A 72,089-nucleotide genomic window follows, 5' to 3' on the forward strand; every position below is an offset into this window, starting at 1 on the left:
CTCTCTCTCTCCTTCATCTTCCTCCAACATATATCTCTCCTTCCTATCTTCTGTCTCTCTTTCTCTTTCTCACTCTCGCCTCCCCATTAATCTTCTTATCCTCTCCTGTTTTCTGGTCACGTCCTTTCTTCTCTACCTCTCCTCTACCTTTTCTCCTCTCTTTCTCCTCTCTCTCTCAGTCAACTCTCCTCCCCACGCGGGCAGCAGAAACACTGCAAATCACCAAGATCTCAACCTAATCCCTCTCCTTTTGTCCTCTCTCCTCCATCACCACTCCCCTTTCTCCCCCTCTCTCCATCCTCCCCCTCCCTCCCTCTTTCGCTCTCTCCCCATCCATCTCTCTCCCTTCCCATCACTTTCTCTCCCCAATCCCTCTCTCGTGCTCCATTTCTCCATGCCTTCTCTGTGTCTGATCATGTTTGAGGGTGTGTACTGAACCTGCGCTCCACAGTGGCCATAAGATGCAGTATGTGAGGATCTTCCACAGAACAGTGGAATGGCCGTACTATCAGAGTAGGTTTGCCATGGCAACAGCAGAATTCCAGGACAGCCTGCATGACAGAAGGCACAAACAGAAGCTAAGCCCTGCAAAGTGACAGTGTGTGTGTGTGTGTGTGTGTGTGTGTGTGTGTGTGTGTGTGTGTGTGTGTGTGTGTGTGTGTTTGTGTGTGTGTCTGTGTGTGTGTGTGTGTGTGTGTGTGTGTGTGTGTGTGTGTGTGTGTGTGTGTGTGTGTGTGTGTGTGTGTGTGTGTGTGTGTGTGTGTGTGTGTGTAAAACAGAAGAGCAGCCCTGCGAAGTGACAACATCACAGAGGATGATGACGCCTATATGAATCCAGCCAAACTGCTCCCATCTCACCACCAGGGGCTCAGTCTGATTGAAAAGAACAAGTGAAGTGGCGTAATGGTTGAACATTTTATCATGTATGAAAACAGTTGTGATAAAGGCCTGAAATGCAAGCGACAGGCACACACACTCCCTCCATGTAGGCTCACACATAGACCCTTGTTTTAACCAGCACACACACACTCCCTCCATGTAGGCTCACACATAGACCCTTGTTTTAACCAGCCCACACACACTCCCTCCATGTAGGCTCACACATAGACCCTTGTTTTAACCAGCCCACACACACTCCCTCCATGTAGGCTCACACATAGACCCTTGTTTTAACCAGCACACACACTCCCTCCATGTAGGATCACACATAGACCCTTGTTTTAACCAGCACACACACACTCCCTCCATGTAGGCTCACACATAGACCCTTGTTTTAACCAGCACACACACTCCCTCCATGTAGGGTCACACATAGACCCTTGTTTTAACCAACACACACACTCCCTCCATGTAGGCTCACACATAGACCCTTGTTTTAACCAACACACACACTCCCTCCATGTAGGCTCACACATAGACCCTTGTTTTAACCAACACACACACTCCCTCCATGTAGGGTCACACATAGACCCTTGTTTTAACCAGCCCACACACACTCCCTCCATGTAGGCTCACACATAGACCCTTGTTTTAACCAGCCCACACACACTCCCTCCATGTAGGCTCACACATAGACCCTTGTTTTAACCAGCCCACACACACTCCCTCCATGTAGGGTCACACATAGACCCTTGTTTTAACCAGCACACACACTCCCTCCATGTAGGATCACACATAGACCCTTGTTTTAACCAGCCCACACACACTCCCTCCATGTAGGGTCACACATAGACCCTTGTTTTAACCAACACACACACTCCCTCCATGTAGGGTCACACATAGACCCTTGTTTTAACCAACACACACACTCCCTCCATGTAGGGTCACACATAGACCCTTGTTTTAACTAGCACACACACTCCCTCCATGTAGGGTCACACATAGACCCTTGTTTTAACTAGCACACACACTCCCTCCATGTAGGGTCACACATCAGCACACTAATCGGAACTAAACGACACAGTTTGGTCCCATACATCTTTATTATGGTCTTATTATTAACCACCCACTTTATACATGTGTGTGTGCGTGTGCGTGTGTGTTTGAGCCACGTGTAGGCCAGACTACCTCCCATGCATCTTTCTTTGCCTTTATTATAATGAACAATTGGTACAGCACCCCTGTCTCCGTGACAAATGAACACCTTGTTCTCTGTGACCCAAACTGTGATCCGCTGTTTGTTGTAACGCACCAGAGCAGTGCTTGAAAAATAGCCCCCTTTGAAATAGTAATCTACCTGACCTGGGTGAGTTACTGTATTCACCCAGGACTACTCTTATTGTAATCTATTCCTATGGGGTTGAGTAGGAATAAGTTGTTTTATTACATTTTTTATTTTTTATTTTACCTTTTTTAAACTAGGCAAGTCTATGAACAAATTCTTACTTACAATGACGGCCTACACCGGCCAAACCCGGACGACCTTGGGTCAGTTGTGCGCCACCCTATGGGACTCCCAATCACGGCCGGTTGTGATACAGCCTGGATTTGAACCAGGGTGTCTGAAGTGATGCCCCTAGCACTGAGATGCAGTGCCTCAGACCGCTGTGCCACTTATATAACCTTTAAATGATGCGTTGTCCAAATCAACAATTGAATTGAATCCCAGCCATAGCTTCAGTCACCAGAAAAATAGATCATTGTGTAACGTTGGTTTCCTGATGTAAAACCTTCATGTTCTACATAATAAGACATTCTGGTTCCTGTCCTTGTAAATGAAAGGTTGTCTTTAGAAATAATAACTCAATAATTTCTACTTTATAGTGTGGACCTACTGTGGTCATTTGTGGAGAGGGAGGAAGAAAGAAGAGAGAGAGACAAAGAGAGAGAGACAGAAAGAGAGACAAAGAGAGACAGAGAGATAGAGATATACAGTTGAAGTCGGAAGTTTACATACACCTTAGCCAAATACATTTAAACTCAGTTTTTCACAATTCCTGACATTTAATACTAGTACAAATTCCGTGTCTTAGGTCAATCAGGATCACCACTTTATTTTAAGAATGTGAAATGTCAGAATAATAGTAGAGAGAATGATTTATTTCAGCTTTTATTTCTTTCATCACATTCCCAGTGGGTCAGAAGTTTACATACACTCAATTAGTATTTGGTAGCATTGCCTTTAAATTGTTTAACTTGGGTCAAACGTTTCGGGTAGCCTTCCACAAGCTTCCCACAATAAGTTGGGTGAATTTTGGCCCATTCCTCCTGACAGAACTGCTGTAACTGAGTCAGGTTTGTAGGCCTCCTTGATCGCACACGCTTTTTAGTTCTGCCCACAAATTTTCTATGGGATTGAGGTCAGGGCTTTGTGATGGCCACTCCAATACCTTGACTTTGTTGTCCTTAAGCCATTTTGCCACAACTTTGGAAGTATGCTTTGTCCATTTGGAACCAAGCTTTAACTTCCTGACTGATGTCTTGAGATGTTGCTTCAATATATCCACATAATTTTCCTACCTCATGATGCCATCTATTTTGTGAAGTGCACCAGTCCCTCCTGCAGCAAAGCACCCCCACAACATGATGCTGCCACCCAGTGCTTCACGGTTGGGATGGTGTTCTTCGGCTTGCAAGCATCCCCCTTTTTCCTCCAAACATAACGATGGTCATTATGGCCAAACAGTTCTATTTTTTTTTCCTCAGACCATAGGACATTTCTCCAAAAAGTAGGATCTTTGTCCCCATGTGCAGTTGCAAACCGTAGTCAGGCTTTTTTATGGCGGTTTTGGAGCAGTGGCTTCTTCCTTGCTGAGCGGCCATTCAGGTTATGTCAATATAGGACTCGTTTGACTGTGGGTATAGATACTTTTGTACCTGTTTCCTCCAGCATCTTCACAAGGTCCTTTGCTGTTGTTCTGGGATTGATTTGCACTTTTCACACCAAAGTACATTCATCTCTAGGAGACAGAACGTGTCTCCTTCCTGAGCGGTATGACGGCTGCGTGGTCCAATGGTGTTTATACTTGCGTACTATTGTTTGTACAGATGAACGTGGTACCTTCAGGCGTTCAGAAATTGCTCCCATGGATGAACCAGACTTGTGGAGGTCTACAATTCTTTTCCAGAGGTCTTGGCTGATTTCTTTTGATTTTCTCATGATGTCAACCAAAGAAGCACTGACTTTGAAGGTAGGCCTTGAAATATATCCACAGGTACACCTCCAATTGACTCAAATTATGTCAATTAGCCTATCAGAAGCTTCTAAAGCCATGACATAATTTTCTGGAATTTTCCAAGCTGTTTAAAGGCACAGTCAACTTAGTGTATGTAAACTTCTGACCCACTGGAATTGTGATACAGTGAATTATAAGTGAAATGATCTGTCTGTAAACAATTGTTCGAAAAATGACTTGTGTCATGCACTAAGTAGATGGCCTAACCCGACTTGCCAAAACTATAGTTTGTTAACAAGAAATTTGTGGAGTGGTTGAAAAACGAGTTTTAATGACTCCAACCTAAGTGTATGTTAACTTCCGACTTCAACTGTATATAGAGAGAGACAGACACAGAGAGAGAGAGAGACATTACAAGAGTATTTCCATTCACCATTTAAATACAATATGCTGTACAATTATGGTCTAGATCAGTGGTTCCCAAACTTTTAGTCTCGTACCCCTTCAAACATTCAACCTCCAGCTGCGTACCCCCTCTAGCACCAGGGTCAGCGCACTCTCAAATGTTATTTTTTGCCATCATTGTAACCCTGCCACACACACACTATATGATACATTTATTAAACATAAGAATGAGTGTGAGTTTTTGTCACAACCCCGCTCGTGGGAAGTGACAAAGAGCTCTTATAGGCCCAGGGCACAAATAATAATACACTGCTCAAAAAAATAAAGGGAACACTTAAACAACACAATGTAACTCCAAGTCAATCACACTTCTGTGAAATCAAACTGTCCACTTAGGAAGCAACACTGATTGACAATAAATTTCACATGCTGTTGTGCAAATGGAATAGACAAAAGGTGGAAATTATAGGCAATTAGCAAGACACCCCCAATAAAGGAGTGATTCTGCAGGTGGTGACCACAGACCACTTCTCAGTTCCTATGCTTTCTGGCTGATGTTTTGGTCACTTTTGAATGCTGGCGGTGCTCTCACTCTAGTGGTAGCATGAGACGGAGTCTACAACCCACACAAGTGGCTCAGGTAGTGCAGCTCATCCAGGATGGCACATCAATGCGAGCTGTGGCAAGAAGGTTTGCTGTGTCTGTCAGCGTAGTGTCCAGAGCATGGAGGCGCTACCAGGAGACAGGCCAGTACATCAGGAGACGTGGAGGAGGCCGTAGGAGGGCAACAACCCAGCAGCAGGACCGCTACCTCCGCCTTTGTGCAAGGAGGAGCACTGCCAGAGCCCTGCAAATGACCTCCAGCAGGCCACAAATGTGCACCTGTAATCCTAGATTCAGATCATTCAGGCGAGAAAAAACATCACCCAGATAGGCCAATCGTGTGAGAAACTCGTCATCATGCAAGCGGTCAGACAAGTGAAAATTATGGTCAGTAAAGAAAACTTTAAGCTCGTCTCTCAATTCAAAAAAACGTGTCAATACTTTGCCCCTTGATAACCAACACACTTATTTTTCCACACAGTCTTTTTCCACACAATCTGTGTTGTAAAAGTGTTACATGGTCGCTGCCCATATCATTGCATAATGCAGAAAATGCACGAGAATTCAGGGGCCTTGAGTTAACATAGTTAACCATTTTCACTGTCGTGTCCAAAACATCTTTCAAGCTGTCAGGCATTCCCTTGGCAGCAAGAGCCTCTCGGTGGATGCTGCAGAGTACCCAAGTGGCATCGGGAGCAACTGTTTGCACGCGTGTTACCACTCCACTATGTCTCCCTGTCATGGCTTTTGCGCCATCAGTAAAGATACCAACACATCTTGACCACCAAAGTCAATTTGATGTCACAAAGCTGTCCAGTACTTTAACAATATCCTCTCATGTTGTCCTGGTTTCCAGTGGTTTGCAGAAGAGGATGTCTTCCTTAATTTACGTAACGGACATATACCAGGAGCTGTGCCAGGCCCGCCACGTCTGTTGACTCATCCAGCTGTAACGCATATAATTCACTGGCTTGTATGCGAAGCAGAAATTGTTTCAAAAACATCTCCTGCCATGTCACTGATGCGTCGTGAAACAGTGTTTTTTGATGAAGTCATTGTCTGTATATGTCACGCCCTGACCTTAGTTCCTTGTTTATGTCTCTATTTTGGTTTGGTCAGGGAGTGAGTTGAGTTGGGGTGGGCATTCTATGTTTTGTTCTATGTTTTGTATTTCTAGGTGTTTGGCCTGGTATGGTTCCCAATCAGAGGCAGCTGTCAATCGTTGTCTCTGATTGAGAACCATACTTAGGTAGCCTGTTCCCACCTGTGTTTGTGGGTAGTTGTTTCCTGTTGTGTGTCTGCACCAGGCAGAACTGTTTCGGTTGTTATTCTTTGTTATTTTTGTTATTTCAGTGTTCATTTAATAAATATGGACACGTACCACGCTGCACCTTGGTCCTCTCCTTCCAACAGCCGTTACAGTATAGTTTTTTGGGCCTTTCCCCCCAGAATTGTCCCAGCCATATCCACGGCAGCAGGAAGAATTAAGTCCTCCACATAGTATGGGGCTTGCCTGGCCTAGCCACGCAGTAGCTCACCTTATAAGACGCTTCTAGCCCCTTCTTATTAATGGTATCTGTTGCTTTTATACATTTCTTACTACTCGAAAGTCATCTTTATTCTCGCTCAGAAAACTCCTGTGGCTTATTTTTTCAAATGGTCATGTTTAGTTTCTAAATTTCTGCGCAAGAGTGAAGGTTTCCCGTGAGAGAGTAGCGGTTAATGTGATTGGATGTTAATTATTTGTTTAGGTTACCTCTATTTGACATTGTGTTGTTATTTCGCTGAACACTAGATGGTTTAACTTTATTTTTGGCAGTGAAACGAGGCTACTCAGGCGAGAAAAAATATAAATGTACTGTTTGAAAATGTGAATCACATTTTTATTTGGCGTACCTGCGAAGGCATTGCACGTACCCCTGAGGATACCTGGTCTAGATGGTTTCTGCTAAGGATAATTGTATTGTCATTCATTTCAGAAACATTTATTCTAAGAATTGAATATAGAATTGATATGTAATTTCTCCTGTGTGCAGTTCCACTACTAGCGAATCAGATGGTAGCATTATAATGTATATATTCTATATAGAACCAGCGGCGATTTTAGCATGTAAATCTTGGTGGGGCAAAACAAATAATTGTGGGATGCATGCCAGCAAAGCCACTACACAACACAACACTTAACAATACATTAATTGCATTATAACGGTGACAAATAGTGCCCACAAATTGTTAGGGCCTACATAAAGCTGTCCCAACAGCAGAGTCCCACCAGCAGAGTCCCAACAGTAGAGTCCCAACACCTTACCACTGCTAAACCTGGCTATCAGCGGAGCCTTGTCTGGCAGCCAAACAGTTCATTCAGTCTCATTTACTGCCTTTAAAAAAAACATAGCTGATACTTGTTTAAACAAATGTTCTTTCTACTGACAATTCAGATGTACAAATTAGGGCATAAGGTGACGACAAGCGGATAAGAGGCAATCCGTAATTTCGATTAAGACATTAATGAGCGAGCTAGGACAGACGTAGTCAATATAACTATTTGTTCAGCACTTTTGAAATGTACAGCAACGGAATTCAGGACATGGACCGTTCTTACAGTGTTCTCCCTGTACACCAAGTCAGAACCGTAGGATAAATAAATGGGGCTATATAAACAGACAATGAAAGCTCTTAGAATATTCAATGATTACATTTCTCTTAAACAGGTTATAGGCTATTTGTGCACCACCAAGTTAGAACAGTAGGTGAAATTAGGAGGTGAAAATAGACCAAATTATTAGGGTGAGACACATTGAACGCCGTTTGGGTCTTTGCGTGTCAAAAAGAAACACGTCATATAACACTATTTGACGCGTTAAATAAGCTTTTAATGTGACACGTCAAATAACACAATTCTATTATAGAATGTTGAGTCTGCTGAATTTACACGTGCAAGCCAAGCACCACAACTACTAACGTTATGTGCTTACAATACCGCGTTGGTAAAAATAGACCAAATTATTAGGGTGAGGCACATGGGCTACTAACAGCTTACTACATAACATACACTTACTGTAGTATTACTTTCTTAGCTACATTATACATTACTCCCTTGCATATTACAGCATTCAATAAATGTTTGGACTCACCTTGTGAAGGTGGCACAGCGGTCCTTTGTGGGCAAATTTTGTCATCAAACTTTGTCATCAAAGTCTGGCATTCTCTGGATTTATGGTGGGAACTCAGACAAAAAATACAGCCACTCCATTGAATAGCAGGCTAACGTTAGTGGTTTCTTTGCAAACGACTCTTTGTTGAATTTGCGATTTCCAACTTGTTGTGTAATCCTTATGCCGATGAGCACCGATATGTTTTATCTATAATTTCTCTTCATTATTTCTCTTCATATGACAAGGATTAAAAAGGATTTGCCAGTAGATTGTCGACTTGATGACAAGTGATGATGACTGCTAGCTAAGACTTTGAAAGTAAGTTGTTGACAGTCCAATCAAAGCTACTGTAGATATAACGTGATTTGATGTCATTCTATCTGTGGCCAATGACCTTGAGCCTTCTTGGATAGGCACTTCAAATATAACTCTATGGCAGAACCCAAGGGGCTAAAATTTTCGAGCTCTAACCTGAGAATTGGGGATGACGTACTGTCCCATGAGTGACAGAAAACTGAGCCAATCAGGCGCAATGCTCTGTATTTTCTGTTGGCTAGCCCCACCACCACAGAAAGCACTGAGCTAGGCTGAAATGCCTGCATTTTGGAGCTGACTTACTCAAGAAAGCAAAAAAAGAGACCATGTTTGTATGTGGCTTTATTAACTCAGCGACTTTTTTTTTTACATTGTTTGCAAACTGATATGTGACAGGTATTAATGGCTAAATAAAAAGCAAAACAGGCAAGCCCCCCCCCCCCAAATAAAGTGTGGTGCTCAGTGTGGTGCTCTCTATTTTCCCCAACTGCCCTGAATGACGTCACCACTGTATAGAACATAGATAAATAGATGAGGAAATAGTGAGACCAAAGGACAATAAATTGCTAGGTGGGATACATGCTTTAGGAGTGAAAAGGAGCGAGGAAGGGAGGGAGAGATGGAGGAAGAGGGCGGGAAGGGGACAGGGCACAATACTGAGGGGTGCTGAGGCAGTGAAACAAGGGGTGCTGAGGCAGTGAAACAAGGGGTGCTGAGGCAGTGAAACAAGGGGTGCTGAGGCAGTGAAACAAGGGGTGCTGAGGCAGTGAAACAAGGGGTGCTGAGGCAGTGAAACAAGGGGTGCTGAGGCAGTGAAACAAGGGGTGCTGAGGCAGTGAAACAAGGGGTGCTGAGGCAGTGAAACAAGGGGTGCATATCACTGATGTCAGATACAATTTCTTTGACCTGATTTGCTAGTTTGTTTTAGTTTAACTTTGTGAAAATATGTATATTCTGTTTTATATTACGTTATTATAGTTACATTTTTAGACAGTGGGAGGCTAGGAGACATTTGTGTTGTATCGTATTTTCTTTCATGCCACTTCATGCCACTGGGGGCAGTAATAGATAAGGTGATGAATCAGGTTATTGGTTAGGTCAGGTTTCAATTATAAAGTCAATCTTTGTGTGACTTGGATTTAAAAGGAATAATGCTGTGACAGGTGCAAAAAATATGGTGGAGGAAAACTCTATCCAATGTTTTTTAACTTTAGCAGTACAAGGAAGAAGAATCAAGTTAGCAACCTAGCCAATGTTTCCCCTGTCTACTTATCTCTCTTGGACAGATTCGTAGGATAACCAGCAGCAGTAGTTCCGGTGTTTAGGTTTTTCGCCACTGATTATTTAGACAGATAATGAATTGGCAGGTGTTGGCATCTTTAGAATTTCAGAAGGGGAGGGGACATTCTGCCTATAGACATGCCTTTAACATGCAAAGATAGAGGGTGGAGGTCCTCGTTCCAGTTCCACTCCTCGTTCTAGCATCTCTTCATCGCTTCTCTTGATATGTATGGACCCAGTACTTAATTGAGTAGCTGACTGTCACGTTCTGACCTTAGTTCCTTTTTTATGTCTTTATTTTGGTTTGGTCAGGGCGTGAGTTGGGGTGGGCATTCTATGTTCTATTTTCGATGTTTTGTTCTATGTGTTGTATTTCTGTGTTTGGCCTAGTATGGTTCCCAATCAGAGGCAGCTGTCAATCGTTGTCTCTGATTGAGAATCATACTTAGGTAGCCTGTTCCCACCTGTGTTTGTGGGTAGTTGTTTCCTGTGTTTGTTTCACCATTCAGGACTGTTTCGATTTTTGTTGTCATTCACGTTGTTCTTTTTGTCTTTTTGTCGCGTTCTGTTATATTAAAGTAACATGGACACTTACCACGCTGCATATTGGTCCGATCCTTCATATTCCTCATCAGAAGAGGAGACAATCGTTACACTGACCAATCACGCAAGGCTTTAGTTCTGAGTTAACTGAGACTAGCGAAGCATTTAGCTGGCTGATTCAGTAAACCCCCTAAAACCCCCATTAAAACCCCCAAGTCTCGAGAGAAAAAAATGTAACGGAACATAATTCATGATGGTTTTTATTTGATTTTAGTTCGTTTTGGAGTCAAAGATAATATTTTCAGTATAGTTTTAGTTTTTCAAACGGGTTTGTTAATGATTTTATTTAATTTTACGAAATATTTTTTTATTATTAAGTTTTTGTTTCAGTTTTAGTTTACTATAATAACCTTGACACACACACACACACACACACACTGACACAACGCCTTTGTTCAGAGGAATTAATTCAGGGTTCAAGGGTTCAAATGATAACAGATAACACACTGTCCTGCTCTTTCTTCCTTTCTATCTATATTCTATCTTTTCCACCCCTCTCTCCCCCATCTGTGTTTTATCAGTAACCTTGGCCGTAGAGCCACCAGGTATATTAAAACATTTATAGCCAGCAGCCTGGGAGAGTCCTGAGGGGCTAGTAGAGGTTTATAGGCCTAAAGCAGTCCACACACACACACACAGACACACACACACACAGACACACAAACAGACATGCACACACACACACACACACACACACACGCACGCACGCACGCACGCACGCACGCACGCACGCACGCACGCACGCACGCACGCACGCACGCATACTGTACCAGCATACGGGCATGAGCACTTGGACACAACAAGGGCCCTCCTCTCACCTCCTCCCCTCTTTCACCTTAACCCTCCCTCCTCTCTCTCTGCACCTCTCTCCCTCTTTCTGAAAAGGTTATAGTAGCTCCATGAATAAGCTGTAGATTTATTAACCTGCCAACTCCCAGCAATCACTGTGGCCGGGCACACACACACACAGACACACTCACAAACACTATGGTAATGAAACCAAAACGACACTGTGATAGTATGGGGGCCCTATACAACAGCTGAAGGTTATTGATGAGGTACCGGCTGGTAAAACACACACAGACACATAGTTGGTGAACACTATGATAATGATAATAGTTTGTCCTGTGAATATTGACAAAACTAGACATACTCACACACTCAGCTCTCCTCACTCCATCTCTCTCCTTTTTCTCACACCTAAAAACTCAGTGGCAGGGAGCCTCCTCACCCCTTCTCCACCTCCCCCTCCCGTGTGTGTACTCCCCCTTCACCCCTCCTCCTCTTCACCCCTCTCCCCTCCTCTTCTCCCCCCCCCCTCCTCTGCTCCTCACCCCTCTCCTCTTCTCCTCACCCCTGTCTACCCACCCCTCCTCCTCTTCACCCCTCTCCTCTCCTCTTCACCCCTCTACTCTTCTCCTCCCCCAGCCTACCCACCCTCCTCCACTTCACCCTCCTTCTCTTCGCCCCTCCCCTCTCCTCTTTTCCTCACCCCTCTCCTCTTCTCCTCACCCCTCCTCCTCTTCACCCCTCTCCTCTTCTCCTCACCCCTCCTCCTCTTCACCCCTCTCCTCTTCTCCTCCCCCAGCCTACCCACCCTCCTCCACTTAACCACCCTCCTCTTCGCCCCTCCATTCTCCTCACCCCTCTCCTCTTCTCCTCACCCCTCCTCCTCTTCACCCCTCTCCTCTTCTCCTCCCCCAGCCTACCCACCCTCCTCCACTTAACCACCCTCCTCTTCACCCCTCCATTCTCCTCACCCCTCTCCTCTTCTCCTCACCCCTTTCATCTTCACCCTCTCCTCTTCACCCCTCTCTTCTTCTCCTCCCCCAGCCTACCCACCCTCCTCCTCTTCGCCCCTCTCCTCTCCTCCTCCGCCTCCCTGTATGTGTATTCAGTTCTCCTCTCCTGATTCAGAGGTGTTGGGTAAAATGCGGAAGACACATTTCAGTTGAATGTATTCAGTTGTACAAATGACTAGGTATCCCCCTTTCCCTTCCCTTTCCTCCCCCTCCCTCCTCTCCCCCTCCCAGTGGGTGTACCCTGTCCCAGAGGTGTTGGTTCATAGTGAGGTCAATTGCCAGTCAAACCATCTGGATTAATATTTCACCAGAATATTTAATCACATCCATATCTTCCCTGTGTCACACTCTCTTCTAATTACCCCTCTCTCTCTCTCTCTCTCTCTTTCACTTCCTCCTTATCCCTCTATCTTTTCCCCCTCTTTTCCATTGTCATCTCTCCTTTGTCACCTTCTGGATCGTACACTCTCTCATGGTTGTTCTCTATCAAAGCTCCCAAGTAGTGCGGCGGTCTAAGGCACTGCATCTCAGCGCTAGAGGCGTCAATACAGACCCTGGTTTGATTCCAGGCTGTATCACAACTGGCCGTGATTGGGAGTCCAATAGGGCGACGCACAATTGGCCCAGCGTCGTCCGGGTTAGGGTTTGGCAAGGGTAGGCCGTCATTGTAAATAAGAATTGGTTCTTAATTGACTTGCCTAGTTAAATAAAGGTTAAATAAATAAAATAAAACATGCAACATGTCGACAGATTGTCCCCAAACTAATTTGGAACAAAGAAAATCATTTGAATTAAAATCTAACTTAAATAGTATACAGAGTTTAAATTTAAAAAACTAGTTTAATAGATTTGATAAGTAGACATAACTATCATAGTATTTATAAGGAAACTTCCTGTTGATTATCTGGTTTGATACAGTATATAGCGTGAATTAATGAACCCCAGTGGTCTGCTTCTGTTTGTCAAAACCAAAGCACCTCTCTACCAATACCTTCTGATGTCTTCCATCTGATCTCCTTCAGTAGGTTACACACGCACGCACGCACGCGCGCGCACACACACCTCGGCAGAGTGCATATGATGCTTTTCAGTAGTAGTCTCAGTCAGTGAACTCTGGCTGACCTGACTGATAACTGGTTTCACCCAGCTTCGACCTTACACACTCTAGTCTCACCATCACACCCCTGTAGAGTAAGACACACAGAGGCAGGCACACACACACACACACACACACACACACACACACACACACACACACACACACACACACACACATACACACTTTGCACGCTGTCGTGATCTCCAGTCCAGTTAACTGGTGTCGGGAGTTGCATCACACTAGACAGTATTCATCTCTTTTTAATCACAGACGGAGACTGTGAAAGAGAAGAGATGAGAGGCTAGATGGTACAGATCTAAGCAGCCATAAAGCCAGTCAGCTTAGATGTCCTGTCAGTATGAAGGAATGTGTCTTTAGAAATGAGGATGAAACACCTCAAATGTCTCTCTCTCTCTCTGCCATGTTTTAGAGAAGATATATTGAAGGAGGGTTTAACAAAGAGACTAAAAGAGAAGGACGAGGGCTGACATAGGGGAGGGGAAGGGAGGGGGAAGTACTGTAGGGTGTGTGTGTGTGTGTGTGTGTGTGTGTGTGTGTGTGTGTGTGTGTGTGTGTGTGTGTGTGTGTGTGTGTGTGTGTGTGTGTGTGTGTGTGTGTGTGTGTGTGTGTGTGTAATGGCTGTGTGTGTTGTCAGGGCGATAAGACACTCTCCGTTAACAGCTCTGATTTTCTATACATTTCCAGTGAATATGTTTAATTAATAATGAAAAGCTCGATCTCCAAACCGCACACATGAACACACACACGCATGTGCACCACACACAAACACACACACACATACACAGGGAAAGAGAGAGACAAAGGGAAAGACAGAAAAGTTAAGAGGGAGAGGAAAAGAAGGGAGGAAGGAAGTGGTTGAGAAACGGAAGAATAGAGGGATAAATAGAAAGAAAGGCCATTAGAAATAGGTAGAAAACAAGTGAAGGGGGGTGACAGGAATGGAGAGATTAAAAGAAGGCAGGAAAAGAGAAATGGAGGGATGGAGGGAAAGACAGATAAAGGTTAAGAAGGATTTCTGTAATAAATGTTCCTTATTCTCTCCATCCATGTCTTAATAGTGGCCTTACCACTTCGTGACGTAACCTAGGTTACCAAACAGTGTAGTTTGACAGCAGGATACAACTATCTCTTGGCACACACACACACAGACACAGTCCCCGGGTTCCAGTTAATGCAGCGCCAGTGTGATTGCTGGGTGAGAAATGCAACGACACTATCATTCCCAGGTTCTGTGTGTGTATTCTGTTATCATTCCCAAACTCATCATACCCAGGTAATTTCCGGCTCTAGCTCCTGCATCGGTGCTTAACTTAACACGCACGCACACACACACACACACACACACACACACACACACACACACACACACACACACACACACACACACACACACACACACACACACACACACACACACACACACACACACACACACACACACACACACACACACACACACACACACACACACACGTGTTTAGTAATAGCCCTAGGGTGCCATCTAGTGTCTAAACTGTGTGTGTGTGACGGGGGAAATACATCTCATGTCTAATCTGACTCATATTCTCACTGTGAGCTGTGGAGGAGAGGGGGAAGGAGATATACAGAGAGAGAAAGAGAATGTGACTTAGGGGTAAATGAACAGGGAAGGGGGAGAGAGGTGGGGGTATGATAAAGGGAAGGGTGGGGAGAAAGAGAGAGAGAGGGAGGTTATGAAAAAGGGAACAGTGGGAAGAAGGAGGGAGAGAGATTTTAGGGTCTACTGCACTAAAAGCATATGGAAACACGGTGCCAACCTCATTACCCACACACACTGTACACACTTCCCTTGACTAAGCAGAACTGACCCTTCAATACAGCCAACCACTTACCGCAGTGTGTGCGCGCGAGCATGTGTGTGTGTTTGTGTGCGTGTGTGTGTGCGCGGGTTATCAGTAGTGTAAAGGATGGGTGGTAATTGAATAATGACAGTACAGATCCTGATGGATCACCTGTCACTACTCCGTCCTCCATCCCTCCATCCTTGTCAACCTCTCCTTTCAATCCCTCCATCCACAGCTTCAAGTCAAATCAGCTCTAATTTGAGCCGTCAGCAGTGTAAGTAGGCTAAAGGCCCAGGTGTGTGTGTTACCCCCCTATAACAGCGCCTAGAATCCACTTCTTCCAAAGCAACGACGCCTTTGCCAACATTTTGTCATCATTTCTTTAATATATTTAAAGAGGTTGCAGAACTACAAATACAAGCAGGTGAAAAGTATTTACACACAGGTCTCTTTAGAACAATTTAAATCCTGAAGACAGACAGAAAATACTGTAGTGTCACAGCACCAATATACCTCCGTAGAATGAGTTACTCTACAGGTACAACATTAACAAAATATAGAGGTCAAAAGGAACTGTTTTGATAGAGAGAACATTCTCCAGAAGAAATGATAGAACAAGAATTGTAATTCCTGTTTATTCAATGGTGGCAATGATTTACAGTACAAACATAATTTCAGTGGCTTCAAACATCTTACCACATGTATTATCACCAATATTTCAGCACCTTCAAGGTCAATCAAAACGCTCTGGGGACATGGTTTAATGCAGTCAGCATTTGTTTGAATTGCTGTGTATAGAGTATCATGGATTACTGCTCTGGGTAGAAGTTCCTATTTTAGCACAGATCTAGGATCAGCTTACCTTCCCAAAATGGAACATTAACCACCAAAACATTAACCTGACCTTAGATCAGTGTCTGGTGGCGATTTATAGCTGTAATCCCCTCTCTGTCAGGTGTAGAGTGACTGTGTGACTAGCATGGTGGTCTGCTATACCAACCGTGGGAACGCAGTGAACCAAGGGTACACACACACACACACACACACACACACACACACACACACACACACACACACACACACACACACACACACACACACACAGTGATTCAGTGAGTTAATGACATTTTTTTATAGGAGGTAAAGTGACTACTGGAACTGTGTGGGAGCAAAGAAACACTCCGGATATCTACCATATCATCACACAGAGGGAGGGAGGGAGGGAGGGAGGGAGGGAGGGAGGGAGGGAGGGAGGGAGGGAGGGAGGGAGGGAGGGAGGGTAAGATATGGAGGGAGGGAAAGAAAGAGGTGGAGAGATGGAGAGGATGCTGGTTCATTTCTTTCTAGAAGGATCAGCACAAACCTGTGGGAAGAAACAAGACATGAGAGAATGAAACCACACTGTCTCTCTTTCACTCTCTCCTCACTCTCTCTTCACTCTCTCTCCACTCGCTTACTTTCACACTCGAAGGCCTGCAGGACAGTGGTGTATGAAGGACCCAACCAGGAAGTGTAACTACCCACAACCCTGAGTAGGTGGTGGGTGGAGTCAGAAAACAGGAGATCTGATTGGGTGTAGCCCACTGAGCTGAACATGGTGGTGTTCCCAAACACATTCTATAGAGAGAGAAGAGAGGGGGTGACATGTCAAACATTTTAAATGGTCACATACATACGCAGGCACAAACACACACACACACACACACACACACACACACACACACACACACACACACACACACACACACACACACACACACACACACACACACACACACACACACACACCTGTAGGCGTTCCAGGTATTTCCAGACTCTACACTTGTCCTCTAGTCGTACCACCACAGCGTTAGCTGGCACCACAGCCAGGTGACACGTCTCATGGTCAAACAGCCCGGCCTCGCTGCCATCCGGGCACAGCAGCTTTAGGTCCTCCAGTTCCAGGTCCATGGCCCATGATTCCATATTGTTGCCTAGGGTAGAGTAGAAGAATTGGTGAAGTGATGTGGAGGAGGCTGATCAGAAAAACTATGAAATACTGACACCTAGTGTCTCGAGCGAGAAATGCTGAAGTTTGCTAAGAGAGGAGACATTCTGAATGTTGGTCTTTGGTTAGATTTAGATCAGACTCTCACCATCCAAGTTGTCAAAAATGGTGGTGTGTTTGACAAATGCCACATCGCCCAAATTCTCAGCCACACACCTGGAAGAAAGACTCAAGTCAAACACAGCTAGTTAAATAAGACATTGTTTCTCAAACCAGTCCTCTGGGATCCATAGCAATTCTACCCGATTCAACTAATCAAGGGCTTGGTGATTCGTTGACTAGTTAAATTTGTAGACTGGTGTTGGAATATATCAAATATGTGGGATGGTTAGGGGTCCCCATGGATTGGTTAGAGAAACGTTCAAGTAGGAGAAACAGCTCCTCTCCTCCTCTCCTCCCTACCTCAGTGCCCCAGCCTCTCCTCCTCTCCTCCCTACCTCAGTGCCCCAGCCTCTCCTCCTCTCCTCCCTACCTCAGTGCCCCAGCCTCTCCTCCTCTCCTCCCTACCTCAGTGCCCCAGCCTCTCCTCCTCTCCTCCCTACCTCAGTGCCCCAGCCTCTCCTCCTCACCTCCCTACCCCAGTGCCCCAGCCTCTCCTCCTCTCCTCCCTACCTCAGTGCCCCAGCCTCTCCTCCTCTCCTCCCTACCTCAGTGCCCCAGCCTCTCCTCCTCTCCTCCCTACCTCAGTGCCCCAGCCTCTCCTCTTCTCCTCCCTACCTCAGTGCCCCAGCCTCTCCTCCTCTCCTCCCTACCTCAGTGCCCCAGCCTCTCCATAGTGTCTCTCTCGGTGGTTGTTAACACATATATGTCTCTCGTTGTCGTCTCCTATGCAGGCTTCACACAGGTTCTTAGGGTTGTTTCCTCTGGGGTCGTGTTCTCTGTCCTTTACTCCTGGTACACAGCTGTAGCCAAAGAAGTCCCCCACCGCTGGAGGGACACACAATAACACCAACAATACACACAGAGTCAGGGCCACACACAACACACACACACAGAGTCAGGGTCAGACACACACACACAGGTCTCACCTTTAGGAAAGTTGCATTGTTCATCGACACTGATCTGTGAGGTGTTGACCAGGAAGCCAATAGGAACAGTCCAGCCCACCGTGGTACGGATCCCTGGGTGACAGGAGCTACAATATCCAATCAATCAATGAGTCAATCATTCTAATCGCAAAGTTGGTGTGGAAGAGGAAAGGTTTTCTCCGCTGTCTATAAGGACAAGCCACCTGGTACCGACAACCTGGATGATAAATTGCTGAAGCTGGATTCTTCTTTGCCTCATCTTCAATTTAAGCCTAGAAGACAGTGTGCCCTCAGGCCTGGAGGAAGGAAATGGTCATTCCGCTGCCCAAGAATAGCAACCCTTTAATGGTTCAAACAGCCGACCAATCAGCCTGTTACCGGGGCTTAGCAAACTTTTCGAAACAATCGTGTTTGATCAAATACAATGTTATTTTACAGAAAACTACCGTTCAAAAGTTTGGGGTCACTTAGAAATGTCCTTGTTTTTGCAAGAAAAACACATTTTTGTCCATTAAAATAACATCAAATTGATCAGAAATACAGTGTAGACATTGTTAATGCTATAAATGACTATTGTAGCTGGAAACGGCTGATTTTAAATGGAATATTCTTTTTATTTTTACATTTTTTAATTAACCTTTATTTAACTAGGCAAGTCAGTTAAGAACAAATTCTTATTTACACCAACGTCAACAGAAGAGGCGACTCCGGGATGCTGGCCTTAGGCAGAGTGGCAAAGAAAAAGTTGTTTCTCAGACTGGCCAATAAAAATAAAATACACTAGACAGAGGAACTCTGCTTAGAAGGCCAGATCTCTCTTCACAGTCCCCAGCTCCAGAACAGAGGCTGGGAAACACACAGTATTAAATAGAGCCATGATTACATGGAACTCTGCCACCCCAGGTAACTCAAGCTAGAAATAAAACCAGTTAAAAAAATAAGACACCTTACGGCACGACAGGGACTGTGAAGAGACACAGAAATGTTTCTATATTACATCTTGTATTATGTATTGTATTACGTATTGTATTATGTGTTGTATTATGTATGGCATATTGTATTATGTATTATGTGTTGTGTTATGTATGGCATATTATATTATATATTATGTGTTGTATTATGTATGGCATATTATATTATATATTATGTGTTGTATTATGTATGGCATATTATATTATATATTATGTGTTGTATTATGTACGGCATATTATATTATATATTATGTGTTGTATTATGTATGGCATATTATATTATATATTATGTGTTGTATTATATATGGCATATTATATTATATATTAAGTGTTGTATTAAGTATTGTATTATGTGTTATATTATGTATTGTATTATGTATTTTATTTATTTTTTACCTTTATTTAACTAGGCAAGTCAGTTAAGAACAAATTCTTATTTACAGTGACAGCCTAGGAACAGTGGGTTAAATGCCTTGTTCAGGGGCAGAAAAACAGATTTTTTACCTTGTCAGCTCGGGGATTTGATCTTGCAACCTTTCGGTTACGCTCTAACCACTAGGCTACCTGCCGCCCCGTATTGTATTATGTATTGTAATATGCATTGTATTATGCATTGTGTTTTGTATTGTATTTTGTAGTATGCATTAAGTGTTGCATTAAGTGTTGCATTAAGTGTTTTGTTGTGTGTTGTGTTAGGTATTGCATTATGTATTGTATTAAGTATTGTATTATGTATTTTATAATGTATTATGTGTTGTATTAAGTATTGTATTATGCATTGTATATTGTATTAAGTATTGTATTATGTATTGTAGTGTTATGTATACTATGTCTTTTATTTGTTGTGTTGCGTTTCCTGTTTGGACCCCAGGAAGAGCAGCCACTGCCTTGGCAGCAGCTAAATACGGATCCTAATAAAATAAAATAAAAATCTAACAAACAATCAATCAATCCGTCTATCTGTTCTCACCTGCGTTCATGCATCTCCAACAGGGACAGGTCACTGGAGGAGCGACGAGCCATAGCTACAACATAGTAGCTGATACCATCTGAGAGAGCAGACAGGATAAGGTAAGACAGGTTCACGTTTTACACAGTGTTTCCTTCTCCCTCTCTCCCCCCTCCTCACTCACCCACTCCGTTGTAAGACTCTCCAGCAGCCAGTTCTAGTCCATAGCACCAGCCAGCTGTGTAGATGTCATCAGCAAACATGGCTGCTGCATCCGCTGTACCATTCTGAACAGACATAGGTCATATTACTGATTAAAGAAGCAATAAAATAATTGTTGCACAATTCAACTACACTTTCTCTACAGGTTGTTTAAGGTTGCACAACTCTGGTAACTTTCCAGAAATCCTGGTTGGAGGGTTCCCAGATTTCCTGCTTATTCTCTTGTAATTCCATGGAATCTTCCAACCAGGATTTCTGCAGCCGTAAGGCTGTTTTGCCACTCACCTTGATCTTCTCCATACAGTCTGTCGGACTCTGGCCACGGACGCACAGCAGCGTTCCTCTGATATTCCGAGCTGTAGCACTCCCAGCCAGATCCAGACATTTCTGCTCCTCTGCCTCCGACACTACACACCAGGAGACTGGGAAAGACAAGGAATGTTGAATTGTTTTCAACTTTATTCCCACTGGAGAAAAGCAGGTACAAGCATTGTACCTTCGCACCTGTTGCAAATGCTACAGAAATTCTCAATAGCTTTCACATTATGATGAGGTTCATCGTAACCAAGGTGAAAACACAGAATACATCTAACCAAAAGACTCCCAGACTTACTTGAGGTTTTCTGAGTGGAGAACGAGATGAATGAGAAGAGGAGAAGAGTCACTGCCAGCCTTCTGTCCAGATGATCCATGTCGACTGACAAAATCAGAGAAATCTTCTCTCTCTCAAACACACACTGTGAAGACGAAATCTCCTCTCACACACGAGACACACTCCAACTGAATACTACAGTGGAGAAACCAGTAACCTGAGGTTTTATGGGAAAAAAATGCTTTCACATCGACCCCCTCTTATACCCTTGTCCTCAGGAACCCTCAAGCGGAGAAAGGGACGGGGGAAGGGGGGAGGGGGTCAGGTAAGAAGAAAACATTTCATTATTCTCCTCCATTCCAAAAATTCTAACCCCTGGTAGATAATCTCCTGATAATTGAAAGAGAAACGTTAGACAGCTATCCCCTTAGCTTTAGAAAGTGATAGGAGGGGAGAGAGAGATGGGAGGAGATGGGGGAAGAGATGGGGAGGGGAGAGGAAGGAAAAGAGAGAGAGGATAGAGAGAAGGGGAGTTGACGGAGAGAGAGAGAGAGGAGGAAGAAGAGAAGGTGAAGAGATGGAGGAAGGAGGAGAGGTAGAGGAAGGAATGGGAGTTGATGGAGATGGTGAGGGTGAGGGAAAAGAGAGAGAGGAGAGAGAGGAAAGGGAGAGTAATCGAGGAGGGGATAGGGGGGAAGGGGAGGCAGGTTGGCTACTTGGCTTGGCGTACCTACTCCAGTACACCTGGCATAGCCCAGAAAACTCTCTAATTAAAAGAGTGATGCAGACAGAGTGTCTCTGTGTGGAAGTCTGGTGGGAGGCTTTGCCAGGGAGAGTGGATACTCCCTCGGTCTCGCTCCGCCTGGGCTGAGATTAAAGATGTAGCCTAGCCGCCATAACAGGCTGTGTATTGTTCAGGTGTACAGTAGCCAGTCAAGGAAAACGTATTGGCTATCTGATACCTCTACCCCTCTCTCTGGGTCTCAGCTCACAAGCAGGCAGGTACACATACATGCACAGACACACGTACATAATGTCTAGCTCTACCTTGATTTAAGAGATTTAAAATCTTGGAATAGGCAAAAAAAACTGGTAAAACCAGTGGAAACAACAGTACCATAAAATGATGTGTTTGTTACCCAAACTGCTTTAACTATTGCATCCAGGGGTGCAACTTTCACTGAGGACGGGGGGGAACATGTCCCCCGCCCCACAGTCTGAAATTGCATTTTTGTCCCCCAAAGTTTTATCATTGGAATGTGATACAAAACGAGGCAACGGTGTGCTTTAGGACCATGCGGACGCCTCAGAGCGGTCGGGTAGGCTGTTTGGAGTGTTTATCCGACTGAAAAAAATGTCATTAAAAAAAAGTTTTGTAGCTGAAGTAGTAGACTCCTCTCCCCGGTGCTGTGAAGGCACCTGAAGCGCAAGAAGAGAGGGAACAACCTTTTAAATTGTGGCTACAAGATCTTTTGGTTATAGCTAGTGGGGATGAGCTAAGATGAGGAAAATGTCAGTCAAAGCTGCAGTTGAGCTTAATGGAGGGAAGAAGCCCTAACATGGACATACAAGTGAAATAGCACACTTGATATGGATGCAGTCCATATTGATCAACAGTCTAATGTCAAAGCCTCTATAAAGGGCCTAGTGGTTGAGGCCAGGGGTCGGTTTGATACTGGGCAGTACATTTAGTAAAAGTAGGCTACCTGTATGTTGGCTGTAGGCATTGCCTATATTGGTGAAGACTTTGGTGTAGATCAGATTGATTTCAGAACTGAAGGGTCCTACTGCTCCTGAATCAGTCAAAGCCGCATAGAAGGCCACCTTCGGTCCGTCTGTGAACACAGGAGAGTAAGTATACTTATTTTGGACAATTCACTGAAAATACGCAGAAATTCCGATTTAGAAAAGATCTTTACTTATTAAACCTACTTAGTTTCTAATGAGATGTTTTTTGAAAGTGAAGAGAAATTCTCCAATACCATAATTTAACAACATGGGAACAAGTGAAGTTCTCAGAAAATGTTTCACCTCTCTTTGATACAATGAGGAACAATATACACTATTCCAATTTGTGGGGGCCAAAAAAATACAGATTTTTATTTCAACTAAAATCTGCATACAGCATCTTACTCTACATTTGTACTCAACGTGTATTTCATTGCTTTCTATAAAGGCATGTTCTGTCATATTAAATAAAGTACATTGCCAGTATTCTCCTCCACCTTCCTCTCACTGGCACTCAGTCTTGTTGCCAATGCTAGAATGATATCAGCAGAAACACTGGTTACCTCACAGTTAAAACTGAGAGACACATTAAATGACCAACCCACTGTAGAACGTGAACTGATACACTTTATCATATTTGCATTTTCACTCTCACTGGCAGTCAATCCAATGCAACTTTAATAATCATATTGATTCTCCCACTAATTCAAGAATAAGCTTTTCTGCACAACCTGCATTCTCACTTTCACTGGCTTGCAGTCTGGCCCCCAAATTCCACAGCTCCACTCTCTGTTCAACCACCATGTCTCTCAGCGCTCTCAGCTCAGCCCTGACATCAGGTGGTGTGGTCGTGCGTTTGCCTGTCGTGCCTGTAGCTTCAGTTCTATGGGTCTCTATCTGAAATTCACTCACCATATTCTGTTCCCCTGTCCGTTGAGTGATGCCATTCTCTCTGACCCCTCCACTCTCCTCCTGAGTCCATGTCCCAGACAGACAGAACAGCAACACAAGCAGAGCTACAGCACCCCTCATTCTGATACAATGCTTTTTCAGATATGATAGTCTACAGAGCTCAGTTCCCTTCCTTATACACACAGAGAACACACATCGTAGTGAACCACAACATGGGACACAAGCTGCACGTGTTCTCAAAGGTGAAGTCTAGACAATAATAAAACCAAAGACTGATAAAATAGAAGACAATTGAGAAGGTGTTTCCTTAAAGCAGGTCATTTCGATCAATGAGGCTACGAGACTGCTTGTCGTCATTGTCTGTCAGTTGCCAGTCGCCAAGGTCATCAGATTTCAGGTTGAAAACGCTGCTCCAGATAATGGGGAGGGTGCTAAGATGATAGGACCTGAAGGGGCATGGACACAGAGCCAAACCCAGAGCAGTGTACAGAGATGAGCTCTACAGTGCCCTCCTAACTTATTTAAATTAGGCTAAAGTACAGAATGTCACCTTTTATTTCTCGTTGGTCCTGTGTGTCTCAGCTGGTAGAGCAAGGCCCTTACAATGTCACGATTGTGGGTTAGTTCCCGCTGGGGCCACCCATAAGACAATGTATCCATGCACTTCTGTAAGTTGCTTTGGATAAAAACATCTGCTAAATGTCATATTCTATATTATTATAGCGTAGGCGTTAATTAGGGAAAAAGAGTGCAAAGTTGTCTGCCCAAGTTATTGTACCTATCGAGCATGCATGCATTAAATTGCTGAAGAGGAGACTGAGGTAAAAAAAAATATTGAAAAGCGGTGTGATAAAAGCTGATCAAGGCATCGGTGTCCAAAGACCTACCTTTATTTGACTTTATTATTTATCCATTGAAATATCTTTATAATAAAACAAAAAAAAGTGTTGATGTCTGTCCAGATACCAGAGGGCACAGTAGTTCATCTAACTCTAGGCCACTTCCAAGAAGTAAAGACTATTTCTCTCTAGAGCTCCCTACTGTATGTCCTTGGATCCATACTGATAAACAGTCAGTCAGATACCAACACTCTCAGCTGGATAGTAACATTGCCGGTCAACAATTTAGTTATATGGGTGATTTCATTGGCAATTTCATTGGCAACTATCTCAGGGGGCAGAGTTGCACTTGTTTTTTCCCCCCAGATGAAAATAAAACACAGGTCACAGGTCTAATTAAAAGGTAAAAAAAACTATAAGGAGTATGGTATTGAGGTAAAGCGTAATTTAAGAGTTCTCTGTTCAGACTTTGAGTTTTACTTGATGCTAATGATAGGTACATTTGGGACTTGTTGTGGACAGACTATGTCATGACTCTATAATGTAACCTAATCATCCATCCCAAACCTTCTTCTCCCCTTCTTCCCACCAACCAGAAACACTGAGCTACTGTCATATTGAACTAATTAACACATTCATCAGGATGTCATACAGACTGCAAAACATAAATAATACAAAATTCTGCTTTTATTGATGCATTTATTAATACGGAAGCCATTTTGGCTCCAAAAGGCCCTGACATACACTCTTCACTAGAGACCATTACAGCGTTCATTATGTTCTCACAGTGAAGAGCAGGAAGCCACTGAAGATGTGATTATTTGAGTTATCATAGAGCCTGTTGCTTGCAGGGATGCGCATGTACACCACATCTCCCTCTAGCGCTATACTGACTCCATTAGACAGTGTCTCATAACTGCCAGCATTATATCCCTGACTATACATGATTTTCTGTCCATTCTTATACATGTAAAACGAGGTCTGGACACTCATGGCAGTGAAGCTGATGTAGTAGAATCCTCTCACTGGTGCTGTGAAGACACCTGTATCAGAGGAGAGTAAAGAGGAATCAACGCTTTCCATTTCTCATGTTCTCTTTTGGCAACAAAAATCACACAAATCAACAGAATGCCATTGACACCCGATAGCTAAACCAGAAAAGTTATAACTTTGTCGCTACAGTAAGTGCCAGACTACTTAACCTCCTAGCCTAACGGCCATAACACCGACTGGCCTCAGATGCCCAGGCCTACGAAGGAGGATTTGGAAGGATGACCACGCAAGACTAAAGAGCGAAAAACACATATCACATTTGCAAGGGGCTTTCAAAAAGGGACAAAGGGTTGGTTTAAAATCAGGCCAGAGATCAGTGAAAGTAGATTACCTGTAGCTGGGTTGTAGGCCTTGCGAAGATTTTGGTGTATACCAGTGTGGTTTCAGCAACAAAGGGTGCAACAGTTCCTGAATCAGTCAAACCAGCAGAGAAGGCCACATTTGGCCTGTCTGCGAACACAGGAAAGATAACATACAGATTGAATGACATACTGTACTTCTAGTATTCTCAAGTCCACAGTGGAAACTGCATTACACCCTCTGGCAAAAGATGAAACGTTAATAAGCGTCTGTGTATGAATCAGTGTTGCAGAGTGAAACAACACAATGCTAAATGTTGGAGCAAGAGCTTTGAGTGAGATCTCATGGAGAGTGATGTCACCACATGATAGAACTCTTCTACTGATGTCACCACATGATAGAACTCTTCTACTGTGGCAGATGGGAACTATCAGGGCGTAGGGGGGGGGGGGGGGGGGGGGGGAGCTGAATACAGCCAAACTAGGAGAGAGTAGAGAAGCTTTGTGGTGTTTGGATAGATTCAAAACTGAACAGAGCAGGCGAATCAACTGTTACAATTTCAATTGTGTGCGTGTTGTAGAGTTTAAACTGAACTGTGACATCACCCTTCTAAGATCAAAGACGCAACTGTGGCTCTCAGAGTGACAAGCTAATGTTTTGCTAGATGTGTGTCTGCTTGACGCGGATGTCAAGGCGATCATCTGTTTTAACTGCAGTTGCTCTCTTCAGCTCCTCCACCTGGCTCTCACTAGTACTCAGTCTGGTCTTCAGGGCTGAACAATCATGAAAAAGTCAGGACTACTCCTATGTATAATGCACTTTCTATGAACAGTAAGGCTAAGTACAGTAGCACTTATAATATACATTACGTAAACATACCTGCAAGATACCACATATTCCATAGAATTATTACAAGGCCATATTCAAGTATTTCTGTCATTTAGGTGAACTATCCCTTTTTAAACAACCAGTAAATCACTCTTACTTATTTCCTGCATTCTCAGGCTCACTGGCTGTCACTCTGTCCCAAATTGCTGATAGTTCAGCTGCTTGGGCTAAAATGATGGAAACATAAGCTATTGAAGTTTGTGAAACAGGTGAGAAATAATCATGATCATTCATATAAGCAATATAGAGAATTACCTGCATTATGTCTGCAGCTCCTCCACCTGGCTCTTACTACCACTCAATCCAGCTGTCAGGTCTAGAATGCTAGAAATATGAAAAACAGTTCATGTTGTCCTTGCTTCTGATTGTGGAAAGAGGGGTCTGAAAAATCCCAGTACAGGAAATATGGTGGGACATTGTTGAGACCTTATGTGCCTCTTGGCGTAATAAGGCCTAAGTACATAAGTGCCTTACAAACTAAACTGAAATAAATGTCCATCCAGAATGTTAAATGTTCATTATTTCCACTCTCACTGACAATCAATCAAATGTAACTTTAGTTGACTCTTGACTGTAAAGCAATAAATAAGCTTAAATGACCTGCATTCTCTTTCTCCACTTTATTCTTGGGTACATCAGCTCCACCCTAAGATCAGTCACTGTGTTTCTCTGCTCCTTTGCCTCAGCCTCACTGGCTGTCACTCCGACCTCCATGTTCCTCAACTTCTCACTCTGCTCCACTACAATGGTTCCCAGGTTGTGCACCATGTCTCTCAGCTCCTTCATCTCAGTCCATATGTCAGGTGAGGTGGTCATCTGTTCGTTGGTTGTCTCTGAAGCGCAAGTCATTTGGCCCTCTCTCCCTGCACTGTGACCCTTTTGAGTGATGCCACTCTCTCTGACCCCTCCACTCTCCTCCTGAGTCCATACCCCAGACAGACAGAACACCCTCCACTCTCCTCCTGAGTCCATGCCCCAGACAGACAGAACACCCTCCACTCTCCTCCTGAGTCCATGCCCCAGACAGACAGAACACCCTCCACTCTCCTCCTGAGTCCATGCCCCAGACAGACAGAACACCCTCCACTCTCCTCCTGAGTCCATGCCCCAGACAGACAGAACATCCTCCACTCTCCTCCTGAGTCCATGCCCCAGACAGACAGAACACCCTCCACTCTCTTCCTGAGTCCATGCCCCAGACAGACAGAACACCCTCCACTCTCCTCCTGAGTCCATGCCCCAGACAGACAGAACATCCTCTACTCTCCTCCTGAGTCCATGCCCCAGACAGACAGAACACCCTCTACTCTCCTCCTGAGTCCATGCCCCAGACAGACAGAACACCCTCTACTCTCCTCCTGAGTCCATGCCCCAGACAGACAGAACACCCTCCACTCTCCTCCTGAGTCCATGCCCCAGACAGACAGAACATCCTCCACTCTCCTCCTGAGTCCATGTCCCAGACAGACAGAACACCCTCCACTCTCCTCCTGAGTCCATGTCCCAGACAGACAGAACACCCTCCACTCTCCTCCTGAGTCCATGTCCCAGACAGACAGAACATCCTCCACTCTCCTCCTGAGTCCATGCCCCAGACAGACAGAACACCCTCCACTCTCCTCCTGAGTCCATACCCCAGACAGACAGAACATCCTCCACTCTCCTCCTGAGTCCATGCCCCAGACAGACAGAACACCCTCCTCCTGAGTCCATGTCCCAGACAGACAGAACACCCTCCACTCTCCTCCTGAGTCCATACCCCAGACAGACAGAACACCCTCCACTCTCCTCCTGAGTCCATGCCCCAGACAGACAGAACACCCTCCACTCTCCTCCTGAGTCCATGCCCCAGACAGACAGAACATCCTCCACTCTCCTCCTGAGTCCATGCCCCAGACAGACAGAACACCCTCCACTCTCCTCCTGAGTCCATGTCCCAGACAGACAGAACACCCTCCACTCTCCTCCTGAGTCCATACCCCAGACAGACAGAACACCCTCCACTCTCCTCCTGAGTCCATACCCCAGACAGACAGAACACCCTCCACTCTCCTCCTGAGTCCATGCCCCAGACAGACAGAACACCCTCCTCCTGAGTCCATGTCCCAGACAGACAGAACACCCTCCACTCTCCTCCTGAGTCCATACCCCAGACAGACAGAACACCCTCCACTCTCCTCCTGAGTCCATGTCCCAGACAGACAGAACACCCTCCACTCTCCTCCTGAGTCCATGCCCCAGACAGACAGAACACCCTCCTCCTGAGTCCATGTCCCAGACAGACAGAACACCCTCCACTCTCCTCCTGAGTCCATACCCCAGACAGACAGAACACCCTCCACTCTCCTCCTGAGTCCATGCCCCAGACAGACAGAACACCCTCCACTCTCCTCCTGAGTCCATGCCCCAGACAGACAGAACATCCTCCACTCTCCTCCTGAGTCCATGCCCCAGACAGACAGAACACCCTCCACTCTCCTCCTGAGTCCATGTCCCAGACAGACAGAACACCCTCCACTCTCCTCCTGAGTCCATACCCCAGACAGACAGAACACCCTCCACTCTCCTCCTGAGTCCATACCCCAGACAGACAGAACACCCTCCACTCTCCTCCTGAGTCCATGCCCCAGACAGACAGAACACCCTCCTCCTGAGTCCATGTCCCAGACAGACAGAACACCCTCCACTCTCCTCCTGAGTCCATACCCCAGACAGACAGAACACCCTCCACTCTCCTCCTGAGTCCATGCCCCAGACAGACAGAACATCCTCCACTCTCCTCCTGAGTCCATGCCCCAGACAGACAGAACACCCTCCACTCTCCTCCTGAGTCCATACCCCAGACAGACAGAACATCCTCCACTCTCCTCCTGAGTCCATGCCCCAGACAGACAGAACACCCTCCTCCTGAGTCCATGTCCCAGACAGACAGAACACCCTCCACTCTCCTCCTGAGTCCATACCCCAGACAGACAGAACACCCTCCACTCTCCTCCTGAGTCCATGCCCCAGACAGACAGAACACCCTCCACTCTCCTCCTGAGTCCATGCCCCAGACAGACAGAACACCCTCCACTCTCCTCCTGAGTCCATGTCCCAGACAGACAGAACACCCTCCACTCTCCTCCTGAGTCCATGTCCCAGACAGACAGAACACCCTCCACTCTCCTCCTGAGTCCATGCCCCAGACAGACAGAACATCCTCCACTCTCCTCCTGAGTCCATGTCCCAGACAGACAGAACACCCTCCACTCTCCTCCTGAGTCCATGTCCCAGACAGACAGAACACCCTCCACTCTCCTCCTGAGTCCATACCCCAGACAGACAGAACACCCTCCACTCTCCTCCTGAGTCCATGCCCCAGACAGACAGAACACCCTCCACTCTCCTCCTGAGTCCATGCCCCAGACAGACAGAACACCCTCCACTCTCCTCCTGAGTCCATGTCCCAGACAGACAGAACACCCTCCACTCTCCTCCTGAGTCCATACCCCAGACAGACAGAACACCCTCCACTCTCCTCCTGAGTCCATACCCCAGACAGACAGAACACCCTCCACTCTCCTCCTGAGTCCATGCCCCAGACAGACAGAACACCCTCCACTCTCCTCCTGAGTCCATGCCCCAGACAGACAGAACACCCTCCACTCTCCTCCTGAGTCCATGTCCCAGACAGACAGAACACCCTCCACTCTCCTCCTGAGTCCATGTCCCAGACAGACAGAACACCCTCCACTCTCCTCCTGAGTCCATGCCCCAGACAGACAGAACATCCTCCACTCTCCTCCTGAGTCCATGTCCCAGACAGACAGAACACCCTCCACTCTCCTCCTGAGTCCATGTCCCAGACAGACAGAACACCCTCCACTCTCCTCCTGAGTCCATACCCCAGACAGACAGAACACCCTCCACTCTCCTCCTGAGTCCATGCCCCAGACAGACAGAACACCCTCCACTCTCCTCCTGAGTCCATGCCCCAGACAGACAGAACACCCTCCACTCTCCTCCTGAGTCCATGTCCCAGACAGACAGAACACCCTCCACTCTCCTCCTGAGTCCATACCCCAGACAGACAGAACACCCTCCACTCTCCTCCTGAGTCCATGTCCCAGACAGACAGAACACCCTCCACTCTCCTCCTGAGTCCATACCCCAGACAGACAGAACACCCTCCACTCTCCTCCTGAGTCCATACCCCAGACAGACAGAACACCCTCCACTCTCCTCCTGAGTCCATGCCCCAGACAGACAGAACACCCTCCTCCTGAGTCCATGTCCCAGACAGACAGAACACCCTCCACTCTCCTCCTGAGTCCATACCCCAGACAGACAGAACACCCTCCACTCTCCTCCTGAGTCCATGCCCCAGACAGACAGAACATCCTCCACTCTCCTCCTGAGTCCATGCCCCAGACAGACAGAACACCCTCCACTCTCCTCCTGAGTCCATACCCCAGACAGACAGAACATCCTCCACTCTCCTCCTGAGTCCATGCCCCAGACAGACAGAACACCCTCCTCCTGAGTCCATGTCCCAGACAGACAGAACACCCTCCACTCTCCTCCTGAGTCCATACCCCAGACAGACAGAACACCCTCCACTCTCCTCCTGAGTCCATGCCCCAGACAGACAGAACACCCTCCACTCTCCTCCTGAGTCCATGCCCCAGACAGACAGAACACCCTCCACTCTCCTCCTGAGTCCATGTCCCAGACAGACAGAACACCCTCCACTCTCCTCCTGAGTCCATACCCCAGACAGACAGAACACCCTCCACTCTCCTCCTGAGTCCATACCCCAGACAGACAGAACACCCTCCACTCTCCTCCTGAGTCCATGTCCCAGACAGACAGAACACCCTCCACTCTCCTCCTGAGTCCATGCCCCAGACAGACAGAACATCCTCTACTCTCCTCCTGAGTCCATGCCCCAGACAGACAGAACACCCTCCACTCTCCTCCTGAGTCCATGCCCCAGACAGACAGAACATCCTCCACTCTCCTCCTGAGTCCATACCCCAGACAGACAGAACATCCTCCACTCTCCTCCTGAGTCCATGCCCCAGACAGACAGAACACCCTCCTCCTGAGTCCATGTCCCAGACAGACAGAACACCCTCCACTCTCCTCCTGAGTCCATACCCCAGACAGACAGAACACCCTCCACTCTCCTCCTGAGTCCATGCCCCAGACAGACAGAACACCCTCCACTCTCCTCCTGAGTCCATGCCCCAGACAGACAGAACATCCTCCACTCTCCTCCTGAGTCCATGCCCCAGACAGACAGAACACCCTCCACTCTCCTCCTGAGTCCATGTCCCAGACAGACAGAACACCCTCCACTCTCCTCCTGAGTCCATACCCCAGACAGACAGAACACCCTCCACTCTCCTCCTGAGTCCATACCCCAGACAGACAGAACACCCTCCACTCTCCTCCTGAGTCCATGCCCCAGACAGACAGAACACCCTCCTCCTGAGTCCATGTCCCAGACAGACAGAACACCCTCCACTCTCCTCCTGAGTCCATACCCCAGACAGACAGAACACCCTCCACTCTCCTCCTGAGTCCATGTCCCAGACAGACAGAACACCCTCCACTCTCCTCCTGAGTCCATGCCCCAGACAGACAGAACACCCTCCTCCTGAGTCCATGTCCCAGACAGACAGAACACCCTCCACTCTCCTCCTGAGTCCATACCCCAGACAGACAGAACACCCTCCACTCTCCTCCTGAGTCCATGCCCCAGACAGACAGAACACCCTCCACTCTCCTCCTGAGTCCATGCCCCAGACAGACAGAACATCCTCCACTCTCCTCCTGAGTCCATGCCCCAGACAGACAGAACACCCTCCACTCTCCTCCTGAGTCCATGTCCCAGACAGACAGAACACCCTCCACTCTCCTCCTGAGTCCATACCCCAGACAGACAGAACACCCTCCACTCTCCTCCTGAGTCCATACCCCAGACAGACAGAACACCCTCCACTCTCCTCCTGAGTCCATGCCCCAGACAGACAGAACACCCTCCTCCTGAGTCCATGTCCCAGACAGACAGAACACCCTCCACTCTCCTCCTGAGTCCATACCCCAGACAGACAGAACACCCTCCACTCTCCTCCTGAGTCCATGCCCCAGACAGACAGAACATCCTCCACTCTCCTCCTGAGTCCATGCCCCAGACAGACAGAACACCCTCCACTCTCCTCCTGAGTCCATACCCCAGACAGACAGAACATCCTCCACTCTCCTCCTGAGTCCATGCCCCAGACAGACAGAACACCCTCCTCCTGAGTCCATGTCCCAGACAGACAGAACACCCTCCACTCTCCTCCTGAGTCCATACCCCAGACAGACAGAACACCCTCCACTCTCCTCCTGAGTCCATGCCCCAGACAGACAGAACACCCTCCACTCTCCTCCTGAGTCCATGCCCCAGACAGACAGAACACCCTCCACTCTCCTCCTGAGTCCATGTCCCAGACAGACAGAACACCCTCCACTCTCCTCCTGAGTCCATGTCCCAGACAGACAGAACACCCTCCACTCTCCTCCTGAGTCCATGCCCCAGACAGACAGAACATCCTCCACTCTCCTCCTGAGTCCATGTCCCAGACAGACAGAACACCCTCCACTCTCCTCCTGAGTCCATGTCCCAGACAGACAGAACACCCTCCACTCTCCTCCTGAGTCCATACCCCAGACAGACAGAACACCCTCCACTCTCCTCCTGAGTCCATGCCCCAGACAGACAGAACACCCTCCACTCTCCTCCTGAGTCCATGCCCCAGACAGACAGAACACCCTCCACTCTCCTCCTGAGTCCATGTCCCAGACAGACAGAACACCCTCCACTCTCCTCCTGAGTCCATACCCCAGACAGACAGAACACCCTCCACTCTCCTCCTGAGTCCATACCCCAGACAGACAGAACACCCTCCACTCTCCTCCTGAGTCCATGCCCCAGACAGACAGAACACCCTCCACTCTCCTCCTGAGTCCATGCCCCAGACAGACAGAACACCCTCCACTCTCCTCCTGAGTCCATGTCCCAGACAGACAGAACACCCTCCACTCTCCTCCTGAGTCCATGTCCCAGACAGACAGAACACCCTCCACTCTCCTCCTGAGTCCATGCCCCAGACAGACAGAACATCCTCCACTCTCCTCCTGAGTCCATGTCCCAGACAGACAGAACACCCTCCACTCTCCTCCTGAGTCCATGTCCCAGACAGACAGAACACCCTCCACTCTCCTCCTGAGTCCATACCCCAGACAGACAGAACACCCTCCACTCTCCTCCTGAGTCCATGCCCCAGACAGACAGAACACCCTCCACTCTCCTCCTGAGTCCATGCCCCAGACAGACAGAACACCCTCCACTCTCCTCCTGAGTCCATGTCCCAGACAGACAGAACACCCTCCACTCTCCTCCTGAGTCCATACCCCAGACAGACAGAACACCCTCCACTCTCCTCCTGAGTCCATGTCCCAGACAGACAGAACACCCTCCACTCTCCTCCTGAGTCCATACCCCAGACAGACAGAACACCCTCCACTCTCCTCCTGAGTCCATACCCCAGACAGACAGAACACCCTCCACTCTCTTCCTGAGTCCATGCCCCAGACAGACAGAACACCCTCCTCCTGAGTCCATGTCCCAGACAGACAGAACACCCTCCACTCTCCTCCTGAGTCCATACCCCAGACAGACAGAACACCCTCCACTCTCCTCCTGAGTCCATGCCCCAGACAGACAGAACATCCTCCACTCTCCTCCTGAGTCCATGCCCCAGACAGACAGAACACCCTCCACTCTCCTCCTGAGTCCATACCCCAGACAGACAGAACATCCTCCACTCTCCTCCTGAGTCCATGCCCCAGACAGACAGAACACCCTCCTCCTGAGTCCATGTCCCAGACAGACAGAACACCCTCCACTCTCCTCCTGAGTCCATACCCCAGACAGACAGAACACCCTCCACTCTCCTCCTGAGTCCATACCCCAGACAGACAGAACACCCTCCACTCTCCTCCTGAGTCCATGTCCCAGACAGACAGAACACCCTCCACTCTCCTCCTGAGTCCATGCCCCAGACAGACAGAACATCCTCTACTCTCCTCCTGAGTCCATGCCCCAGACAGACAGAACACCCTCCACTCTCCTCCTGAGTCCATGCCCCAGACAGACAGAACATCCTCCACTCTCCTCCTGAGTCCATGTCCCAGACAGACAGAACACCCTCCACTCTCCTCCTGAGTCCATACCCCAGACAGACAGAACACCCTCCACTCTCCTCCTGAGTCCATGTCCCAGACAGACAGAACGGCAACACAAGCAGAGCTACAGCACCCCTCATTCTGAAACAATACCTCTTCATATATGATGCACTTTATGAGGCTCAGACCCCCTCCTTATATACACACAGCTCAGTTAAGCAGTACGTGTACAAGAGACACGTCATACTCAGTGGAAAATTAATAAAGCCATAAGGACGTTCCGATAAAAAAAGAACATTTTATCAGATAAGTTTCAACACGTAGCAGTTCAGTTCAATCGATGTTGCAGGAGACTGTGAGAAGTCTGCAACTGCAGTGATCTCATGTCTCAGTACAGTTTGTTTGTGAATAGGTACAGAACTATGTGGTAAAAGACACAAACTTGTAATATAATCAGAATCTAGCAGAGCACTTCTAGAACAATTGCTGTAGTGTAAAGCAGACAGGGAGTGAATGGGTGTATATTTTGGGAAGGGGGGGGTAGTGCATTGCGGTAGTAGGCTATGAGGGGAGGTCAGGTTTGGAGTTTAGCCGTTGCACAGAGGTTAACGCCCCTAGACTTGTGATATGGGAGTAGAGTGAAGTTGCCCTTAAAATATGTTCTTGGGTCAGTTTTGCATTATTCCAACTAATGATTATGATCGGGGAGGGGACGCTGATCCCAGTTCTGTACCTAGGGGAAACTTCATCCCAGAGTTTATGATAGGTGTGACTGACCATTGTCAGATCTCATCCATGTAGGCTGGATCTAAGCATTATGGCGAAGGTCCACCGAGCATTCTAGGCAAAGGGAAGGTTACACCATACTGCTTCTTCACCTATCCAGAATGTTTCATATCTGCCTTCTGTAAACACAGAAGGGAAAGGACGAGGTCAAAGGACCACAAAAGCTGAGAAAGAAGGAGTTCAAGGCAATGAGAAAAAAAAAAATCACACAAGTGAACTTGCCTTCACCTGTCTAGCTACCTGGCTGTCTGCCTCCTGCAGACTTGTGCTACATCAGACAGACTCATTGTAAATGCTTCAATGAATTACATGAGATTTGGGTACAAAATCACCAAAACAAAAATAACGTTGTACTGGAGAGAACCCCAAAATGGTTTGGAGGACTGGGGTACCCACAATGCATTATAATGGGAACGTTGTGACGTCATGTTGTTGCGCTAGAACTGCACGACCCAACAAGAAGCCTGTGGGTGGTGGTCGGTTCGTTCAGCCTTTCTACAGTAAAAGCAACTGTACTAACTAGCACGCTAATTTGGAGTAGCCCTACCTAAATCAGTTAATTAAGCCCAGGTAAGCACCATTTCGCAAGCTTTTGGGGAGCTAGCTGCTACTAGCCAGCTAAGGGCATGCTAACGAAGCTGAGCTAGAACAAGTAAACTGGTTCAACGTTAGCGTAGCTACATTTACAACAGCTTTTAGTGAATTGCAAACTAATAAAACCGTAAGTAAACGTTGGCTAACTAGAAGTTGATACAATAATACAGTGCATTAGGAAAGTATAGGCCCCTTTACTTTTTCCACATTTTGTTACGTTAGTCCTATTCTAAAATGGATTAAATTGTACCCCCCCCCATCTACACAAAATACCCCAATAATGACGATGCCAAAGGAAAAACTGGATTTTAGCAAATGTATAGAAGTTACATAAGTATTCAGACCCTTTACTCAGGACTTTGCTGAAGCACCTTTGGCATTGATTACAGCCTCAAGTCTTAGCTACAAGCTTGGCACACCTGTATTTGGGGAGTTTCTCTCATTCTTCTCTGCTGATCCTCTCAAGCTCTGTCAGGTTGGATGGGGAGCGTCGCCTCACAGCTATTTTCAGGTCTCTCCAGAGATGTTAGATCAGGTTCAAGTCCAGGCTCTGGCTTGGCCGCTCAAGGATATTCAGAGATTTGTCCCGAAGCCACTCCTGCGTTGTCTTGGCTGTGTACTTAGGGCCGTTGTCCTGTTGGAAGGTGAACCTTCGCCCCAGTCTGAGGTCCTGAGCAGGTTTTCATTAAGCATCTCTGTACTTTGCTATGTTCATCTTTCCCTCGATCTGCTGAAAAACATCCCCACAGCATGATGCTGCCACCACCAAGCTTCACCTCCAGCTGTGACGCTTGGCATTCAGGCCAAAGAGTTCAATTTTGGTTTCATCAGACAAGAGAATCTTGTTTCCCATTAGGTGCCTTTTGGCAAACTCCAAACGGGCTGTCATGTGCCTTTTTACTGACGAGTGGCTTCCATCTGGCCACTACCATAAAGGCCTGATTGGTGAAGTGCTGCAGAGATGGTTGTCCTTCTGGAAGGTTCTACTATCTCCACATAGGAACTCTGGAGCTCTGTCAGAGTGACCATCGGGTTCTTGGTCACCTCCCTGACCAAGGTCCTGCTCCCCTGATTGCTCAGTATGGCCAGGTGGCCAGCTCTATGAAGAGTATTGGTGGTTCCAAACTTCTTCCATTTAAGAATGATGGTGGCCACTGTGTTCTTGGGGACCTTCAATGCTGCAGAAATGTTTTGGTACCCTTCCCCAGATCTGTGCCTCGACACAATCCTGTCTTGGAACTCTACAGACAATTCCTTCTATCTCATGGCTTGGTTTTTGCTCTGTCAACTGTGGGACCTTATATAGACTGGTGTGCCTTTCCAACTCCTGTCCAATCAGTTTAATTTAACACAGGTGAACTCCAATTAAGTTGTAGAAACATCAAGGATGATCAATGGAAACAGGATGCACCTGAGCTCAATTTCAATAATGAACGACGTGGAAGGTGTGGAACTGACCTTCCATGGAGTTGCATTATTTTCCAGAGAACTCATTGAGCCCCGAGTTGATTATCCCTTTCATACCATGGTTATAATTTAACACGTTTGCCGCTAGAAATATGTTAACCTCTCTAGGGTACGTGGGACGGTAGTGTCCCATCTGACCAAAATCCAGTGAAATTGCAGAGCGCCAAATTCAAAAACAGAAATACTGATTATAAAAAAGTGTTATACATACGTTTAAAGATGAACTTCGTGTGAATCCAACCACGGTGTCAGATTTCCAAAAGGCTTTACGGCGAAAGCATTCCATGCAATTATCTGAGAACATCGCCCAGCAGACAAATTACAAACAGTAACCAGCCAAGTAGAAGAGTTACAAGTCAGAAATAGAGATAGAATTAATCACTTACCTTTGATGATCTTCATATGGTTGCACTCAGAAGACATACATTTACTCAATAAATGTTTGTTGTGTTTGATAAAGTCTCTCTTTATATCCAAAAACCTCCGTTTTGTTTGCGCGTGTTTTTCAGTAATCCACAGGCTCAAACACAGTCACAACAGGCAGACAAAGAAATCCAAATTGTATCCGTAAATTTCATAGAAACATGTCAAACGATGTTCATATTCAATCCTCAGGTTGTTTTTAGCCTAAATAATCAATAATATTTCAACCGGACAATAACGTCGTCAATATAAAAGGTAAACAATTAAGGCGCGCTCTCGGGATTGCGCATGAAAAAGCTCTGTGACACTTTAGGGTCCAGTCATTCAGACTGGTCTTACTCCCTCATTTTTCAGAATACAAGCCTGAAACAATTTCTAAAGACTGTTGACATCTAGTGGAAGGCATAGGAACTGCAATTTGAGTCTTAAGTAAATGGATACTGTAATGGCATTGAATAGAAAACCACAAAAATAAAAAGATCCTACTTCCTGGATGGATTTTTCGGCTGCCAAATCAGTTCTGTTATACTCACAGACATTATTGTAACAGTTTTGGAAACTTTAGAGTGTTTTCTATCCAAATCTACCAATTATATGCATATCTTAGCTTCTGGGCCTGAGCAGCAGTCAGTTTACTTTGGGCACGCTTTTCAACCGCAGGTGAAAATAGTGCCCTCTACCCTAGAGAAGTTTTAACAATGTAATTAGAGCAGTAAAAATAATTTGTCATACCCATGGTACATGGTCTGATATACCACGGCTGTCAGCCAATCAGCATTCAGGGCTCGAACCACCCAGGTTATAATGCCCTTTATAAACTGGGTGTTTTGAGCCCTGAACACTGATTGGCTGACAGCCGTGGTATATCAGACCGTATACCACGGGTATGACAAATTATTTTTACTGCTCTAATTGCGTTAACCAGTTTATAATAGCAATAAAGCACCTTGGGGGTTTGTGGTATATAATCAATATACAGCGGCTAAGGGCTGTATTTAGGCACTCTGCGTTGCGTCGTACTCTCCTCTAGCGCGTCGTGGAACACACCTTCACCGTTCATTATTTTCCATAGAACTCTTTGATTATCCCTTACATAATGCACGCTCTAGAATGCCCTTCAAGCCAATCAGAAAGGAGTATTCAACAATGCCATGGTATAACTAGCTAGCCAGTTGGCTAGCCAAGTTCTCTGCCTGCGTTAGCGAACAGTAGCTAGCTAGATGGCCGAGGAGAACAGACGTGTGGAGACTGATTGCTAGCCAGTTAGCTTTCGCTAAACCTTCCAGGGCATGAAGGAGTGAGTGAGTGAGCCCACTCCCTTGGCAAATCATGTGTAGCCAACTAGCTATCTAGAACATTTTCACTAGGTAGCTAACGTTATTGTCTAACTAGCTATACGTGTTTTATGGTTTATGGAGTCAAACCAGTAACTTTACTACAGTGCTGGTTTTGTACTTCCTAGACTGATGTACATCATTAATGTGTTGTACAGTCGTGGCCAAAAGTTTTGAGAATGACACAAATATTAATTTCCACAAAGTTTGCTGCTTCAGTGTCTTTAGATATTTTTGTCAGATGTTACTATGGAATACTGAAGTATAATTACAAGCATTTCATAAGTGTCAAAGGCTTTTATTGACAATTACATGAAGTTGATGCAAAGAGTCAATATTTGCAGTGTTGACCCTTCTTTTTCAAGACCTCTGCAATCCGCCCTGGCATGCTGTCAATTAACATCTGGGCCACATCCTGACTGATGTCAGCCCATTCTTGCATAATCAATGCTTGGAGTTTGTCAGAATTTGTGGGTTTTTGATTGTCCACCCGCCTCTTGAGGATTGACCACAAGTTCTCAATGGGATTAAGGTATGGGGAGTTTCCTGGCCATGGACCCAAAATATCGATGTTTTGTTCCCCGAGCCACTTAGTTATCACGTTTGCCTTATGGCAAGGTGCTCCATCGTGCTGGAAAAGGCATTGTTCGTCATCAAACTGTTCCTGGATGGTTGGGAGAAGTTGCTCTCGGAGCAAGTGTTGGTACCATTCTTTATTCATGGCTGTGTTCTTAGGCAAAATTGTGAGTGAGCCCACTCCCTTGGCTGAGAAGCAACCCCACACATGAATGGTCTCAGGATGCTTTACTGTTGGCATGACACAGGACTGATGGTAGCGCTCACCTTGTCTTCTCCGTACAAGCTTTTTTCCGGATGCCCCAAACAATCGGAAAGGGGATTCATCAGAGAAAATGACTTTACCCCAGTCCTCAGCAGTCCAATCCATGTACCTTTTGCAGAATATCAGTCTGTCCCTGATGTTTTTCTAGGCGAGAAGTGGCTTCTTTGCTGCCCTTCTTGACACCAGGCCATCCTCCAAAAGTCTTTGCCTCACTGTGCGTGCAGATGCACTCACACCTGCCTGCTGCCATTCCTGAGCAAGCTCTGTACTGCTGGTGAATCAACTTTAGGAGACGGTCCTGGCGCTTGCTGGACTTTCTTGGGCGCCCTGAAGCCTTCTTCACAACAATTGAACCGCCCTCTTTGAAGTTCTTGATGATCCGATAAGTGGTTGATTTAGGTGCAATCTTACTGGCAGCAATATCCTTGCCTGTGAAGCCCTTTTTGTGCAAAGCAATAATGACAGCACGTGTTTCCTTGCAGGTAACTATGGTTGACAGAGGAAGAACAATGATTCCAAGCACCACCCTCCTTTTGAAGCTTCCAGTCTGTTATTCGAACTCAATCAGCATGACAGAGTGACCTCCAGCCTTGTCCTCGTCAACACTCACACCTGTGTTAACGAGAGAATCACTGACATGTCAGCTGGTCCTTTTGTGGCAGGGCTGAAATGCAGTGGAATTCTTTTGGAGGGATTCAGTTCATTCGCATGGCAAAGAGGGACTTTGCAATTAATTGCAGTTCATCTGATCACTCTTCATAACATTCTGGAGTATATGCAAATTGCCATCATACAAACTGAGGCAGCAGACTTTGTGAAAATGTATATTTGTGTCATTCTCAAAATGTTTGGCCCCGACTGTACATTGTGCAGTTGAGAAACTCGGCTATAAAATAAACAGTAATGCATGTATGATGGCTACCTGATATGAGAATGTGTCTAACTGAATCTTGCTACTGTTTGCGCTTCTCTCCTGTCCCCTCCGGAGATTTGTAGAGGCCAGACTGGCTATGTCTGAGCCCTAAGGCACAGCCGAGCATCCCAACTGGACCACTACAAGTAAGACCTGCGAGTAGTAAGCCCATATCTGACCAGGTTTGGGTCAGTTCCAATGCAATTCTATTCAGAGAGTGAGTAGCAATTTCAATTCAGTTTCAATTCCTCTCTAAATTAAATTGACCCAATCCATGGTCTGATGTTGGTCTTACATTCTGCCCTTTATATTCTGCTCATTGTTTATTTTTAAATGTTTTATTTGACCTTTATTTAACTAGGCAAGTCCGTTAAGAACAAATTCTTATTTACAATGATGGCCTACCAAAAGACAAAAGGCCTCCTGCGGGGACGGGGGCTGGGAATAAAAATATAGGACCAAACACACATCACGACAAGAGAGACACCACAACACTACCAAAAGAGACCTAAGACAACAACATAGTGTGGCTATGTATTTTACCCTGTCAACATTGCGAGTTGCAGCCCAGTTTAATTCACTCACACACGCTGCAGAGGATCGATCAATTGAGACAAAAGACATTGTGTCCCTTAAAGAGAGGAAATAAAATGACTGTGACCAGCCCTGTTCTGAGAGCTGACCGTCTCCCTCTTCCCTACAGTGCAGTGAACCAAATGGGTCGTTGTGTCTTTCTGTTCCTGCTGCTACAGACCCTGCAGACATTGGCCGAAGGTAGACATGAAGTATATCTACCGCTCTCTCTCATATGGCCATTTGTTTTGCATGTGTTAACTCTCTCCCCTTATTCTCTCTCTCTATTAGATGGCCAGTTGCTGTGTGTGTGTGAGGGCAGTGGCTGCCTCAACTCCCCCCAGTGCGAGGGCTCTCAGTGCTACTCGTCGGTGGCGGTCAGTAGCCATGGGGCCGTAGTAACACGGGGCTGCCTGCAGGGATCAGAGAAGACCCGTTTGATCTGTTCTACGGCCTCCTCCCTCAGCCATGCCCTGCTCTGCTGCTCCAGCTTCATGTGCAACCGCAATGCTACCGCCAGCTCACTACTGCCCCTCCTCACTACAGGTGGGAACTGCACCCCTTAAACTACTTTTAAGAAAAAGAGCCAAGAAAAAGAGCCAAAATAAGCCAAAGACTTTGGCTTATTTCATGGCATGCTGGGTCCAGTTATAGTGATGTAACATTTTCTCTCTCTCTCTTCCGCCTTTCTCCCTCCAGCTCCAGAGCCTGTGAGGTATCGTGTGGAGACTCTGGCCCTGTTTGTATTGGGTCCAGTAGTGATCCTAACCCTCCTGTCAGTCCTATCTGTGTTGGGCTGCAGGAGGCTGCACCACGGCAGGCTACAGAGACTACAGGAGTTTGACCCAGAACAAGATGCGATTGACGGACTCATCACCTCTAATGTTGGGGACAGCACTTTGGCTGTAAGAAGAAAAGACTTGTATGAGTTTGTTTGCAAATATTTTATAGAGAGAACCCTGATGACCTCTCTCTCCCCCACTTCTCTCTCTAGGAGCTGTTGGACCACTCCTGTACGTCAGGCAGTGGTTCAGGCCTGCCTTTCCTGGTCCAGAGAACTGTGGCCAGACAGATCAGCCTGATGGAGTGTGTAGGTGTGTAGAAACGCAACAATTAGATCAGCCTGAAGGAGTGTGTAGGTACGTAGAAACGCAACAATTAGATCAGCCTGATGGCGTGTGTAGGTACGTAGAAAGGCAACAATTAGGTCAGCCTGCTGGAGTGTGTAGATTCATAGAATCACAACACATAACAGACAAACACATAATAGAAATGTAAACACGGGTTTTGTAACAAATGAGGTCTTTCTCCCCATGTCTTTAGGTAAGGGGCGTTATGGAGAGGTCTGGAGGGGTCAGTGGCAGGGGGAGAACGTGGCTGTGAAAATCTTCTCCTCCCGAGACGAGAGGTCATGGTTCAGAGAGACTGAGATCTACAACACAGTGCTACTGAGACATGAGAACATACTGGGTGAGTAGGAGTCCATCTCTCTCTCTAACCCACATCCAGCTCCAACACGCTTTATTGGACACAAGCACACAACAGCATATCGAACAATGTTATGATATGAAATGGTAATATTCAAATAATATTTAATAATGGTCAGGGTTCTCCTCAAATAATGTAGAGCGGTGGTGTTATCATATACAGTGCCTTCGGAAAGTATTCAGACCCCTTGACCTTTTCAACATTGTTACTTTACAGCCTAATTCTAAAATGGATTAAATCGTTTCCCCCCCTCAATCTACACACAATACCCCATAATGACGAAGCAAAAACGGGTTTGTTGAAATGTTTGCAAAAAAAAAAAAATGAAATATCACGTTTACATAGGTTTTCAGGCCCTTTACTCAGTACTTTGTTGAAGCACCTTTGGCAGCGATTACAGCCTCGAGTCTTCTTGGGTATGATGCTACAAGCTTGGCAAACCTGTATTTGTGGAGTTTCTCCCATTCTTCTCTGCAGATCCTCTCAAGCTCTGTTAGGTTGGATGGGGAGCGTCGCTGCACAGCTATTTTCAGGTCTCTCCAGAAATGTTAGATCAGGTTCAAGTCCGGGCTCTGGCTGGGCCACTCAAGGACATTCAGAGACTTGTTCCGAAGCCATTCCTGTGTTGTCTTGGCTGTGTGCTTAGGGTCGTTGTCCTGTTGGAAGGTGAACCTTCGCCCCCCAGTCTAAGGTCCTGAGCAGGTTTTCATCAAGGATCTCTGTACTTTGCTCCATTCATCTTTCCCTCAATCCTGACTAGTCTCCGCCACTGAAAAACATCCCCACAGTATAATGTTGCCACCACCATGCTTCACCGTAAGGATGGTGCCAGGTTTCCTCCAGACGTGACGCTTGGCATTCAGGCCAAAGAGTTCAATCTTGGTTTCATCAGACCAGATTATCTTGTTTCTCATGGTCAGAGTCCTTTAGGTGCCTTTTGACAAACTCCAAGTGGGCTGTCATGTGCCTTTTACTGAGGAGTGGCTTCCATCTGGCCACTCTACCATAACGGCCTGATTGGTGGAGTGCTGCAGAGATGGTTGACCTTCTGGAAGGTTCTCCCATTTCCACAGAGGAACTCTGGAGCTCTGTCAGAGTGACCATCGGGTTCTTGGTCACCTCCCTGACCAAGGCCCTTCTCCCCCGATTGCTTCCTAGAGCAGCCAGCTCTAGGAAGAGTCTTGGTGGTTCCAAACTTATTCCATTTAAGAATGATGGAAGCCACTGCAGAGATTTTTTGGTACCCCAGATCTGTGCCTCGACACAATCCTGTCTCAGAGCTTTACAGACAATTCCTTCAACCTCATGGCTTAGTTTTTGCTCTAACATGCTCTGTCAACTGTGGGCCCTTATATAGACATGTGTGTGCCTTTCCAAATAATGTCCAGTCAATTGAATTTACCACAGGTGGACTCCAATAAAGTTGTAGAATCATCTCAAGGATGATCAATGGAAACAGGATGCACTTCAACTCAATTTCGAGTCTCATAGCAAAGGGTCTGAATACGTATGTATATAATTCTCTTTATTAATACATTTGCAAAAGTGTCTTAACCAGTTTTCGCTTTGTCGTTATGGGGTATTGTGTGTAGATTGAGGGGGAAAAAATAGTTTAATCTAATTTAGAATAAGGCTGTAACGTAACAAAATGTGGAAAAGGTCAAGGGATCTGAATACTTTCCAAATGCCCTGTAAGACCATTACAGGTGTTCAAAAAATCTCCCGCCGTACTTAGCAGCACCCTGTTAAAAATTCCTGGGGAGAACCCTGATGGTAATATTAAAATAATAGTTATTAGTTAAGATATTTGACCTCTCGGTTTCCTTCCAGGCTTCATGGCGTCAGATATGACGTCTCGGAACTCCAGCACCCAGCTCTGGCTTATCACACATTACCATGACAACGGCTCGCTCTACGACTACCTCCAGAGGTTTCCCGTGGAGACGGGGGAGGGCCTAGCGATGGCGACGTCGGTGGCGTGCGGTTTGGTGCACCTGCACACGGAGATCTTCGGCACCGAGGGGAAGCCGGCCATCGCTCACCGAGACCTGAAGAGCAAGAATATACTGGTGACCAAGGAGCTACGCTGTTGTATAGCTGATCTGGGTCAGTAGTGTGTGTGTCTGAGTGTCTGTCTTTACATGCTACTAATTAGCGTCGGTACTTAAATCCAGTGTGAAAGAAATATGTCAGAGATTGATAGATGCAGAGCCATATAACAAAAAATCAACAGGGCCGCCACAGTCACACACAGTAGCCATTTTGTGCCAGTACTGACCAGTTTCTCTCCTCTCTCCCTGTTCCCTACAGGCCTGGCGGTAACCCACTCCCAGTCAGACAACCAGCTGGATGTAGGAAACAACCCCAAGGTGGGCACCAAGCGCTACATGGCTCCTGAGGTGTTGGATGAGTCCATCCAGACAGACTGTTTTGATGCCTATAAGAGAGTGGACATCTGGGCCTTCGGTCTGGTGCTGTGGGAGATCGCTAGTAGAACCTACAGCAACGGTGAGGACTAATAATGTTTTTATTACCTCAAATAGTTCAGGAACCTCTGACGTCAAGTGGCTTCCTCTCCTCGTCCCCTTTCCTTCACCTAGCCCCTGTAACCCTTGACCCTAACACTAGATGTCCTCTTACCCCTGTGATCAGGTATTGTGGAGGAGTACAAGCCTCCGTTCTATGACCAGGTGCCTAACGACCCCACCTTCGAGGACATGAGGAAGGTGGTGTGTGTGGAACAACAACGACCATTCATCCCCAACCGCTGGTTCTCCGACCCTGTGAGTATGACCACTACTTTTACCGTTAAATGACCACACACACTGGTACCATGACCTTAACGGTAACACTAAATTAAGGTCATCTGTTCTCAGGTTTATGTGTTTCAAACCCTATCTTGTTGTATATCAACTTACAATGACCCTCTCCATCTCTCCCCCTCTCCTCTTTCTCTGTTCCTCTCTCTCCCTCCCTCAACCTCTCTCTCTCTCTCCCTCACCCTCTCTCTCTCTCTCCCCCACCCTCTCTCTCTCGCTACCACCCTCTCTCTCTCCCCCACACTCTCTCTCTCTCTCTCTCCCACCCTCTCTCTCTCTCTCTCTCTAGACCCTGTCTGCCCTGGTGAAACTGATGAAGGAGTGTTGGTACCAGAACCCCTCGGCTCGCCTCACAGCCCTGCGCATCAAAAAGACCCTGAACAAGATCCATAGCTCCCTGGAGAAAGGAAAGAAGTCATGAGGAGAGGAAAGGGGGACGACTGCCAGACGAGAGATGGAAAGAAGGCAGGGGAGTAGAGATGCCAGATCAGATGGACACAGCTGCTGCTACTGAACATGAATGTTGTTTTCCTTATTGGCTGAATGCTGAACTGAACTAGCTGGTCACTCAGTGTGAGATGGTGTTACCGTAGCCTTACCCTGCTTTAAAGGCCTGTGCACGCTGCAGGGGTCAGGGGCTCAGACCCTCTACACACACGCACGCACACACGCACTTCTGCCCATTTGTCATTTCAATGTTCAGCCAATCATATTATGCTGCTCTACTCAGACAATCAGATGTGTATTCCAATGTAGGTACACACATGAACGAACACACACACAATATTGAGTTCAGTTACACAGGAACAGAGCCAATAGGATCAAATGAACGCTGTGGTTGTGAACTCTATAGTAAAATATTTATGTAATGTGCTTTATGTGTAGGGTGGGACTATGATGATTTGTAATGTTATGTTTGGGAGTTGGTCTTGGTAAGGGAAAACTGATTACATTACAAGGAAACTTTATGTACCCATGTAAATGCAGTTTTTTTGGCTAGTAAGACATTGTGTATTTACAGAGGAAGTCAGGAGACATGCCTCCACATGCTTTGAATTGTGAGCTGTGAATGCATTACAGTTATAAATATAGGAACCACATACTGATTCAGTGTTGTATGCTTTGTAGACTTCCACCCAGTGCTCTTGATTTAGCTCACACCCGCGCCATGTTGGCAGTTTTCTCCTTGGGGCCAATTGACTGGTTTCAAAAGCTAAAAACTCTGCCTACCCAGAGTGCAGGGCCGGCTTTGGTTGTGGGCCCCCTCTTTACGGCGGAGAGAGTTTTTTTAAAATGTGATTTTACTGTGTTCTATATATTTCCACAGTATGAGGTTGGAATAATAATGTGAACATGGTGATAATGCCCTTTTAGTGGAGTAGCTGTTTGGAATTTCAGCCTGTTTTGGTGGGAGGAAGTTTCGGCCTTCCATGGTGACATCACCATGTGGTAAATTAGTTAATAGACCAAGAAGAAAGAGTTCCAAACCTCTCTGCCAATAACATTTTTAGTTTTCCACTCCCAGACAGTGCTAGTAAAGTTTTTTGCCTTAGAAATTACTCTTGCTAAGAAGCTATTTTTGTTTATTTTTGACAATTTTAATTGAAAACAATCACAGGTACTTAAAGGTATACTTCCGTATTTTAGCAATGAAGCCCTTTATCTCTTTCCCCAGAGATAGATGAACTGCATACCATTTGTATGTCTCTGCATCCTGTATGAAGTCAGTTGGAGGTAGTCTTGTGAGCCAATGCTAACTAGTCTAAGGTATCTACTAGCATGTGCTAACTCTAGTTAGCAATTGAGCTAAGGCTAGTTAATAACTTCCTTCAAACTACACGTAGAGACATGGTATCCACGAGTTCATCTGACTATGGGGAAGTAGAAAAGGTATGAAATTGTATGCACTCACGACTAAGTCGCTCTGGATAAGTGTCTGTTAAATGACACACAAAAAAGAGTCTTATTGCAAAAATCCCATAGTATGCCTTAAATGTTACCCAGAAATGATTTGATATTGACATAAAAACGGCTGCATTGAACCTCAGAAGTTTGGGGGCAGAAAAAAAAACGTAAACATTAACACATTTGACAAATTTTGCCATGGGGTGGAGATATTTTTGCAGTTATAAAGCTAATTTCCTGTAATTCTACACATTGAAATGACATGTCATGTTAATGTGATATGAGTGAGAATGACTAACAAAATCAATGAGGCCCCCTTGGAGGTCAGGGACCCTGGTATTTGGCCATGATTACTACAAGTTAAGATAGCTGGCTAGACTAGCTACCAATCTAAACATTGTTAGCTGACATAGTTAATTGAGTGACTGACATAAGAGAAACTGCTGTTGCACAACCACATTTTAAAATTTCAGCTGGTATATTCTACTATTCTTACTCTCAATAATAAGTTGAGACCCGGCTGAGTTCCTTTTCTGGGGGGGATCCATAGGCCCTAAGTGACCACTTATGCCTGGAAACGGAACTGCAGGAGTGTCAGGCAAGTTTAATCACGTGCACCTTATGATTCTGCTCACCCCAGGACCTTAAGTTACCTGATCAGGATTAGTGGACAGGATCGCCAATGCATAGGAAACAGAATCGTACCTTTTGAGAGAATGTTTTACAGGAAAAGGCCAGGATTAAACCCGACCCGTAGTAGCCTGGTTAGCTGAAAAAGACATTGCTCGTTTTGGGGGTCGGAGGTGTAACTGCTTTGATTAGATTGAATCCTGAACTTAAGTTTGTAAGGAACAGTGTCTGGAAAATACATGTCTTTGTAATAGGGTTGTACTAGTACCAAGGTTTTTAAAGTTGAGCCCCCGATAAGATTCAGAACTGTAAAGTGATCTGTTTTCACACTGGTACTGAAGCTAACCAGGTGTCGCTCAATTAAGGTTCCAGGAAGAAGTTTCCCCTAACCACAGATCTATAAATCAGATTACCATACTACCCACATCCTAACCTTAACCACTACGGGGATGACATATCAGACCCTGTATCAGGCAACTTCTACCTACTCAAGGAGGTCAAGAGAGGGCAGATTGGTGTATTTCTAGGGGCTGGATTAGATCCGTATCGCGGAAGATCCATGTTTTAGCTCGATTGAAATTTAAAGACAACGTTCCTGAGTTCTTGGAGACTGTATTCACGGTAAACGCCATTGTCTCACGTCAGATGGCGTCAGTCCTCGGCGACGCTCGTCCCTCAACCAATATCAGTGCATGCCGAATCGTCTCCGTATCTGAAGAAAGACAATGCGATAAACGCTGCATATGTCGGCTCAATCGGAAATTACCTTTACATTTTAACGCGGATCTACCACAATAGGGAATTTATCCAGCCCTTATTCGGAGGGCAGCTAACAAATGTGATTGGTTACGTTAAAGCAAGAAATATGAATGGGGTTAGAAAACATCCACACTGAGATTTGAACATCAGGGCATCAACAAGATCAGAAGGTGACCTTCTGGTCCCTGTACCTAGTCCATTGCGCCACTAGGGGGAGGCACCAGTCTTTTTACCGCACATATATAAAGCTGTTCAGTCAGTCTGTCAGAATGACAGTAGATTTGGGAATGTGATTGGTTAAATATGTTGGGTTAGAGAACTGAAACCACACTGGGATTCGAACCAGTGGCCTTGTGTGTCGAAACTAATTTTGTACACTCTACCGCAGCGGCCTAAGGCACGGCATCTCAGTGCCAGAGGCGTCACCACAGACCGGGTTTGGCCGTCATTGTAAATAATAATTTGTTCTTAACTGATTTTTAAAATATGTTTTATTTAAATATCATTTTTTAAATATGTTTTATTTAACTAGGCAAGTCAGTTAATAACCTCTTGAAGCTAGAGGGCAGTATTTCTATGTTTGGAAAAATAACGTTCCCAAAGTAAGCTACCTATTTCTCAGGCCCAGATGCTAGAATATGCATATAATTGACAGATTAGGATAGAAAACACTCTAAAGTTTCCAAAACTGTCAAAATATTGTCTGTGAGTATAACAGAACTGATTTTGCAGACGAAAACCTGAGGAAATCCAACCCGGAAGTGCCTCTTATTTTGAAAAATCCCTGTTCCATTGCCTGCCTTTCCTCCATTTAAAGGGATATCAACCATATTCCTTTTCCTATGTCTTGCACAGGGTGTGAACAGTCTTTAGACATAGTTTCAAGCTTTTATTCTGAAAAATGAGTGAGATTTATCAAATCGCGTCAGTGGACTGCCAGATGTCCTTCGATTAGTTCATGCGCGCGAAAGTGGTAGCTCAACATTTTCTTTCTCTCTTGTATTGAATAGTTTACCGTCCGGTTGAAATATGATCGATTATTTATGTTAAAAACAACCTGAGGATTGATTATAAAAAACATTCGACATGTTTCTACGAACTTTACGGATACTATTTGGAATTTTCGTCTGCCCTTCATGACCTGCCTGAGCCTGTGGATTACTGAACATAACGCGCCAACCAAATGGAGGTTTTTGGATATAAGAATAATCTTTATCGAACAAAAGGAACATTTATTGTGTAACTGGGAGTCTCGTGAGTGCAAACATCCGAAGATCATCAAAGATAAGTGATTAATTTAATTGCTTTTCTGACTTTTGTGACTAATCTACATTGCTGCTAGCTGTTTGTAATGTTTGTCTAGTGATCGATAAACTCACACAATCGCTTGGATTGCTTTCGCTGTAAAGCATATTTTCAAAATCTGACAAGACAGGTGGATTAACAACAAGCTAAGCTGTGTTTTGGTATATTGCACTTGTGATTTCATGAAATCAAATATTTTTATATTTTTTTACATTTGGCCCTCTGCAATTCTGCGGATGTTTACGAAAATGATCCCGCTAAAGGGATCTGTGCGCCAAGAGGTTTTTAAGAACAAATTCTTATTTACAATGACGGCCTAGGAACAGTGGGTTAACTACCTTGTTCAGGGGCAGAACAACAGATTTATACCTTGTCAGCTCAGGGATTCGAACTAGCAACCTTCCGGTTACTAGTCCAATGCTCTAACCACTAAGCTACCTTAAATAAAGGTAAAATAAAACATGTTTTACCACCTAACAAACCTTTTTTTATTTGCCATTCACCTGTAGCTGCAAACTCTGCCTACATCCAACTAATCACATTTATTCTCCCCTCAGAACAAGATCGAAAAAGGAAAACTCCACTGAGCTTTAAACATCAGAGGGCAAGGTGGAGCTACCACCATATTGTTTATACCGCTCCAATCCTTTCAGACCTACACGAGTATATAGTGTAGGGGTTAGGGATCAGTTTGGAATTGGGTATCTATGGGTCCCTTTTGGAAAATGAGCATGCACAATTATTTACATAAAAAGAACCAACCGTACATCTAGTTTTAGAGATTCCGTATTCATTCACAAAATGAGCTTATTTTGTTGCTGTAATTTTTTAAAATTACATGTAATAAAACTATCTGCACTGTTACCAAACACCATCTGCTGTCTTCAATTCTGGTGGTAAATAAATTGATTACGTAAAAAAATATAATCAGCTCTATTTACAATGAATTTACACAGATTATGCTTACATTAGAAGTTGATCAGACACTTGTACAATGAGAGAACTATGGCCACGGTTAGCCCCCTAATCAGACAGGTCTACTGTGGCCTCATCAGTGCAGGTTGGAGTTGAGTATCAGAGGTAGTTCACTAGGGCCGGGATTCAATCCGATCGCAGATTTGGACAATGCACCACTAGGTTTTGGCCTTTCTAGGGAGTTTTTCCTAGCCACCGTGCTTCTACACCTGCATTGCTTGCTGTTTGGGGTTTTAGGCTGGGTTTCTGTACAGCACTTTGAGATATCAGCTGATGTAAGAAGGGCTATATAAATAAATTTGATTTGATTAAAGGTATTTTCCGATTGAGCAGACATATGCAGGGTATACTGTGAATGTGATCTCTGTGAACTCGTAAATATTGACTTTCAACCGTGCACTGCCGACAAAGCGCGATCAGGAGAGAGAGAGAGACTCAACTGGATTGGACTGTAAAACACTAGGGCAAAACTTTGAGAATTGGAACAGGAAATTTGACGTGTAACTGACCAATGAATACTGACAGTAACCCTAGAGTTACAGACGATACTGACCAGAGACAGAGTCGAAGTTGAGGATGTTGTTCATGAGAGCGGTAGAGAGGATGATCTCATCATAGACAGAAACACTGTCTTCCACCAGCCCTGTGTTACCACCCTGAGGACTCGCTGCCAGGATACACAACACTATAACACAGGTACACTGTCTGCTACCAGTCATGTAAGACTGCAACAGTAGAGGAAACCTGGCTTCATACACTAGAAGACTGGAGAATAATACCCAAGGATCTGAGAAACTTCCTCTGTAGTCTGGGGCCTCAGCAGAACCTCACTGAAACCTGCACAGACAGAGAGAGGAGATCAACACATCGACTCAATACAACAATAACAGGTACATAAACAGTTCCTAACAACCCTACAGAGGAGACAAAGATAGCAAGCTCTTTCCTCCACAATCTCCCTCTGACCGATCTTTCTACATTTTAGTTATTTAGCAGACACTCTTATCCACAGCGACTTACAGTAATGAGTGCATACATTTTCATATTTGTTTGTACTATTTGTTTCTCTCACTCACTCCCTCCCTTTGTTTCTCACCTCTCACGGACTTGAGCCAGTCCACATTAACTGGCATCCAGTATATCTGGGTCAGTGATGGTCCTGCCTGGTATTATCTCGCTGAAGAAGGCCAGGTCCTCTGGAGTTACCCTGGAGAAAGGCCTCCTCTCTGGGGCAGCTGCGGGGGACGGGGTGGGTCTCTCTCCCCCAGCATGGAGCTCCCGACAGCAGACGCCACAAGACCCGGGCCTGGGTGTTTGGAACAGGCCGCTGCTGAAGCCTGGGGGTAAAGTTCTGACCACGGCTGGAGGTGAGGCAGTGCTGAGAGGACTCAGCCACCTGAGAGCAGTCCTCAGACGCAACCTTCTGTGGGGGAGACCAGCCATGGCTGGGGAGAGAGCGGATGCCTAGAGTGGATGGAGAGGGATACTTAGTTAAATTGCAAAGTGTATTATTTGGATGTTTTACATGCACTGACTTTAAGTTTGACAAAGTATTCCTGCAGAACTAAAACTAATCATATAACTACACAATCTAATTGTGTAAATCTAACCACAATCTAATGGTTTAAACACAAACACACACACACAATACAGTAAGCTAGTGCCATGCAACAATGCCATGCTTCCCCTTGTTAACCTACTTTCATTAACATACTGAACCTGTCACTGTAGATCAGTCGCGTTTGTGCTTTTCTTAGCTTCTAAGAATGTGCACCATTGTCATTAGATGGACGACGTTTTCCTTGAATACAACAGCACTGCAACTTTAGATCAGACTTGTTATGACATGGGCTATTATTAGCTACTAACGTTACACGTCAACCACTGAAAAATACAAGATGTGGCTATAGCTAGCTAACGTTACTTTGGATAACGTCTGCTACCAACCAATTTGGGAACGTTGTTGGATGCAAGTGTCTCTATTCGTGTCGTATGTCGCAAATATAGCTATCTGTCACAAAGTGCAAGGGCAGATGAAGCTACAAAGTCAAGATTGTTGGTCAATCAATTGTTTACATCAGGACAGATAGTTAGGAACCTTGTACGTAAGAACTAGTGGGAGGTCAGGACCGTTTGGCGGAAAACACAGTTCTGGGGAGGTGCAACACAAAAATGTTATTTACGGTTTTGAACCTTCACAATAAAACCTTATATCTGATAAAAACTCTCCTAAAACTTTTGAATAATATTTTGATTAATTATATAACATTTCAATGGCCACTGGTCTATGCATGATATCTGGGTATAACAAAACAAATCATAACAAAGGTAAGCTTTTATTTTATCAGCAGTTCATTTTCTGAATTTGATAATAAATTAATCTCCCTAGGCAGACAAGATTGGGTTGCCTACCTCCCACAATGTTAACAATGTTCCATTGCCCTAGGTCTGGGATTTCCTAGACGAATACATCATTTTAAGAAAGTATGATCAACTGTAGAAATAGGAACTCATACAGTGCCCTCCTGAATTATCGGCACCTTATGTATATATGTCTTTAATATGAACAAAAAAGGTTGTGAAAAAATGTCATTGTTGTTTATCAGCTTGATCTTACACTCAAAATATCATATGAATCTAACCTTTAACTGAGTTAAAATTCTTCAAAGAAAAAAATAATCGTCATCAAGAAATAATTATTTTATTCACAATAATTGTCACCCCTGCATTTAGTACTTTGTGCACCCTCCCTTTACCAAGATAACAGCTCTGAGTCATCTCCTATAATGTTTGATGAGGTGGGAGAACACATAGGAAGGGAAGGGATTTGAAACCATTCCTCTACAAACACTCTCCAGATCCTTCAGAGTCCTTGGTCCTTGCTTGTGGACTCTCCTCTTGTGGACTCACCCCACAGTTTTTCAATGGGGTTTATGTCCGGGGACTGGGGTGGCCATTGCAAAAGCTTGATTCTATGGTCAGTGAACCATTTTCGTGTGGATTTTGAGCTATTCTTTGGATCGTTGTCCAGCTGGAAGATTCAACAACGACCCAGTTTTAGCTTCCTGGCACAAGTTTTGACCTAAAATCTCCTGGTACTTGATGGGGTCCATGATGCCATATAACCTAACAAGGTTCCCATGGCATTTGGAAGTAAAAGAGTGTGGATTAGGTTATTTTCTGCATGGCCATGGCACTTTTTACGCCAAACCCACCTCTGGTGTTTGTTGCCAAAAATCTATATTTTAGTGTCATCAGATCAGAGAACCTGATTCCAATCATAGTTCTAATGATATTTAGCAAACTCCAGCTGCTTATGTTTGTGGTTTGGTGACAGCAGAGGCTTTCTTCTGGCAACCCTTCCAAATAACTTGTCTAATTGTAGTTTTGGAGACTTGATGACACCAAGATGTAACCAAATTCTGCAATTCTCCAACTGTGATCCTTGGAGATTTTTGTTGCCACTTGAACCATCCTTCTCACTGTGCGTGGGGGCAAAATACACTTGCGTTCTCTTCCAGGAAGGTTCATCACAGCTCCAGTTGTTTTACATTTCTTAATTATTGCCCTAATAGTGGAGATGGGTATTTTCAGGAGTGTAGCTATCTTTTTATAGCCATTGCCTGTTTTTAAAAAAAAAGTTTAACAATCTTTTGTCTCATTTAATTTGTTTGTTCTTTGACCTTTTCTATGTTGATGGATGACTAAGGGAGTTTAGCTTGTGTGTCACCTCATTTATACCCCAGTGAAACAGGAAATCTTTGATGACCACCGATTTTAAATAGTAAAATATTAATCAGAATATACATCAATTATATTTTGTTCATAAGAATTTCTAGGAGAGCCAATAATTGTGACACGCCTGTTTTTGAATAAAATATTTTTTTCTTTCAACAATTTTAACTCAATTGAAGGTTAGACTCATATGATACGGTCCCGTGTGGCTCAGTTGGTAGAGCATGGCGCTTGCAACGCCAGGGTTGTGGGTTCAATTCCCACGGGGGGACCAGGGTTCAATTCCCACGGGAGGACCAGGATGAATATGTATGAACTTCCCAATTTGTAAGTCGCTCTGGATAAGAGCGTCTGCTAAATGACTTAAATGTAAATGTAAAATGATATTTTGAGTGTAAGATCAAGCTGATAGACAACAATGACATGTTTTCACAGAATTTTTTGGTCTTATTTACCTAGGGTGCCAATAATTCAGGAGGGCATTGTACACTTCCACTCATTACTTAGCAAATGTGATGGAATAAGTCTTCATTGTTACCCTTTTCTCTCTCCCTTTGACTACACTCATGTCAGTCATACATCATACTACAAAATAGTAAGCTTCAATGGAAAAAATATGATTAGACAAATAATACTATTTATATGAATGATACAGTATGTTACTAAATTGAAATTAAAATGAAATGTTTTTGTAATGATTACATTTTTATGAAATGTAAAAAAAATATATAACAAATAAAAACAAAACAAAAGCAAGGTAAAAAAGAAAAGGACACATACACAGATCCAAATTCCTATGACCTTTACGAGTTGTCTATGACCATATCCAGGTCATCATATATAGTGGTTGGTCTTTCAGTACATTTTATGAAAATGAATATATATATCTTCAGCATTTCCTAGAAAGTTGGCCATTCAAGTGCATTATGTAATTCTATGGAGGACATCTCATAACCACATTGGAGAACCATTCTTGCTGCCTTTTATTGTGCTATCTGTAGTCTCTTGAGGTCATCAACACCTGCATTACCCCAGACGACAGAAGTTCATTTGACCATGGATGACAGCTTATGAGATTTGTTTTAGAATTTTCTCTATCTATCCCAACGGTATAAGCACTGGTAATATAAGTATAAGTATAAGCACTGAATGCTCTAGCATTCCCTCTGATAGGCTATGTTTGCCATATTACACCTATATCTCCCTGTACATCTATCCAATACTTTCAAGATGTAGGAGTGCTTAGTGTTTATACTGTGTTATGCAGTATGACTTAACAAAAATCAAACAGAGTGAAAAAAAAAATATTCTCTTTTTATTCTTTGTTTTTTCATTGCATGCAAAAATACAGTATCCCTCCCTGCTCTCTCTCTATTACCCAGTCTACTCATCCATCTTCAAGCTTTCATCCCTTCCCTGCTCTTCTATCACCCTCTCAGTTCCTTTTTCTTCTTCTCCAGTCTCTTCCTCTCCTCTTTCCTCATCTTTTCTCTCTTCTTCTCCTCCTTTTCTTGAATCTTTCGCTCCATCTCCAGGAACTCAGCTTGAGCTTTCTCTCTCTTTTTCAGCTCCTCAGAACACTTCTTCTCTTTCTTAATCCTGTCTTTCATCATGTCATTATGTATCTTCATCAGCCCCTCTAACCTCTTTTTCTCTGCCTTTTCCTTCTCTTTCCTTTCCTTCTCTCTCTTTTTCTGTTCTAACTTCTCCCTCTTCTTCTCAGCCTTTATGACTTTCTTCTGCTCTTTCTCTCTCTCCTTCATGTCTTTCTCCTCCCTCTTTTTTTGCTCCTCCTGCTTGTGTTTCATCTCCTTTCTCTCTTTCTTGTCATCTTTCAACTTCTTATTCAGTTTCTTATTTTTCTCTTTTTCCTCCATCTTCAAAAACGGGATTTTCTGCATGTGGTTCATGACCAGAAAGCCCACTCTTCCCAGGATGGTCTCTGCTCTCTCTGATGAAACCTTCCCATTGGAGCACTTGGAATGGGCACAGTCCACCTCACTCTTCAATCCCTCCCTCGGGCTCACATCCTTGACGCTCCTCTCTTCACTCTCAATTTCAAGTCTTATCCAACAATCCTAACAGGAAGACATTGACTCTAGATGTAGTATTGTTTCAGTGTTGCACATTCAATACACATTTGAGTAATCAACATACAATGATGGCCTCATGGGACACCCCATTAGATTTTACAATACCCATAGATGTACTTCCTGAGTCCATACTAAAAGTAATACAAATGTTAACCCTAGTAAGGGGTGATGTTTTATACTATGAGCAAAGAGCAGCAGGGTTGGGGTCAATTCCAGTCAATTCCGGTCAATTCAGGAAGTACTCTAAAATTCCAATTCTCTACAACGCTTTGAATTGAAATGGAACTGACCCCCAACCTGTAAAGTAGTAGTGTAAAACAGGACACCTACCATTGCCTCTTCCAGGGTCCAGGGCCTGGGTTCATCATCATCCTCTGACCTGCATATGGAGGCTCCCACTCTAACAGGCGTCTTAGTGACCACGCAGATCAGAGGGGTGGGCAGCTCATCATTGCGGGTTGCCAGAGTTAAGTCAGCATCTGAGACCAGCTGGTGAGCGTGAGGGCAGATATCCACCTCCTCAGTAGTGCCCTTCACTTTCTGATCTGGCTGCTTGTGGTCCTTGTCATGGATGCATGCCAGGCTTGGAGGAAGTGCAAGGACAGGGCTTTTATCACCGGTCAGTCCCTCTCTCTTGACAGTGGATGTAACTGCACTTGCCTCTGTGTCAACTGAGCACTCTGTGGTGTTCTCAACGGTCTCCTCTGGCTGTTTGTGGTCAATGTTGTGGGTGCAGGGCAGCCTTAGAAGCAGAGCTGCGGGTGCAGGAGGACTTTTATCAGCCAAAAACTCCTCTTCGAGGACAGTGGACACGGAAGCGGCTGCTTCACTGACAACTGGACACTTGCTGGTACCCTCTACTGCATCCTCTGGCCGTTTGTAGTCATTGTCAAAGACAAGTGGCAGACATGAAGGCAGCACTGAGGGAAGACCTGTAGCTGCTGATGGATCCTCTCTATTAGCAACTGAGCACTCAGTGGCGCCCTCTTTCGTCTCCTCTGGCTGCTTATGGTCATTGTCCAAAATGTGTGACAAGCTTGGAGGCAGCCTTGGATCAGGGCTTTTATCCAGGTCCTCTCCCTGGACAATGGATGTGCCTACAGTCATCTCTGTGGCAACGGAGGACTCGGTGGCGTCCTCTTTTTCCTCCTTGGTCAGTTTGTGTTCAGAGTCACGGATACATGGCGAGCTTGGAGGCAGTGCTGCAGGGTCAGGAGGGCTTTGATCAGCTGCCATGTCCTCTTTGAGTTGAGTGGACACATCATTGGTTGTTTCACTGGCAACTGGACACTTGTTGGTTCCCTCTACTGCCGCCCCTGGCAGTTTGTAGTCAATGTCAAAGACTGGTGGCAGGCATGGAGGCAGCACTGAAGGAAGAATTCTAGCTGCCCACCGGTTCTTGACAGTGGCTGTACCTGCAGTGGCCACTTTGGCAACTCGGCACTCCGTGGCTGAAACACCAGGCTGGGAGGTTTCCGGGACATTGAATGAATTGCCAATGAACCGCTGAGCCAGTGGTGGGAGAGAGAAAGGATAGAATCTGTCCTCTTCCTTGATATTAGATATTGCCACTGTAGCAACTGAGACCTCAGTGGTTCCCTCTACTGTCTGCTGTGGTGGAATGGAGTCATTGTTAAAGAAGTGTGGCAAGTATCGATGCAGCATTGAGGAAAGATGTGTATCTGTCGATAAGTCCTCTCCTTTACCAGCAGATACATCTGCAGTGGTCTCTGTGGCAACTGGGCACTCAACAGGGACAAAGTATGAAAATACAATGAACCGCTTGTCATCCTGAGCGCGTATGGCCAATGGAGAGGGGGGATGCAACATGGTTGGTATAGGCCTCCGATTGGTGAAAGCCAGTGGTGGGAGGGAGTCAATACAGTGAGCCATGAACTCAGTGAGTGGACGGTTGGTCACATCTCTCACATTCTGCAGGAGAAAAGAAACAGACATGATGAAAGTGATCACATTCAGTACATACATACTTTATGAGTGAACACTATATACTAATACATCACATATACAGTGCCTTCGGAAAGTATTTAGACCCCTTCACTTTTTCCACATTTTGTTACCTCACAGCCTTATTCTAAAATTGATTAAATAATTATTTGCGCTCATCAATCTACACACAATACCCCATATTGACAAAGCAAAATCTGAATCGTTCCACATTCATTACAACAACAAAAAAAATGGCGATTTACTTTCGTATTGAATACTTTGTTGAAGCACCTTTGGCAGCAGTTACACCATAAAATCTTCTTGGGTTTTACTCTACAAGCTTGGCATACTTGTGTTTGGGGACTTTCTTCCATTCTTCTCTGCAGATCCTCTCAAGCTCTGTTAGGTTGGATGGGGAGCGTTGCTGCACAGCTATTTTCAGGTCTCTCCAAGTCCGGGCTCTGGCTGGGCCACTCAAGGACATTCAGAGACGTGTCCCAAAGTCACTCCTGCGTTGTCTTGGCTTTGTTCTTAGGGTCGTTGTTCTGTTGGAAGGTGACCCTTCGCCCCCAGTCTGAGGTCCTGAGCGCTCTGGAGCAGGTTTTGATCAAGGTTCTCTCTGTACTTTGCTCAGTTCATCTTTACCTCGATCTTGACTAGTCTCCTAGTCCATGCCGCTGAAAAACATCCCCACAGCATGATGCTGCCACCACCGTGCTTCACCGTGCCGTAGGTGCCAGATTTCCTCCAGACATGACGCTTGGCAATCAGGCCAAAGATTTCAATCTTGGTTTCATCAGACCAGAGCATCTTGTTTCTCATGGTCTGAGAGTCTTTAGGTGCCTGTTGGCAAACTCCAAGCGGGCTGTCATGTGCCTTTTAACAGCCTGATCGGTGATGTGCTGCAGAGATGGTTGTCCTTCTGGAAGGATCTCCTATCTCCACAGAGGAACTCTTGAGCTCTGTCAGAGTCACCATCGGGTTCTTGGCCACCTCCCTGACCAAGGCCCTTCTCCTCCGAATGCTCAGCTTGGCCGGGCGGCCGGCTCGAGGAAGAGTCTTGGTGGTTCCAAACGTCTTCCATTTTAGAATGATGGAGGCCACTGTGTTCTTGGGGACCTTCAATGCTGCAGAGATTTCTTGATACCCTTCCCTAGATCTCATCCTCGACACAATCCTCTGAACTCTACGGACAATTCCTTCGACCTCATGGTTTAGTGTTTGCTCTGACATGCACTGTCAACTGTGGGACCTTATATAGACAGGTGTGTGCCTTTCCAAATCATGTCCTATCAATTTCATTTACCACATGTCGTAGAAACATCTCAAGGACGATCAATGGAAACAGGATGCACCTGACCTCAATTTCGAGACTCATAGCAAAGGGTCTGAATTCTTATGTTAATAAGGTATTTCTGTTTTTATGTTTAATACATTTGCAAAAAAAATGTAAAACAGTTTTTTCGCTGTGTCATTATGGGGTATTGTGTGTATTATTTAATCCATTTTAGAATGAGGCTGTAACGTAACAAAAGGTGGAAAAAGAAAAGGTGTCTGAATACTTTCCCGAAGACGCTGTATATATCTATTGTCCTCTCAGATGCTCTGCACCAGTCTGTACCAACCCTGGGTCTTCTAGGCAACGAGTCAGCTAAGTGTAAAAATACATGCCCCACACCCAGCATAACATTTTACATTTTAGACATTTAGCAGAAGCATTTATCCAGAACGACTTACAGTTAGTGCATTCAATTTAAGGTAGCTAGGTGGGACAACTACATAATCCTGATATGAAGGTCTACGAGAGATCGCTTGGTCTTGTTATTAAATTTTTTTTCAAGACAAGGCAACTATAAGAACTGAGGACTAAGTACATAACAATACTCAGAGACATACACGATACAACACAAGAAAAGTTATCAGACAAAATACTGTTAGCTTACGTTCAATGGCATATGGCACATTTTGCCCGTATATTGACATATATTTGCTTTAATCAATATTGTTCAACAGAACTCTAGTCGACTTTGTCAAAGTTGGTTTTGTTACCTCCTCAATCAGGCTTGGCATTTTCCTCGTCTCAAACCAAATCCTCTTCATCTCCTTCTCCTGCTCCCTCTGGATCTGCCACATCAGAGCCAACCTGGCACCCAGCTCCATCATGTAGTCTGTCTGGATCTCCCTTTCCTTCAACTGACACTCAGCCCTCTTCTGTGTCAGCGTTGAACCCTCCATGTCTTCCTCCTAGCTAACAATAACTCTGGAAATTACATAACGTTGTAGTAAGTGGCGTGTTGCTAACCAAATAGTAATACATCTCTTTACGATGTGCACACGTTTCTTCCCGTTTACTTACAATTAAGCAAGTGACAATCCCAATCCAGAGATGATTACGCAGTAGGCCTATCTGAAATACTAGTAAAAAGTTGGCCGCTGGAAAAGCGACCAAGTTCAAATGAATCGATTTTGGCTGTTCCTATCATTATGTGCACAATATCCTTCATGACATCATCATTGTGATGCAAGGCGTTGCTATTGGAGATGACAAAGTACAAAAGACTTTAAAAATCAAACTTCAGGCTCTCTCTGTACCTTACTATTGAGCCATATTCAACCCCCCATGTAACGCCACTCCATATTGAGCCTTGTTCAACCCCCCATGTAACGCCACTCCATATTGAGCCTTATTCAACCCCCCATGTAACACCACTCCATATTGAGCCTTGTTCAACCCCCCATGTAACACCACTCCATATTGAGCCTTATTCAACCCCCCATGTAACACCACTCCATATTGGGCCTGGTTCTCACAAACCACACTAATCACTTATATAATATCATTCCAAAAAGATTTTGGGGAAGAAAGTGACCCTATATCCATCATGGACCTAACTTGTTGTACAGTTTCACCTATTTTAAACACTCCAGTCTTCTCTTTGAGTGCCTCTGAGTGCAACTCAATTTAAAGACGTACATATTTGGTACATATTTATAGAGATAATTGATTGCAATATATGTTGGGGATTAACACAGAGATGGGGTTTTCTTTCATCAATAGAATGTATTTGCCATTAGGCTGGCTCACTACAACAACTGTAACATGCCATCTCAGGTGTCAGGATGAACCATTTTCTCACAAAAAAATGGATTCAAGCAAACTGTATCTCATCAACAGTTTCTCTTGTCACCATGATTGCATGTTAGGCCTACTTAAAAGGTCATGTTAGCACACAAGTCATTTGAAAAGTAGTTATTCTACAGAAACATAGTTAAACAGTAAGTTATATTACAACCTACCTCTCAAGTAAGCAGCGTGTTCTCTCACTAATGAAATAGGACATGAATAATCTGTCAGTGGTTAGTTGAATCAGTCTCTTTGCACTGTTCTGTTTGTCTGTGCAACAGCTAACCTCCTAGAATCAGAATCTTGTGATGTCACAATGAAGGCCCCATTGCCATGATTACCCACAGAAGCTCTCATGTCTAATCATTTTTTTACCTATTGAGCACAGTCATACCTAATATTTATATTGAATCCATGTAACCACATTTTTTATTAAAATAAAATGCTCTACCTCATATCTGTGTCACTGAATTGGATTCATTACCACCAACCCGGACTGTCTTGTCTCCTTACGCACACCTGGTTCCCATTCACCCTGATTAGTATGTGTATATATGTGCCCTCTGTTCCCCACTGTCCTTGTCGATTATTGTCCCCATGTCCGTTGGTCTTGTGAGTACCTGTGCGCTGTTGTATCGGCTTTGGTGCTACGTGTGCTTGTGCAGTTGTTATTACGGGTCTCGTCTTGTGTATTATTTAGAGGTTTACACCTCGCTCTTCTGTTTGGGTTGCATCCCTGTGTTATATAAATATTTATATATGTGTTTGTTTTGGGCTTCAACGTCGTCATTTACATTTTTTGATTTCATTTTATTTTACCTGTATTTAAGCAGGTAGGCTAGTTGTGAACAAGTTCTCATTTGCAACTGCGACCTGGCCAAGATAAAGCAAATCAGTTCGACACATACAACAGGACAGAGTTACACATGGAATAAACAAACATACAATCAATAATACAGCGGAAAAATCTATATTACAGCATGTGCAAATGAGGTAGGATAAGAGAGGTAAGGTAATAAATGGGCCATGATGGCGATGTAATCACAATATAGCAATTAAACACTGGAATGGTAGAATGTGCAGAAGATGAATGTGCAAGTAGAGATACTGGAGTGCAAAGGAGCAAGATAAATAAATATATACAGTATGGGGATGAGGTAGGTTGGATGGGCTATTTACAGATGAGCTATGTACAGGTGCAGTGATCTTTGGTGACGGGTATGAAGCGAGGGCCAGCCAACGAGAGCGTACAGGTCGCAGTGGTGGATAGTATATAGGGCTTTGGTGACAAAATGGATGGCACTGTGACAGACTGCATCCAATTTGTTGAGTAGAGTGTTGGAGGCTATTTCATAAATGACATCGCCTAAGTCGAGGATCGGTAGGATGGTCAGTTTTACGAGGGTATGTTTGGCAGCATGAGGGAAGGATGCTTTGTTGCGAAATAGGAAGCCAATTCTAGATTTAAATTTGGATTGGAGATGTTAATGTGAGTCTGGAAGGAGAGTTTACAGTCTAACCAGACACCTAGGTATTTGTAGTTGTCCACATATTCTAAATCAGAACCGTCCAGAGTAGTGATGCTGGACGGGCGGGCAGGTACGGGCAGCGATCGATTGAAGAGCATGCATTTAGTTTTACTTGCATTTAAGAGCAGTTGGAGGCCACGGAAGGAGAGTTGTATGGCATTGAAGCTCGTCTGGAGGTTAGTTAACACAGTGTCCAAAGAAGGGCAAGAGATATACAGAATGGTGTCGTCTGCGTAGAGGTGGATCAGAGAATCACCTGCAGCAAGAGCTACATCATTGATGTATACAGAGAAGAGAGTCGGCCCGAGAATTGAACCCTTTGGCACCCCCATAGAGACTGCCAGAGGTCCAGACAACAGGCCCTCCGATTTGACACACTGAACTCCATCAGAGAAGTAGTTGGTGAACCAGGCGAGGCAATCATTTGAGAAACCAAGGCTGTTGAGTCTGCCAATAAGAATGTTGTGATTTTACAGTCGAAAGCCTTAGCCAGGTCGATGAAAACGGCTGCACAGTAATGTCTCTTATCGATGGCGGTCATGATATCGTTTAGGACCTTGAGCGTGGCTGAGGTGCACCCATGACCAGCTCTGAAAACAGATTGCATAGCGGAGAAGGTACGGTGGGATTCGAAATGGTCGGTTATCTGTTTGTTAACTTTGCTTTCGACGACTTTAGAAAGGCAGGGTAGAATAGATACAGGTCTGTATCAGTTTGGGTCTAGAGTGTCTCCCCCTTTGAAGTGGGGGATGACCACGGCAGCTTTCCAATCTATGGGAGTCTCAGACAATACGGAAGAGAGGTTGAACAGGCTAGTAATGGGGGTTGCAACAATTTCGGCAGATAGTTTTAGAAAGAGAGGGTCCAGATTGTCTAGCCCGGCTGATTTGTAGGGGTCCAGATTTTGCAGCTCTTTCAGAATATCACCTATCTGGATTTGGGTGAAGGAGAAGTGGGGGAGGTTTGGGCGAGTTGCTGTGGGGGGTGGAGGGCTGTTGATCGGGGTAGGGGTAGCCAGGTGGAAAGCATGGCCAGCTGTAGAAAAATGCTTATTGAAATTCTCAATTGTAGTGGATTTATCGGTGGTGGCAGTGTTTCCTATTGTCACGCCCTGACCTTAGTTATCTATGTTTTCTTTATTATTTTGGTTAGGTCAGGGTGTGACTAGGGTGTGTATGCTAGTTTTTTCCTGTCTAGGGTTTTTGTATATCTAGTGTAATGCCCGGGGTGTCGTGGATGAAAGGAGTCAAACGCAGGAGACAGAGAGTTCAGAATAGCGTTCCAAATTTAATTCCCCACACGGGTGAAAACACGACGCTACTCTAAAACAAATGTTTCACCACAAACAAAGTGAGAAACACGAATAAACACAAACCAACGAACACGTACCCTGACACACAAGAATGTACAGACTGTACACACAACATAGAATTCCCACCCAGCTCACGTCCTGACCAACACTAAACAAGCAAAACACATAAGAACTCTGGTCAGGACGTTACATCTAGGGTTTTTTGTAGGTCTAGGTATATATATGTCTATGGTGGCCTGATATGGTTCCCAATCAGAGGCAGCTGTTTTTCGTTGTCTCTGATTGGGGACCATATTTAGGTAGCCATTTTCCCTTGAGTATTTGTGGGTTCTTGTCTATGTCTAGTTGCCTGTCAGCACTCATTTGTATAGCTTCACGGTTCGTTTTGTTATTTTGTTAGTTTTGTTCAGTGTTCATTCTTAGATTAAAGAAGAATGTACGCATATCACGCTGCGCCTTGGTCTCCTCCTTTTGACGGCCGTGACACCTATCCTCAGTGCAGTGGGCAGCTGGAAGGAGGTGCTCTTATTCTCCATGGACTTTACAGTGTCCCAGAACTTTTTTTTGTTTGTGCTACAGGATGCAAATTTCTGCTTGAAAAAGCTAGGATTAGCTTTCCTAACTGCCTGTGTATATTGCTTCCTAACTTCCCTGAAAAGTTGCATATCATGGGGGCTGTTCGATGCTAATGCAGAACGCCACAGGATGTTTTGTGCTGGTCAAGGGAAGTCAGGTCTGGAGAGAACCAAGGGCTATGTGTGTTCTTAGTTCTACATTTTTTGAATGGGGCATGCTTATTTAAGATGGTGAGGAAAGCACTTTTAAAGAGTAACCAGGCATCCTCTACTGACGGGATGAGGTCAATATCCTTCCAGGATACCCGGGCCAGGTCCATTAGAAAGGCCTGCTCGCTGAAGTGTTTTAGGGAGCGTTTGACAGTGATGAGGGGTGGTCGTTTGACCGCAGACCCATTACGGATGCAGGCAATGATGCAGTGATCGCTGAGATCTTGGTTAAAAACAGCAGAGGTGTATTTGGAGGGCAAGTTGATTAGGATGATATCTATGAGGGTGCCCGTGTTTACGGATTTGGGGTTGTACCTGGTGGGTTCATTGATCATTTGTGTGAGATTGAGGGCATCAAGCTTAGATTGTAGGATGGCCGGGGTGTTAAGCATGTCACAGTTTAGGTCACTTAGCAGCACAAGCTCTGATGATAGATGGGGCAATCAATTAACATATGGTGTCCAGGGTACAGGTGGGGGCAGAGGGTTGTCTATAGCAAGCGGCAACGGTGAGAGACTTGTTTCTGGAAAGATGGATTTTTAAAAGTAGAAGTTCGTACTTTATGACATTTTATTTTGGGTGGAGAAATTAAACCCAATATTACGTATTCCTGCGCCTGTCTCCTATCATTATACAGCCTGACAGAATAATCGACCCATCTAAATGGAGACAGTGGGTTAGGCCAAGCTGGCAACCACCGAGAGATAGTCCAGCATCACGAGGACTGTCTCTCCAGACTCAGCAGCGCCATGGACAGCGTGCTTGCAACCATCCTGCGGTTCCGGCCCTGGACCCTGGGCCCTCGTCTATGGTGGTGTGGTCTGGGAAATGGGCGGACTTGAGGTCGAGTCCCACGAGCGCTTCACCCTCCTCTTCCTCTCTGTGTTTGATCATCCTGTGGAGGGCCGAGAGGGGGGTGAGTCCCTACTCCGACTATGCCAGGGATCTAGGACCGCCTCGGAGAGCGCCTGATGGAACGAGTCTGCTTTGGTCAACGTGTTCCGCAGCGGTCTGCGGGAGAAGGTACAGATGGAGTTAGCCTGCCGTGATGACAACCTGTCACTCGACCAGGTCATCAGCATGGCGATCCGGTTGGACAACCTCCTGCGGTCCCGGCGAAGACCTGCTATGAGTCCGGAGCCCATGGCTACACCTGCTCCGTGGCCAGAGCCGATGGAGGTGGGCTCTGCACGTTTGCCTGAGGCAGAGCGTAAGAGAAGAAGGAATCTGGGCCTCTGCTCCTATTGTTGAGAAAGGGGTCATTTTTCCCCGACCTGCCCGCGAAGGATGCAAGATCTCCTCTCCTTTTCTGTCAATTCCCATTTAATTCCATGAATACCCTAGCCTCTCACTCCTGTTTGCTCTGATTGATTCCGGAGCTGACGGGAATCTTTTAGAAAGTGCACTGGCCACTGGCCACTGCATTACGTATTCCTTTGGTTCCCCTACAGTCACCCATTCCGGTTCGAGCCCTGGATAATCATCCAATAAGGACAGCGCTTATACATCACATCACTGTTCCAGTTTCTCTGCTGACCCATGACACACATTTAGAACAGATCACCTTTTTGATTATAGACACCCCCACGCACCCCGTTGTTTTAGGTCTCGCCTGGTTGACTTGGCATAACCCTGTAATTTCATGGTCCGAGAGGAGACTGCTGGTTTGGTCACAGGAGTGTCAGGGGAGGTGTCTCACGATGTCTGTCAACACGACTACGGTGGAAATTCCGGACCACGCCCCTCAAGTGGATTTACCGGAGGAATACCAGGATCTGCACCGGGTTTTCTCTAAGACCCAGGCTACACGCCTGCCTCCTCATTGGGAGAACTGGGACTGTGCCATTGACCTGCTGTCTGACGCAGCCCTCCCAAGAGGACACGTCTATCCCCTCTTCTATGCGGAGACTGAGGCCATGGAGACCTACGTACAGGAGAGCCTCCAGCAGGGTTTTATCCGCCCCTCTACGTCACCAGCCTCCTCAAACTTATTTTTTGTTAAGAAGTAAGATGGGGCACTGCACCCCTGCATTGATTATCGAACACTGAATAAAGCCACCGTTAAGTTCAGCTATCCTTTGTCCCTCATCCCAACCATCATCGAACAAACGACTATCTCGTAATAACCTTTGGTATGTCTAATGCTCACTCAGTCTTCTAGGCCTTTATTAACAAAGGTTTTCAGGACATGCTGGGAAGGGGCGTAGTGATTTATATAGATGAGATTTTGGTATATTCTGATGACCGCGCCCAGCATGTCTCATTAGTCTGGTCTGTGCTGAGAAGACTGTTTGAGCATGATCTATCTGTTAAACAAGAGAAATGTTTGTTTTTCCAGCGGACCGTGTCCTTTTTGGGCTTCCTCATATCCACTCATATCCACGGAGGGAGTGGAGATGGAGGAGCAACGCGTCAGGTCATGGCCCATCCCCAACTCCGTGAAAGCAGTCCAGCGATTCCTGGGGTTAGCCAACAATTTCCAGAGGGCTTCAGCATGGTGGTCACGCCTCTTACCTCCCTGCTGAGAGGATGTCCCCAGTGGCTTCGTTGGACGGCGGAGGCGGAGAGGGTGTTCGAGACACTGAAGGCAGTGGTGTGGGACATGGACTCCGACATAAGGCAGGCCCTGCGCACGGAACCCGCACCTGCACAGTGCCTGGAGAACAGCACCTACATGCCCGTGGGTGTGCGGGACCGCTTCCTTAACTGGGCGCATACGGCGCCTGTGTCGGGTCATCCTGGGATAAGCCGTACCATCATCTGTCTGACTGAGAAGTACTAGTTGCCCACCTTGGCTACGCCTGAGTTTACATCTCTTCCTGCTCCCTCTGTGCCCAGTCAAAGACACCCAGACACCTCCCTTATGGAAAGCTCCTTCCCCTGCCAGTTCCACAACGACCTTGGTCTCACCTTTCGGTTGACTTTGTCACTGACCTTCCCCCCTCCCAGGGAACACCACCATTCTCGTCATTGTGGACCGGTTTTCCAAAGCTTGTCGCCTCCTTCCTCTGCCTGGGCTCCTGTCGGCCATGCAAACCGCGGAGGCTCTTTATACGCACATCTGTCGGCACTAAGGGATCCCGGAGGGCATTGAACACTGGGGGTCACGGTCTGTCTCACCTCCGGGTGCCGTACTCAAGCTAATGGGCAGGTGAAGAGGATCAATCAGGAAGTGGGCTGGTTCCTGAGGTGTTACAGTCAGGACCGGCTGGGGGAGTTGGCGGATTGTCTACCTTGGGCTGAGTACTCGCAGAATTCCCTCCGCCACTCCTCCACTAACCTCACTCCTTTCCAGTGTGTGTTGCGGTATCAGCCGGCCCTGTCACCTTGGCATACGATCCAGACCTTGGCCCCTGCTGTGGTCGAGTGGTTTTGGCACACTGAGGAGCCCTGGAACGCTGCGCACACTCGTCTCTAGCGGGCAGTGTGTCGGCGCAAGGAACAGGCCGACCGCCATCGCAGTGAGGCGCCTGTTTTCTCTCCAGACAACCGGGTCTGATTCTCCACCCTCTGCCTGCCGCTCCGCCTGCCCTGTCAGAAGCTGAGCCTACAGTTTGTGGGGCCGGTGTCGTCCCGCTGCTGGTGTAGTGCGTCGAGGAAGGTGGGAAGTACGGTCACGGATCCTCCCAGTACTACTGCTTCTCATTCCGTTCACCAGCTCCGGAGGTCTTCGTCACCGGCCTTCTAGGTGTCACTGAACTGGATTCATTACCATCAACCCCGGACTGTCTTGTCTCATCACGCACACTTGGTTCCTATTCCCCCTGAATAGTATGTGTATATATGTGCCCTCTGTTCCCCATTGTCCTTGTTGATTATTGTCGCCATGTCCGTTGGTCTTGTGAGTACCTGTGTTCTGTTGTATCGGCTTTCATGCTACGTGTTATTGTGCACTTGTTTTTACGGGTCTCGTCCCGTGTATTATTCAGAGGTTTACACCTCGCTCGTTTTTTGGGGTTGCATCCCTGTGTAATGTATTTACTTGTTTTGTGCTTCGTCCCCGACATTTTCATGACGTACTTTATTTTGGGTGGAGAAATTTAAAAAAAACGATTCCGTATTCCTGCGCCTGTCTCCTATCATTATACTCCGCCAACCCTGATCTCCTAGCCGTGTCTGAATCCTGGCTTAGGAAGGCCACCAAAAATTCAGAAATTTCCATCCCCAATTATTTTCCATCTAGACAGAACTGCTAAAGGGGGCGGAATTGCAATATACTGCAGAGATACCCTGCAGAGGTCTGTCATACTATCCAGGTCTATGCCCAAACAGTTTGAGCTTCTACTTTTAAAGATCCATCTCTCCAGAAATAAGTCCCTAACTGTTGCCATTTGTTATAGACCCCCCTCAGACCCCCTCGGCTCCCAGCTGTGCCCACCTGGACACCATATGTGAATTGATTGCCCTCCATCTATCGTCAGAGTTTGTAATGCTAGGTGGCCTAAATTGGGATATGCTTAACACCCCGGCCGTCCTACAATCTAAAATAGATGCCCTCAATCTCACACAGATTATCAAAAAACCTACGAGGTACAACCCCAAATCCGTACACATGGGCACCCTCATAGATATCATCCTGATCAACTTGCCCTCTAAATACACCTCTGCTGTTTTCAACCAGGATCTCAATGATCACTGCCTCATTGCCTGCGTCAGTTATGGGTCCGCAGTCAAACGACCACCCCTGATCACTGTCAAACGCTCCCTAAAAAACTTCAGCGAGCAGGCCTTTCTAATCGACCTGGCCCCATCCCGTCAGTAGAGGATGCCTGGTTATTCTTTAAAAGTGCTTTCCTCACCATCTTAAATAAGCATGCCTCGCTCAAAAAAATTTGAACCAAGAACAGATATAGCCCTTGGTTCACTCCAGACTTGACTGTCCTTGACCAGCACAAAACACCCTGTGGTGTACTGCACTAGCATTGGATAGTCTCCGCGATATCCAACTTTTCAGGGAAGTCAGGAACCAAATCACACAGTCAATTAGGAAAGCTAAGGCTAGCTTTTTCAAACAGAAATTTGCATCCTGCAGCACTAATTCCAAAAAGTTTTGGGACACTGTAAAGGCCATGGAGAATAAGAGCACCTCCTCCCACCTGCCCATTCCACTGAGACTAGGAGACACTGTCACCACCGATAAATCCACGATAATCAAGAATTTCAATAAGCATTTCTCTACGGCTGGCCATGCTTTCCACCTGGATACCCCTACCCCGGCCAACAGCTCTGCATCCCCCGAAACAACTGGCCCAAGCCCCCACAATTCTCCTTCACCCAAATCCAGACAGCTGATGTTCTGAAAGAGCTGCAAAATGTGGATCCCTACAAATCAGCTGGGCTAGACAATCTGGACCCTCTCTCCCTAAAATTATCCGCCGCCATTGTTGCAACCCCTCTCTTTCGTATCGTCTGAGATTCCTAAAGATAGCAAAGTGGCCGTCGTCATCCCCTCTTCAAATGGGGAGACACTCTAGACCTAAACTGTTACAGACCTGTATCCATCCTGCCCTGCCTTTCTAAAGTCTTTGAAAGCCAATTGAACAAACAGATCACCAACCATTTCGAATCTCACCGTACCTTCTCCACTACGCAACCTGGTTTCCGAGCTGGTCACGGGTGCACCTCAGCCACGCTCAAAGTCCTAAACGATATCATAACCCCCATCGATAAAAGACAGTACTGTGCAGCCGTTTTCATCGACCTGGCCAATGCAGTCAACTCTGTCAATCACCGTATTCTTATCGGCAGACTAAACAGCCTTGGATTCTCTAATGACTGCCT

At 45.6% G+C, this 72,089-nt stretch overlaps 3 protein-coding genes across 5 annotated transcripts in view; 1 reads left to right on the forward strand and 2 right to left on the reverse strand.

Annotated features, from left to right (window-relative positions):
* Positions 1 to 16,574: 16,574 nt before the first annotated feature.
* On the reverse strand, positions 16,575 to 21,131 carry LOC120050774 (otolith matrix protein 1). The gene is made up of 10 exons (XM_038997326.1): positions 21,053 to 21,131; positions 20,725 to 20,861; positions 20,402 to 20,504; positions 20,239 to 20,317; positions 18,298 to 18,404; positions 18,022 to 18,196; positions 17,358 to 17,425; positions 17,011 to 17,195; positions 16,680 to 16,839; positions 16,575 to 16,585 (listed from the first exon to the last, which is right to left on the reverse strand). Exons 1-10 carry the CDS (start codon positions 21,129 to 21,131, stop codon positions 16,575 to 16,577), a joined length of 1,104 nt encoding a protein of 367 aa, XP_038853254.1.
* A 15,075-nt stretch (positions 21,132 to 36,206) lies between these two features.
* On the forward strand, positions 36,207 to 47,315 carry LOC120051350 (activin receptor type-1-like). Of its 3 annotated transcripts, none has more exons than XM_038998175.1 (11): positions 36,207 to 36,327; positions 41,405 to 41,475; positions 42,033 to 42,103; positions 42,194 to 42,448; positions 42,602 to 42,807; positions 42,897 to 42,996; positions 43,226 to 43,372; positions 45,221 to 45,496; positions 45,701 to 45,898; positions 46,043 to 46,173; positions 46,499 to 47,315. In XM_038998175.1, exons 3-11 carry the CDS (start codon positions 42,046 to 42,048, stop codon positions 46,628 to 46,630), a joined length of 1,503 nt encoding a protein of 500 aa, XP_038854103.1. In that variant the 5' UTR covers positions 36,207 to 36,327; positions 41,405 to 41,475; positions 42,033 to 42,045; the 3' UTR covers positions 46,631 to 47,315. The 3 variants fall into 3 exon arrangements, with proteins under 3 accessions (XP_038854103.1, XP_038854104.1, XP_038854105.1); XM_038998176.1 differs by having other exon boundaries at positions 41,413 to 41,475; XM_038998177.1 differs by lacking the exon at positions 41,405 to 41,475.
* Positions 47,316 to 69,214: 21,899 nt separating this feature from the next.
* LOC120050776 overlaps positions 69,215 to 72,089 on the reverse strand; it is a 13,290-nt gene continuing 10,415 nt past the window's right edge. Inside the window, exon 5 of the mRNA XM_038997327.1 lies at positions 69,215 to 69,328. Coding sequence (XP_038853255.1) covers positions 69,215 to 69,328 — 114 coding nt within the window. The remainder of the gene's footprint in view (positions 69,329 to 72,089) is intronic.

This window comes from Salvelinus namaycush, chromosome 7 (genome assembly GCF_016432855.1).
Source record: "Salvelinus namaycush isolate Seneca chromosome 7, SaNama_1.0, whole genome shotgun sequence".
In the NCBI taxonomy this organism is placed as follows: domain Eukaryota; kingdom Metazoa; phylum Chordata; class Actinopteri; order Salmoniformes; family Salmonidae; genus Salvelinus; species Salvelinus namaycush.

What these genes read in the sequence shown, in the direction of transcription:
- LOC120050774 (XM_038997326.1), bottom strand. Translation starts at nt 21,131, where the DNA reads ATGGATCATCTGGACAGAAGGCTGGCAGTGACTCTTCTCCTCTTCTCA. An exon ending in TTGGAGATGCATGAACGCAG is followed by an intron (nt 18,405 to 20,238) that starts GTGAGAACAGAT and finishes TGGATATTGTAG; the next exon opens with CTCCTGTCACCCAGGGATCC. An exon ending in AATACCTGGAACGCCTACAG is followed by an intron (nt 16,840 to 17,010) that starts GTGTGTGTGTGT and finishes CTCTCTCTATAG; the next exon opens with AATGTGTTTGGGAACACCAC.
- LOC120051350 (XM_038998175.1), top strand. Translation starts at nt 42,046, where the DNA reads ATGGGTCGTTGTGTCTTTCTGTTCCTGCTGCTACAGACCCTGCAGACA. An exon ending in ACTGCCCCTCCTCACTACAG is followed by an intron (nt 42,449 to 42,601) that starts GTGGGAACTGCA and finishes TTCTCCCTCCAG; the next exon opens with CTCCAGAGCCTGTGAGGTAT. An exon ending in TAGTAGAACCTACAGCAACG is followed by an intron (nt 45,899 to 46,042) that starts GTGAGGACTAAT and finishes CCCTGTGATCAG; the next exon opens with GTATTGTGGAGGAGTACAAG.